Here is a 60,948-nt window from a genome sequence, read left to right on the forward strand (position 1 = left end):
GGTGTTTAGTCAATTGTCTAATCCGAATCCAACGAAAAACTAATAACTTACTAAATTAATCTGAAATATCTGAATTATTGAGAAGCCATTTTTCACTATGCCAACCATCCCTTCATTTTTGGATTACTTTATTTATTTCAAATTTTCCAAAAACAGCTTTTGAAAATTATAATATGAATGAAAATTGAAACATTAATCATTCAATAAATTAAATGATAAATTCCTGAAGTAGTACCATATACCTACCATATGCACGAATTCATCCCATGAATATGGTTGAATTCCAATGTTTGTGGCCTCATTTTTCTCTTTCTCAGTGAATGAAGTGAAGCTCACTATGGCTGTAACAACCCCAACCAAACTTAGATAAATACATAAATGCATTTCAAGTATTAGTTGAAACATACCACAATATTGAAATTAATTTTTACCTTTCAGTCTCTTAGATGATACACATTCAGGATTCAGAAGCTGTAACAAACATTATGTAATGGTCAGTACATATAATTAATTGCTGCTCTGAATCTCTGCAATACTATTCCTGGTATAAATAAACTTATCTAGAATATAAATTGATAATTATTTATCATTATGTCTTAATTACCTCTTTAACCTTCTTATCTTGAACAAAAACAAAGTCTATTTCTGCATGATCTATTATAAAATTTACAGCACCAGGCCCTGCATCAAAATAATTTTTTGCATTTAATTAGACCAGAACAATAAATAAAAAAAATTCACATTAAATCAAGAAAAATGTGCATCATATTTTATTTTATTTTTTTGAAAAAAAAATGTGCATAATTCAAATGCAGTGAGAACTTACCAAGGGTGTCATATAGAGGCACACAAATAAGGTTTTGTGCAGAACAAGCCTATACAAATATTATAAACAACATAAAATTAAGATTTTAATAAAATTAAAAAAAAAAACATAATTAAGATAACATTATTGAAGGAACAATTAGTAGTGTAAAATTTAAGAAAATAATGATCTAATAAAAGTGACAAACCTCCATTGCAATAATCCATTGTGGACAGTTAGATCCATAAATTCCAATTTTAGAGCCCTAATTAAGACAAGATCACCAAAATAGACATTGAGAATTTTTCCTTGAAAGACAAACTAATTATGTAATGTAAGTAGACATTATGGAATTTGGATTGTGTGTAGTAAAAATCCGGTGATCGTCGTTGCATGCAGTCAACCACATATTTAGTCGACCATTTGATCAAAATTTGGAGAACCATATTTTAAAATCTAAAATACGAGTTTAATATTTGGACTGTCCAAACTTTATCAAACGATCACAAAAATATGGTTGACTGCATGATCTGCATCGCAAGCAGTCAACCACATATGTAGTCGATCATTTGATCAAAAATTTGGAGATCCATATTTTAAAATCTAAAATTGGAGTATGAAATTTGGACCGTCCAAACTTTTTATCAAACGATCAAGAAAATATAGTTGACTGCATGCAGAAATGACACGAGCTGCATGCATTCAACCACATATATAGTCGATCATTTGATCAAAATTTGGAAATCCATATTTAAAAATCTAAAATACGAGTTTGAAATCAAGACCGTCCAAACTTTATCAAACGATCATGAAAATATCGTTGATTGCATGCAGACATGGCACGAGATTATGATCACAAACAACTCAAATCAGACATTATGACCAAGAGATTATGGGTGAAGCTATTTTTCAACCACTTACAGATTCAGCCCCACATGCTCTTAAAGCAGAAGCAATTTCCAAAGCTTCCTCATAAGCTTCCTTGTATGTCTTCCAAACATATGGTCCTAACTATTATTAACATAAACCAAAATCAAAAACAAAAAATCAATCATCTCATCTTCTTGACAAGATACATAAATTAAGTTACATAATACTCAAAAAATTAAATTTCGAAGAACCTTTCCATCAACAATTTTACGCCATCCGAGCATGCGATTTTGAGGATGTTTTTTGACAGACATACTGCAATCATTAAAAATAAAATTCATTCAGAATCAGGAAAAAAAAAATCATACAATGATAAATCATCAAACCTTATAGTAAGTGAAATGAATTTACCTGAAAATATCCCAAGCAGAAGTGAAATCAGGGTCCAATGGAGGGTATTGATTTTTGGCTAGAAGATTACGGTAAACAGGACCAATAGATAGCATGCCATTTCTACCTTCCCTTCCTTCTTCAACCTTAACTGAAAAATTCTTCATTCTCCTTAATTTGTCACCAAAAACCTAAATGAGACATTAAGACATTAAAATTTAAAAATTCTATTCCAAAGTTAATTTCTATGGTACATTTAGCTAGCTAGAAATTATATTAATTATCAAATCAAACATAAAGCATCAAATTCAAAATTGAGATCATATTAAAAAAAAAAAAAAAAAAGATAAATAGAATGTGATGGATAAAGTAGTACTTTAGTTGGAATTTAGAAGTGTGACACATGCAATGGAAGAGTGAAAGAAAAAGTAATGTTATTTATTTATAGCATGGGAAGGAATAGTTGCCATTGTAAATGTGGTAGTTAGAAAAGAAATAAATATTGTGAACTATACCACCTCTTTGAAGCATCCTATAGTGATTCATGTTCATTCTTCAAATAGGAATCATGCTGTTTCCGGCATCACAATCCACAATAGGGACCGTTCCGTAATTTCAATGAATAATGATACTTTATTAAATTGTTATATACTTTTGTCTCTAAATATATAGTGAATTTTAATTTTTGTTTGTAAAAATAAAAATAAATTGTTAGCAAACAAAAAAATTTTGGTTATAAATAAGGTCAAAGGGAATAAGTTATTAAATTTTTTTTTATTAAAAATTCTAAAATGCTAACATTGGGAATATGTATGTATAATTAATGCATAACATTGGAATATGTTGCATTTTATACAATTTAATAAGGATATACAAGAGATTATCTATTTAATAAATAATAAATTTAAGGGTTTCGCTAACATGTGTCATAAGGACACATTTTAAGGTGCATTTAATTAACTAATATCCCATTTAATTTACTTCAAAAATAGCAATAATCAATTTTATTAATTAAAAGACATGGTTCACTATATTTATTACCCTTTTAAGAAAATTGCATAGACAAAATATAATACTTGCCTAATTACAAAAACAAATAAAAATAATATAATACTTGCCAAATACTTGATGTGTGATCACGCGCTTGGTCAAATTTTTTTTGCTACAAAACTTTTTTTTAAGTGAAAACAAATTATAGTAAGTATTATAAAATTCTAAAATATATTAGCAATTCAAAAGCTAAAATAGTACTAACAATCGTTACCATTACAACATAATACTATAATACTCGATTTTGTTCACCGAAAAACAAAACAAAAAACACAAGTTAGCATAAATCAAGTATTACCTGGAATACTATAAGCCCGATTGTTAACAAACCAAGAAAAAATTGGATGCATATAATTATTATCGTATTACCATGCGCGTGATCATAAATCAAACACTACAAGAAAAACTGGATTTATTGGCAGAAATTATCCCTCACTAAGTGCCATTTTCCGCCAGTAAGTGTTAATTTAGTGGCAGAACAGGTCTGCCACTAAAACGCTCGCCAGTAAATTTTGTGGCAGAAATATCTGCCAGTAAATCCGTTAGAATGTGTGTGTCAGGATGGCTGCAGATTGCTGGATGTAGTGGCGGAAATATCCGCCAATATGTGGGTGTCAGTAAACCAGATTTAGTGGCGGACGTTTCTGCCACAAAGTCCGTCAATGGATTTTTAATATTTTGTGGCAAAATAATCCGCCAGTTAAACGGCCACAGTTTATAAAAGAAAAAACAAATAAAATTAATGTTGTGGCTGAATATTCCGCCACTAAATGAGTCGTTTTAAAAAATATATTAATTACGTTTTATTTCATTATAATAATTATATTTCTATATCCCACATTTTATAAATATATTAATTAAAAACAAAAATTTAAATTCAACATAAAAATAATTAAAAATATTACATATTTAAATAAATATCATACCACATAAAATATAATTTTGTTTTTTGATAAAGACATAAAAATATAAAACTAATGGCGATGAATGGCGAGCTGGCATCTGTGGCTGCGGCACGTATCGTGCGTGTTGCTGATAAGGATTCGAGCTGGCATATGCTGAGTGGCGAGCTGGCATGTTTTGGGAGTTTTGTTGTTGTGGTTGGTGTTGTGATAATCTCCTTTGGACAATTAATTCAATGTCATCCCTTGCTTCAGCTCGGAGCCGCGACCTCATTGTGTCCATATGAGATTGGAGCTGAGATGCAACCTCGGCTTGAACCCGAGCATCATTGTCAGCTTTGAGTCGACGTTCCATCTCTTCAAAATCAACAGCTGCATTAGATCGAGCGAAAGAACTACTCGAGCTAAAAGTGGAGCTAGGATCAAGTCTATATCCCATCGGGGTCCTTATGACCAATGAAGATGCATTGCCTTGCCCCCTAAGATGATTTCTTTGCATCCCGCCAGCAACCTCGACAAATTGATCCAGCATTATTGTATCTCTAACCTCCTCAGGAGCCCGCTCACTAGGTGGAAGAGCATTTTGTTGAGCATTAAAAGCTTCCTCGAATTCATCCATCTCCCTCTACAAAAAGAAAAGGTGGGGAAACATAAAATAGCAGCAGGCCAAAACAGAAGCAGAAAAAAAAAAAAAAAGATATACAAGCCTGCAATTATAGCAGCAGGCCAAAACAGAAGCAAAAAAAAAAAAAAAGAAAAATATACAAGCCTGCAATTATAGCAGCAAGCCTTCATTTTCAATCTTTACGGATTAAAAATTTACAGAGCAGTCCTCTATAGAACATCAAAATATCATAACGTGGGCAGTCATTTATTCTTTATTGGAGGTTAACTAATACTAATATTCAAATTACAGCAGTCAGCACTGCAAACCTTGCTAATAACATGAATTTTCACTTAATATAGAAAGATGCTAGAGCTCACAAATAGTTATACTCCTTTCCAGAATTAGTTGGCCTGCTCTTAAGTATCTCAGCCACCAAATTACACTCTAAATTAATGTATTTTGCTTTTATTTGTGTAAATGGTATGTGTTTTGGTAATTTTCCTGGTGAATAGCGTTCAGACATAGAGTTGATCTGATTATCATATATATATAGAGAGGCTGTAATGGTGAATAGATGTTGGACATTATGTGACATCGTGACTTACTTTGTCTAATTGCCAACTAGCATTGTTTTCAGCCAAACATCTAATTGGAACATGGTGAACAGGGTAGTATAGATGAGATCTTAAACACAAGCTGGCAGCCAAGAAACACACAAAGAAAAAAACGCATGAGGTCCCGACTAGATTGAAGAGGAGCGACTTTGCTGTGAGGGTTTGAAGTGAGATTTTGAAGCGATAAAGAAAGATATATAGTAAGAGTCTGAACTTACTTGACGTCGTCGACGAAGGTGCGAGCGATCTCCTTGCGTGACAGCAGCTTCTTGCCCTGCGTGCGAAAATAAAGGAAAAGGAAAACAGTGTTGAGTTAAAATCCAGGAAAAAAAACCACAAGTCAATCTAGTCAAACATTTTTCACATTTGAACAAAAGAAAACAAAGATGAAAAAAACCACCAAGCCTTGTATTAGTTAGGCCTTTACTTAGCATAGCTAGAAACAATGGACCACATTGCAGAAAATTAACCAAATAGTTGCCAAAGAAGCATTGTTTAACACCATCTCCAATTCACTAAGATCATCAATATTTAGTAATAGATTAATTCTAATCATCATATCATAGAGACTAAAACATGCTAAATCAAAAATTAGTGATTCTGCAACAATTAAATTATCACAACTTATCATTATCATTTAAGAATTCTCAGTCACTAAACCACAAAAATTGTTAAAACCTGAGTTCATGACACACTAGTCCAAGCACAAATTTTGTGCAAAATCTCCAGGCTCTCATGTACCTGGTCTGAATTTTTATACATCATGCATGCATCAAGCCTTAGTACAAGTTAACTTTATTAACTATCGGGCCAGATTCAAGTAAAATAATATCAAGATCAAATCAATATACAAATCATGAACTTATACGGTTATACCTCAATATACAAATCAACAAAAGTTTGGTGATGTTGCTTCAAAATGCTCAATACCTTTTTGTTTAATCAACAAAAGAAAACCATTCTTCTGTCAACGTTAAGAGGACATTTGTAACATAAATTTAACATTCATTTTCATATATTTATCTATTTTATTTTTACAGCATTCATTCATTGGGGAAATAGAAAGAAAAAAAAAACATTCAAACAGATCAGAAACAAATAAAAATAAAAACGAGACACACAGAGAGAGAGAGAGAGAGCAACCGACTAGAGAGAGAGGGGGAGAGGTCCGGCGGTGGTTCTGACTACGGTGGAGGTGTTGGTGTTGATTTGATGGAATGAGTTCTGTTTGTTTTGGATGAAAAATGGGTTATGTTTGTTAAAGAGATGGTGATGAAGGTGGAGGTAGTTTTTTTATGGTGGTTAAAGAGACGGTGGCGGAGGTAATCGCAGCAGCAGCAGCAGCAGCAAGTTGCTTCCTTTTCTTTCTCTACTTTGTCTCGTAACCTTTTGCCTTCCCTTTACTTTTTGATGATTTGATTTGGATAGATTAGGGTTTGGTTTATGTTTAAATTAAAAATAAAACAATAAAAACTAAAAAAGAGGGTGGGTGGGGAACGGTGCAGCAATTTTTTATTATTATTATTATTATTATTATTATTATTATTATTATTATTATTATTATTATTATTATTATTATTATTATTATTATATATTTTTTGTTTGTTATATAATAAGTAATAATAATAATGACCCTTACTAAAATCTATACTAATAGTAATAATAATGGTAATCAATAACATTAAAAGTGTTCGTAAAAAAAAAAACATTAAAAGTGAAATAAAAAGACATTGTAAAAGATAAATAGTACATTCAAAAAATATTAAAAATTACATTGAAAATGGGACTAAGCAAATAAAATTGACTTTTAGTTGACTAAAAAATACATTAAAAATTAACATTAATTAATTGTCATCCCAATCTGATAGATCTTCATCGTCCTCTTGACCATCTTCCAAAGGTATTTCATCGTCTTCATCAACATCACCTTCGGAAGGTACCTCTTCTGCTTCGTCTCCACCGACACAAAGGCGAGTTAATGGTTCAACTGTAATTACATCAGCTACATTGGTCATCTCATCAATCTGATATGGATGATCGACGTCTTCATCTATTCCATCCTTTTCAATTTCACCTCTTGGCTTTGTCATTATTGCGGTACACCATCTCTTGTTGATGGATAAGGGACAAAATAAACTTGTTTGACATTGTGGGCCATAGCAAATGGATCAAACGGTTGGTATCTCTTGCTCATTTTGATGTCTACAGTGTTCGTCTTTGAATTATACTTCGTACCCTTACTTGATGGATCAAACCAAGTACAATAAAACAATACCACTGTATTTTTGTCATCAAGATGGTTGTATTCAATTTCAAATATGTTCTCAATAACACCGTAGAAATCACCTTCACCATTTTCAGTCAAACTTTTCATACATACTCCACTGTTATTTGTTTCTTTTCCTTCCGTCCAACTCCTTGTATGGAATTTGTATCCGTTGACAAAGTAAGTGTGTCATTGCTTAACATATGACTTCGGGCCAACAGATAAGTTCCTCAAGTGTTGTACAGTAGGGGTTGGCTCTTGAAGAAACATGTAGTCCATGAACCATTGTGGAAAAAAATCATGTATCTTAGCAGAAGATTGTTCTGGAGCTATCTGTTCCGAAGTCAAAAATAAATCTAGGTAGGGCTGAACTTCAATGCAGTTAATCAACACGTGAACATTATATGTTGCGTTACATTATCTTAAAAATAATAAAGTTTATATTTATTGGTCTTAGAACAAAAAAAACTATTATATTAAAACAAAAAAATGATTTTTTTTATAACCTACGTACTATATTAGAAAAATAACTATTATAATTAAGTTTTTTTGTTTTAAAACCAATATGAATAATGACAAACTTTTCAACTTAAAATTAATCAATAACGAACAATTATTACACTTACATAATTTATTTTAAAGATTAATTAAAACAGAAAGTAATATAGAATTTTCTTTATTTTACTTACTTGGTATGCCGAGTAGAGTCTGACTTCGCGCTTTACCAAATAACTCGGAACCACTTAACGAAACGTCTGCCATCCAAATTGACTCATATGCCAACGAACACTCCTAAATTAAAATAATAAAAAAAATTAGGACAATTGATTATTAAATTAAAATTACAATAATAGATAAAATATAATTATGAAGACTAATAGACTAAACTTTTTAAAAATAATACACTAAACACTTACCGAGAATATATGAATTGAGTTGTGGAATTCAAATGGTAATAATAGAGAAATGAGAAAACGAAATTTGAGGTGAAAAAATTTTATATGACGAAAAAAATTCAAAAGGTTCAAAGATGTTGGAGTGAATTGAGAGACAAATTAAAGAAAAATGGAGGTGTATAGGTGTATGAAGAGAAGAGAATGAGTATTATTTTTTGACGGTAAAGAAGAATGAGTATTGATTTTATAGAGGGGAGGAAAAACTAGCCGTTTAATGCTCTTAAGTTACTGGTGGAAATTCGAATTTACTGGCGGAAATATTTTGTTAGTAAAGATTTGACTGTTTCCATTTACTGGCGGAATATTCCGCCACAAAGTGGCTGTGTCAGATTCCGCTCCCCGATGTAACATAGTGGCGGAAATATCTGCCACAAAGTAATAGCCGTTTGATTTCGACTTAGTGGCGGAAAATTCTGCCACAATGTCTGTCCTAAGATTTCGCCCTTAAATTTAGTGGCGGAATATTATGCCACTAAGTTTTATTTTCATTTTTTTTAAATTTTGTTAAATGTTCCGGCGGAATTTATGTTTTAGTGGTGGAATGTTCTGCCACTAACTTATTGAGGGAAATATTCCGCCACTAACTGATTTTAAATTTTGTTTGTAAATCAAGGTTTTCTTGTAGTGAAATTTGGCAACATATCATATTTTGCATTTTCAATTCTTTTAAATAGGTAATAAATATAGTGGAATATATCTTTTAATTAAGGGGTTTTCTAACTTAGACCCTAGTTAGGTCTAAGTTAGCAAGGTGCACCTTTTCAATTGGACCAAAATACCCATTCTTTTTAATTAATTAACCAAAATATACATTAATAGACGCGGATCCAGTGTCGCGCGCGTACCGAAGGACCATGGTTACAGACCGTTGATTTCCATCAGACAGCCAAGATCTGATCTCATCAAGACTGTCTGATCAATCCGACAGCCCAGATCATCCTGATCCATCAGATTCCAGCGCGTGCGCCACACTGGATTACACCCTGGAGAGAGAAAAATTTGCTTTTTAAAAGTAGGACACGTGTCACACAATGGTTGGCTGGACGTGATTTTTGTTCATTTAATACTTTGAACTCAATTATTTCGTTGTAAATTAATTTTTTTTTTTTTTTTTATACCAAAATTCATAATTTTTTTTTTCTACAAATAGAGACTTGGTTCGTTTGATTTGGACACCGAAAAAAAAATGTAATTTTTCACTACCTTAATCTCATTTTTTGTCTACTAAATACGTTACTTGTGTGTTGTAATTTAACACGCACCACTCAACCAACTCACTGAAACCATTATACCAGGAAAATAGTAGATAATATTCTGGAACTTTTGGTATATTTTATGAAATTTTTGGAGACCTGAAACTATTTTTAGTTAATTAAATGAGATAAAACGGTAATTAAAAACTAATGTTTGCTTCTGAAACCATTTTACTGGTAGAATGGTTGCACTTAGTTGTATTCTGAAACCATTTTACTGGTAGAATGGTTTTAATGAGTAATTTATTAATTGTGTTTGCTTCTGAAACCATTTTGCTGGTAGAATGGTTTCAGTAAGTTGATTATTAGTTATTTGCTTCTGAAACCATTTAGCTTGTAGAATGGTTGCACATAGTTGTACTCTGAAACTATTTTACTGGTAGAATGGTTTCAGTGAGTAATTTATTAATTGTGTTTGCTTCTGAAACCATTTAGCTGGTAGAATGGTTTCAGAGATTTGTACTCTGAAACCATTTTCCTGGTAGAATGGTTTCAGTGAGTTGATGTAAGGTAGTGAAAAATGAGATTAAGGTAGTGAAAAATTGGGTTTTTTTCTGTGTCCAAATCAAACGAACCAAGTCTCTATTTGTAGAGAAAAAAAAATTATGAATTTTGGTATAAAAAAAAATAAAAAATTAATTTACAACGAAATAATTGAGTTCAAAGTATTAAATGGAAAAAAATCACGCCCAGCCAATCAGACAGCGACACGTGTCCTGCTTTTAAAAAGTAGATTCTTCTCTCAGGGTGTAATCCAGTGTGGTGCACGCGCTGGAATCTGATGGATTCGGATGATCTGGGCTGTCTGATTGATCAGACAGTCTTGATGAGATCAGATCTTGGCTGTCTGATTGAAATCAACGGCCTGTAACCATGGTCCTGCGGTACGCGCGCGACACTGGATCCGCGTCCATTGATGGTAATTTGGTTAATTAATTAAAAAGAATGGGTATTTTAGTCCAACTGAAAAGGTGCACTTTACTAATTTAGACTCAACTGGGTCTAAATTAGCAGCCCCTTTAATTAATAAAGTTGATTATTTCTATTTTTAAAATAAATTAAGTGGGATATTAGTTGATTAAATGCACCTTAAAATGTGCCCTTGGGGCACATGTTAGCATTTGCCTAAATTTAAAGAGTGTTTTTTATAAAAATGACAAAAAAAAAATTCAAAGTGTTCCTTATATATAAAATCGGATGGAGTACTATTTAAGATCTTAAAAAGTGTTTCGGCATACTCGTTAGAATTTGCCAAAGAAAAATAATGGCATGATGCTATAAAAATATTGTTTTGGATTTATAGCCTGAAAAAAAACTCGGTACTTAAGAGTGCTAATTGTGAGTTGATAATATTTTGGCAAGCATAGTAAATGGCGCAAGTAGTCAAATAATACGCAAGACCATTTTCTAAATGTTGTGTTTATACTACAAGTATAGATATTTAGGTTTGTTAATTATTTGGTCTAGGGTTTGATCCCTAGTCAGTGTGTATGAAAAAATATTTGTTGGAAGAAATTAACCCTTTAAATGAATTTCAGTTACTTCGAATGTATTAATCTATACAGTTGCATGCGGAGGATATCTTTAGTTTAAAAAAAATGTTGTGTTTATTAATTTAGTTGCTCAACAATAATATTGTGTTTAATTAGTTGCGCAACCATAAATGGATTTGTCAACAAAAAAAAAAAACAATAAATGGATTCTCAATCAATTTAAGTCATCTCATACATCATATGAAGTTCAAATCAACTATTAAAAACTAATTAAGGACAAATCCTTACCTAATAACCCCTTTTATCTAACCAAAACCCTTAATTTCATTAAGATATTTTCTACATTGTTTTTTTTTATAATTTGGGATATTTATTTAACAACCAATAAAAATAAGTTATATGCATGTAAAGTAAAAGTTAATTAATTAAAAGTTAATATTGGTTACCACATATAAATCTACTTATGTGACTCGTTATCACTGATCGTTGAGTAAATATTTTCAAATTATTAAAAAATAGTGTAGACCGTACTTTACTTTAATCATTGTGTACTTTATGGCGATTGGTTACAGGTTTCGGTTCATACAAATTAATCCCCCGTCCCAAATTATAAGGAGAAAAAACTCATTTTATTGTCACCATTTTATTGTCAAAATTGAGTTTTGATGTCTTCATGAAAGTTTAACTATAGATCTTAGCTTTCATTTTCAACTAATTTCACTAAATTTGGACATAGGGAACTTCATATATGATCAAAATACCACACATATATGGGTCATGCTGCTTTTCCACTAAATTTTAGCATTACACTAAACCAAAGAAATAGAACAAAAAAATGAAAAATGTCTGGTTAATCAAGAAAATAAAAGCATAAACACCTTATTGAATTCAAGAACAATTTATTAAAAATAACTTTTTTACCAACATTAAAATTAAAATGAAAGAAATAAAGTAAATAACCAACTCAAATATTCTAAAAAGTAAATTTGATATGAAGAACTATATAACAACACTCAAACTTAATTTTTAAATATCATATCCTCTTCTCCTTTCAATCCACTTCCAATCAACAAGAATCAAACTTATCAACATACCAAAAAAGTCATGCTCAAACAATCATGGAATCGAATGGATAAAGATCATAGATGTCGGCAAGATAGAGTGCATAAGAGTATTAGTGAGGAAAATACTCATAAAAATTCATATTGAATGAATATAGATTAATAAAAGAATGAGTAAAATGCAGAATGGAGTAGTTTATTTATAGGACTATTTGAACTAACTAACTCCTAACTAACTTTATAATCTCCTAACCAACTTGGTAACCTATCAGCCAACTCTAGTTGATTAACTAACCGGCTACTAGCTATATTCTTAACACAAATTGGCTTCCATCTTACTGACAAAAAAAATTCAAACAACTCATTTAACATTCATCAAGTTCTACTCTCTTTTCACACAATCTCATAAAAATTTCTCTTAAGTGTTTATTAAAGGTTATGAATTTGTTACTTAAATCCTAGAATGTGCATCCTATTACCATAGACTTGAAGAAATTATATAAACAACAATTACAATAAAACAAAACTTACCATTTTAAGCACTTTTGGGTTGTAATAATGAGGTTTATGCATTTGTAGGACCTTTACAATAATAGGCTCACTACTTGTCGTTAGACACACAGTCTCAAACCATCCTTACTTTTGGACACTTCAATGATGAAATTCTCAGTACATTGCATAAGAACCTAGAAAATCTGTTTTTAGTCACACACAAAAACAAAAAAAAAAAAACCTAGGAAATCTCTTATTTACATCATATACTCAAATTAAAGAAATTTTTTGTAATCTTTTTTTTCCCAATGATAACAACAACTCTAATGATCATTAGGAGACAATGCAATGCAACTCAAATATACATTCAGGAGACAACTTCAACACATTGGTACCCCAACTCAAGTAATGTTGTGTCACCTAGGTCTATGAACGTAGTTTTTACTGTGAATAAATTTAGTCAAAATCAATTTTACTGTGAATATGCTTGTTAGTACAGTACTACTCTACTGCTTAGCAGGGGCGTCTCCGAGTTTTAGGAGACTCTATGCAAAATATAAAAATAACCCCTTAATAAAAAAAAATTAAAAAATAATTGTTGATTTAAATTGCATATAATATATAAAATAAAAAAAATCATTCTTATACATATAAATTATCAATATTAAATCAATTGCCTTAAATTAAATGGAACAAGAAATACAAAATAATTATCTTTCTATATAACGTCAAAAAGGAACATCCTAATCTAAGATCAAATTGTATGCAAAGATTAAAATGGACTAGAACTATATTTACGATTATAGATAACTAATCTATTGATACATATGATATTTTATGAACATTAACAATATATAACTATTATTTTAGAGCCTAAAAATTAATTTATTAATATACATTTGATATTTTATAGATATAAATAATATATAAGTAATATTATAGGACCTCAAAATTTTGAGTTGAGACCCTCAAAATTTTGAGGCCCGATGCCATCGCACACCTTACACATGTGTGTGAGACGCCTCTCCTGCTTAGCGGTAGCAGTCACGTACAGTCACATTCTCATAAATAATCAATTAAATTGTTTTAATCAAATCGGTTGCAATGAATGTACTTGTTTGTAGTAGTACTGCAGTTAAGGTGCCTTGCCGGGTAGCTCAGCTGAATCTTAATGGCAAGGCAGACGGAACCTAATATTCAGCCATGACATTGACTGACAAGGACGGGGCCAATGTAGCACTTAAAAAAAATGAGTGAGTTGAGAAAATAGTACCATTCTAACAATTGTCAAAAAAAAGAAAAAACTTTTATGTGTAAAAGATAGGGCTGAGCATCGGTCGAATTCGGGACGAAAATCGTCAAACCAATAAAAACCGCAACTTCTTAATTTTGACCCAATTCTGACAATTTATATCTTTGATTTGTTCCGGTGTCGGGTCATTTTGGTGACGGATATAACGAGTCGGTTTTAACGAGTTAACTTTGAATTTTGTTGTTACATCCAAAACTTCATTAATCAAAAAATTCATATTCTTCAAATAGTTCAATATTTCGTATACAATGCAACAAATGAGATACAACAAAAAGGGAAAGTTACAATTACTTTGTTTCGAATTTGTAAATCCAACGACAATAGAGCTAATTTAAGTATAGATTTATGTAAATTTTGATATTAAAAGTTAGCATGATCTATAATAAATTTGTTATAAGGTTTGCTATCGTATGTCCTAAACAAACATGTTAAAGGTAATCTTTGTTGGAGCCTGGAGGGTCTTCGATGACTGAGAATCTATTGGATAGGGTGAAACTCTTGTTCATGATTTCTAGGTAAAATTGTAAAAAAGTATGGTAGCCCCTACTCCTTCTATGAATGAGAGGTGCAACATGTCTTATGTTGTGCTCGATAGAAAGGTGTAGGTGTGTTTTACTTGGATCCCTAAGATCCTTGTTGGTTTGTTCTACTCAATAGTTTTCCTTCCTTCTAGTTCCGTCTTGCTACCGAAGCTGGTGGGTGGTTGAAGGTTTTTTCTTTTCTTTTCTAGTTGTGATCTTGGGTGTTGGGGAGTCCCTGTGTTTTGCGGTAAGGATTTTGAACCATTTAAACAAAAGTGGTTTGAGATTCGATCCCTGACTACTATTTACCAAAAAAAAAAAATTGGTTAGAACGAATGCTTGTAGCCAGTAACAACAAAACAATTAATGGACCAGGCTCTTGTTGTAGGCTTGTAGCAAAACTTTATAGTTACACAATGTACCAATCTCAGCCATCATTTGAAAATGGTCAATTGCATTTTCATAAAATTGGTATATTAAATAATCTCTACCTTTGGCTCACATCCGACAACCAAAATCCATTACAACGGCACATGGTAACTGTGTGCAATCCAATTCCCAAAACAATATGCAACTTCATGATTTTTGCATGAATTTATGATCTTTGGGTCTAAGTCTAAGCATAAATTATTCTACGAAAATTTTTAGATTTTTATTGATATCTAATCGGCTAATGTATCCTCTTTCAATATTACAGTGGTGCTCAAATATGTATCAAAATATCTTTTCTAAATTTGTTTGGAGGATGAAAAAATTTCAGTAGCAAGAATTAAGCTATTAATCTCTTACATAATACTCATTTGATTTCCAACATGCATATAGGCATTTTGCTCCTATTTCTAGCTTGATTTTCAAAATAATGGAATCATATGTTTGTTTGGGACTGTTTGAATCAACAACGGATTAATGTTTTAGGATTGTTGCGAAGTCCAAGAGAGCGTCGAGAGCAAAAACGAGAAAACGAGTCCAAGAGAGCCTTTGAATAATGTGTATTAATATCTGCAATTTTGTTGCTATCCATTATAAACAGCAAAGTTACATAATGTTTTAAGCATCAGACTCCTCTGTTTGAGCAGTATATACTGTTCTGAACCACTGTGACAAATTAATTATGAACAGTGTGTACACAAAGTAGCAAGTGAGGGTCCAAGTAACTAGCCCCTACACATAGAATAGAATTCATTACCATTCGTGTCATAAAATTGTAACGCCAACATATATTCAGATTGAAGTTGTGTTTGTAACAGCCCGGACCCCTCTCATAGGCGATTCCGGCACTGCCACCTCACGATCTTCTTTACTCCCCTCTCTAGTAGAGTTTTTGCCTTCCCAGGATATGTGGTTCGATTCCCACGGAAGGCAAAAACTCCACTAGAGATGGGAGTAAAGAAGATCGTGAGGTTGCAGTATCGGGATCGCCTAAGAGAGGGGCCCGGTCTGTTACAGTGTTCGTTGTCTGATACATGTTAGTGTCGGACACACACATACATATATAATTACATACAATTATTTCATTTTGTCGGTGTCATGTTAGTGTACGTGTTTTATAGGTCAAAACTTTTGATTGTAAAATTTGGCATTGTGAGGTAGATTAAGAAATCATCAACAAATTCTAAAAATCAATTAATACTTATAGGCAAAAGTGGTTGTAGCATGAACTACCTGGCCAAAGATTTCAACATTGGCTTGTGGATAGTACCAAAGATGAAGGAACCTGAAAGAAGAAGAAGAGGGGTAGTAAAAGTTTCCATCAATAGCCAAACAAAATTAGCTGAGAGAGGAAAGAATAAATGCTTTACTTCATTAAGGGTATCTCAGCTAATGGACAAGCAAACCCAACAATGCATGCGAGGGTGAAGCCTGGCCATGTTCTATTCAACAAAAACCACATGAATTCTGCTGCAGCAAATAATGCGTAGGCTTCAATGTTGTCTGCTATTCCGGCTTTGTATAGTTCGGCACTCAATTCAATGAACAGCGCCAATAATCTAAGTCGAGAGAAAATCATAAATTATGTTCGATTTATTGAGTATACGTAAATCGTTCTACTAAGTGCTTATGTATAAGTTATATCAATAATATAGAATCAAATAAACATACATGGTTAAATTGTTTTCATGTATGTTGCAAGGTGCTTTAATAAATTATAGAGTAAAAACAATTTAGGGATACTTTCGTAAGCTCTTTCAAACAGTTTTACAATTTATAAGATAAAGTTAAATAAGCTATTCCAAATGAAATCTATATTGAAGTAAGTACTTACATCAGGGAAGTAATTGATTTTGCTAAACTTCCCTCTTGAACCTTGTTTATGAGCCTCTCATCTAGGTAGAGTTGAAGCAAACCAACCGAGCAGTAAAACAATCCCAGCAAGGGAGGAACCTATCAATATCAATTTGCAGAAAACAGATAAAACTGCAGCTAATTCTAATATTAAATACGCAAAGGGTTCTTTCCTCAACATTACTAAAAGTGCATTCAGACCGCATAAATTAGCCGGAAGCATGCATCCGAACGCTTAAAATTAGAATTTTTTTTTTCCGAATGCATACTTCTAAAACAAATAGCCCCCAAGGGTGCATTGAATGTGCACAAAAAACTGAAGTTGAAACCCACCCAAATGTTTGTATGGAGTGGACCAATGTCAATGGAACCAGACTTATACACCACGAGTTCGACTCTCGAATGGAGTCCATCGAGAAGTGGACCAAATAAGAAGCCGGCGCCGAAAAGTGAAAGCGACACACGAGGCCATGAAGTTCTAACGCTGGTTTGGCTCTGCTGATTGACAGCACCACGAGGCTTAAGCAGACCTCGTTTGCGTACTCCGTAGAGAGGATAAGTGTGAGTATGGTGTGTATAAGTCTGAAGAAATGAAGGGGAACCAGATGATAGAAGATATTGCATATTCTTTTTGTGTGCGCATTGAGTTAAAGGAAGAAGAAAATTATTGGTTTTGGGACATGAAAAAGGAATAATATTCTGAGGGTTTAATTTCATTTTATCAAAACATGTTTAACTCTGACCACATAATGCATTGGATGATTTGACTCTACAGTGTGATGATAATGAATGAACGAGCATACTAGTGGCTAATAATTTCAGGACTTGCAATATAGAGCCCTTGAATTTTAATCTTGGACTAACGAGAACTTGTTGATTTAAAAACCCTATTCAATCCTTTAAAAAAAAAAAAAAAACCTCTTCACATTTGTTTTCCTTTTCAAACGAGCGTGTTTATAAATTAGAAAACTTATTGAAATTCCAGAGCAATTTGTACACCAAAAAAAAAAAAAAATCCTAAGCTATTGTTTTTTTAAAAAATAAAAAAAAAAAAAAAAAAAAGCTCCTAAACTAATCTTTAAGTTTACAGTAATATATGCTGATTCAACTTGCTCCAGTTTTTTTTTTTTTGACAAATAAGCTATTCAACTTGCTCCAGTTATTCGCTTTATTTTGAGCAGTTCCATTATAGAGCTTAAATTGTTCAACTATGTAATATGCCTGCAAGAAACCCACCTTACATGGAAGTGGGTTAGTCGATGAATTATGCCGGATTACTGAGGCAAATCTTGTGGTAACAATCCCAAATAAACATCACTTGGACACACTTGCAAATAAATAAAAAATAGAAGAAAAAAATAAAATGATGTATTTTAAAATAATTAAATAGTTTATTTGTAAATGATATTTATTTGGAATTGTATAAGCATTGTGCTAAAATTATGAGACGGGGAAAGAAATAGCTCTGTTCATTCAACACTTTCATCAATCTTTCGTGATTAAGAAAAAAATTATCCTTTCAATGACTGTTTTTAGTTGATCATGATAAGGAAGAAAATGACTGTTTTCTTTTTATTGTTTTTGTAAGTTTTTGTTCTATTTTCCTCTCCCTTATTAATCCCATAAGCTTGCCATTTGTTTCACCACCTTCCCTAAACAAATCAATTTCTACATCCTTATTTAATCGTTTCGGGCTAAAGGTATTTTGACAGATAACATAAGCATCCGCCCGCAAACTTCTGGAATATTCACAACTGCTAAACCTAATTATATATACACATCATAATAAGCTTGGTTGGTCACTACAACCCAATGGTTGGTACTACTGTAAAGCTTCCCCAGCACAAAATAAAGTTTAGTTTCTCAATTGGGACATATTTGATGATGTGAACCTCATTGCTCCATTTAGGACTGAATATCAATAAAAACCGGCAATAATTTTCTAAACTAACCGCAATCAGAATTGCCAGAAGTTTTGAGTTCACCGCTGCTTACCACAAGATTCATTATTCCTATCAAAAGTGCACTACAAACCATAACATCCATTCCAGTTGCCACCTGACGGTAAGCATGCAAAACGCATTTAGTGACTACAGTGGACTAACAAAGCAACATAAGGACGTAGAAGTAGAAGCACAAAAGGTTATACAGAACCAAACAAAAGGTTAGTGGTGAATTTAAGCTCTTACCAGGGGAGCTAATGATCCTGGGCCTATAGTTTTTTCTGCCTTTTCAATTGGGCCGGTGATGACGGAACTTCTGAATGTCGTCCAGATGCCTTTACAAGTAACATTTCCAAGATTAAAAAAAAAAAAAAAACATTTTGCCAATGGTGGTCTAAAAGCTAGTGGGGAACAAAGAAAGGATGCTTAAAAAAGAGATTAAAGATACATACCTTGCGCTTTTGATCCCTTTTACCAATTCTTTCCCCTGAAGCCAGTTACATTACATGCATGCATTTAATAATATGTAGATGAAATTACCAACACTTAATAGAAAATCAGATAGCAGGTGTAAACAAAACTAATCCATTACCTCCAGAACTTGTGTTATCTGGAACAAATGTCCGATCCTGATCTCCACGATGTGAACGCTGTCAGTAGTTTAAAAATCACAAGCTCATGATTTGAGAAAAAGAATAGCATTGCTTCGACAATCACAAGTCTAAACTTAACACTGAAAACACTGAAGGAGAATGTACCAAAATAAAATAAACCAATTTCTAACCTTTGGTGTTCCTGTTGTTTCACAGTTTGACCCATCACGAAAAGATGAACCTTCAGCCTCCTTATTTTGCAGCTGAAACAAATTAAAGACACAATCTACAAGAGTTAGTGAAAAAACCAATGTTGGTGTTGGTAATCCTATAAAAAATGATTTCAGAGAGACATTCAAATCTGTGGACATTCTAAGTGGTAACTCATAAAATAATTATACTTTCCTCATTTCAAAGACAAGCTAATTTTTCTCTCGGATATACCCATGTACCTGTTTCTGAATATTCAGCAGCGTTAGTATTTCATTTCTTAGTTCAAGATGCTCTGCACAAACAGCTTTTGTTGGAACCCTTGGTTTCAAATTGACCTGCAATCGTAGTCCAAAGAAACTAAAATAATTATCGAGAAGCGCAGGTATTTTGGTAGGCTGATTGGACTATACTCATTAATGGAAAAAGCATCTTAAACCCAACTTGATTAATAAATGTATCAGAAACAATTATATAATTTTTATTATTAGAAACATGAGACATTTGGAAGGGCTTAATTGAGCTTATTTATGACACAAGCACATAATGAGCAACGTTCAAACTTAAATGAGCTTGAGGTTATTTCATCTTAATATTATGTAGTTACTTATTTTGTTACATAATAAAAATGTAGAATGAAAAGGAAATGTATAATTACTTCCTTTACTCTTTTCTTAAGAAAAAATGGAGACAACAAACATTCAATTCTAGACAACTTGATTATGGAAACTTCAATCCCAAAAGCTTATGTCGTTTGTTTTAAAGCACGTTAATAAATCAATTCCAAGTCAAGCTCTAAGAGAGCTAAACCTGAAAAGCTTTTTGAAAGTTTAGCTCAATCATAACCTGACTCTAAAAACCAAACACAAAATTAATAGTTGAACACAAGCTTAAAAACAATCTTATTCTGCCATCCTGAAATAAAGAATGGAAGAGTTTCATATACTGTTATAAATATTAATCAGGGACTCCCACATGACTACACCAGGGAAAACAAAGGAAATATCTGAAATGCATTAAAGAGGAGAATAGACAAACCCCAAGTTCCTGCAAAGTTTGATCAACACGGTTGATAGTCCGAAGTCCAGCTGATGAGCTTGCAGATTGCAGCATTTGTTCAAGTGCGTAGGTTCTTAAATACACATGAAGCTGAAATATATCTCACTATCAGATTATGTACTGAAGTATAGATAATTAAACATCAACAATTCTTGAAAATTGTGTTTTACAATGAAAAAAAAAAAGTTATTTCAGAGATTTTGACCGATGTAAGCGCCTCTAAAGTCAATTTTTAATAAATCGAAAAACCCTTCTTATGATATATTTCTCACTTCTGCTTTTCTTTTCTTTTTTGAGCTGGGGGAACAGGTGTGTGTGGGGAAGGTGTTAACTTCAAGTGTCAACAGAAAAGAGACATGATGAATAATTGGTAGCCTTATTTTTAACTTACCATGCGGAGAGAAGCTACAGTAGATGCATTATCTGTTTTTATTGGGGAAGGCACAACTATCAGTGGAAGTTCCATATTTGATGGAGATGGGTTGGCCCTCTCTGTAACGTCTTCTCCAGCATTTGAAGTAACAACCAACTCAGCCTCTTCAGCAACCTAAAAGAAATAAAACCAAATACCAGATATCACTAATCACAGTCACATGTTCATGCAAAGTTTGGTTGTAAACATTTTATATATTCTACAAAATTTATTGCCCCAATTGATCCAATGAAACTTTCACAAAACCTAATCTCAGTGAAAATATATGTATTAATTAAGTTACATGAGGGAACAGTTCTAATTTCATTCTCGGGCCTCAGAACAAATAAAAAATTTGTATATAAAAATATTTGGTATTATGCACAAAAACATAGAATATGAAACATCCCCAAGTATTTGAGGTTTGCAAGCAGGAATATAAGAGCAAAACTAAGCAAGGAAATAGAATTAAATGCTTCTGAAACATTATAATTATCTTCATAAGAAGCCCTCCTCTTCCTCTCCACCTGTAATTATAAGTGTCATAGAAATACAAGTGTTAAAAATTACCTTGGTCATTAAGCGTAATTCAGCAATTCTTTTTGCTTCGGCAAGCACCTGCATATAATACAGTAGTGAATACATATATTTACTTCATTTTCTCTGAATTTATAAGTATAGCAGACATGTGAATATTACTAGTTAAAAGGGGAAAGAGTAAAAACCTCTTCATCTCTTCGCTCTTGTTGCCTTGTTTGAGAGAGCACCAGGGACATAGCTCTTTTCCGCTCCATCTCGTGTGAAACGTTATATGGTTCCTACATTTAGGAGGAAGAATAAGTAACTAAGACCACATTGCAACATCTTAATGCCAAAAAAGTTTATCTATACAAAGAACAATGTACTCAAAAGAACAAAAGAGAGTTTGCTTGAGAACAATCCGCAGCTTGTTCAAAACATTCACCAAACCTTGACAAGTGGATGCACTGCAACATCCCCAGAAGATGGATTCCTCGCGATTAATATTGCTCGGGAAACTGCATGGCAAGGACAATAAAACAAAAGTTAAGTTTAAATAAGTCATTTTCTTGTGTGGTCTCTAATTGGTCAAACTAATAATAAAAGGAAATGAAAAGCTGAATGCAGCAGATATAATTCAGTGAACATAATAAACATACCACTATAGTATCGATCCTTTAATTCTTCAACTGTTCGAGATGAGGGAAATCTATCAGCTATAACAATAAATCGGAGATTAAATCTCTCACACAACTCAAACAACTGATCTGTTTCCTCCTTGGTCCATTTCTACATAAATATAATTTCATGGAAGAGAGAAACACATTAAATGCTCATAACAGTAACAGACGTAAAAATATCGGTAGAATGTCAATGTGTTTCAAATTCGATGTCTTAAAATTAAGTAGAATTACACAGCTATGATTAAGTGTGAGTAAATTTATACAATGGAAATTACAATTAAGAGTACATAAGATGCAAATATAAAGTAACGGTTAGGTTCATATTTTTGAATGAATCATAAAATCTCTCATTTATTTACAGCTAACTTGATCATCAGTGAAACATAAAAGATTTACCAACTAGCAAATGAACAATTTTTTAAGTTATAACACAAAAAAAAGCCTTTCAATGTTCATTCTAACAGTACCGGTAACCTAAAACACTGCAACCTTAACATGATACAGCACAAAAAATGCACTTCTTTGTAGCGTTAAAAAATTGCAAAACTGTTGTTTAAGCAAACTCAAAGGCAAAGTTCCGTGCAATTTTATGCATGCAGTCTAGACATGATACCTACAGGATTTGCCAAATATTTTTCATACTCCTCGTCTGTGTATCTTGTTATGTCAGCAGACTGCATAAAATCATGTAAACAAGCATTAAATTATGCAAGTAGAAGATATTTACTAGAGTCAATTGAGAAAAATGCAGAGCATGCATGAAGGTAGTAAAGACTGAATCAGCATTTACCTTGTTATACTTGGCAAAAGAATAGTCCTCTGTTGGTGGAACACCATTTAAAACTTGAACCTGCTGCAATAAAAGTTGCCATGATTATTTTCCAATTGACGAATCAAAGCATGTTTGTGAACATTATTAATAAAAATAATAAATATATTATATTTTCAACATAATGAAAATGCCAAAAAAGTAAATAAACATAATCATTTCAATTCCTTTTTTACACATTTCATAATTTTCTCTTTCTCGATATTAATCAGTAGAAACTACACAATACCCAATATTTTCAGCCACCCCTTTACTATCTCTGCCCTCAGCAGTTTTCCATACCAAATCTAAATATATGAGGTGTGTATCACCTCCCATAAACCAGACCACCCTCAACAATGGGGCCTGATTGTCCTACCAATGGAGTCTTGTCATTTTCAGGAGCATCGACATGCCCCAACACAATTATCACTCTTCTTCCGTGTGAGTCCATCCTCTGGTAGACACGTGATAACATATCTTATTGTTTTTGTTTGTAAATTGTTTTTAGTGACCTCACTGCAAACGATATTCAGGCCAAACCCACTCATCACCACCAGGTACAGACCAACATTCACAATTGCGGGGACAAGTACCCTGACATTGTTTTTAGCTAATCCACTGTAATTGGCGTCTTTAACCCTCAGTAGACTCCCCACAGTTTAGGCCATACTATGAGACTAATCATTGAGTGGCACATCAATTTTCTTATACGGGGTTGGACTGCCCTCAAATAGGCGACTCCAGCAATCAAACTCAGCGTCTTTTCCTGGGGAGAGTTATGTCGCCAACTCTCCCAACACTATCTTAGGCACTTCAATTTTAACTTGCTCAATAAAATGTGTCATGCCAGAAATTTACACGTTGCAAAACATCTAGAATAGAAACGGCAGTATTTATGTGTCTGTTACGGTATCACCTAAATTGAATTTATTTATTTATCATTTAATAATAACAATTATAGAAGTCCTAGGTAATATATCTTTTGAAACATTTATTTTATTTTCTTAAATTTTAGTAATAAGAAAACTAAATAAATAATTATGATATATTCAAAAAATAACATTATATTTTTAATGTTATAAATTAATATGTAAATAAATATTGCCCCCACTACTCAGTATTTCTTGATCTGTCACTGGTCACCATATCCACTCCCCACTTTGATCGTTTAGCTCTCTCACGTTCCCCCGATATCTGCATCGTTGAAAACGCAACAGAATTGACGTTCTTGTCAACTGATACATAATTCTGGCAACAAAAGGAACACTTCATGCAATCCATTTGGGTGGAGTAAGGATATGCATCGGAATACGGTTTTTGACTATCATGGAAGAAACACGTAACAATATTTCCATGCTCCTAGATAACATAAATTTTGCAGAAACTAACAGATGAACTTACCCAATGGTAAAGCTGAAGATCATCTTTACGAGCAGAATTTTTGAAAGGAAGCCATTTCCAGATGACCTGAATGGGGGAAAAACTCAAATGTGTGATAAAAACGTAATGAACCAATTATCATAAAAGCTTAAGGTGATAAGTAAAAGCATGTAATTGTTTTATATCAAACACACCTCATACAAGAGCCATTTTGGCTTGAAGCCTAGGCAATGTTCAGAGGCTTATGCCCACCAAATATATTTTCTAAATTCAGCTTTTCTTATTTAGAATAATGGGATCAATAAAGATCAAACTCTAGATAACTTGGTTAGAGAGAATCCAATACCATATCATTGATTAACTATCATAAAAGCATAGGTTATTAGATAAAAGCAAATGAATGGCTTTCAATATAGGGACAATGATTAAGGAAACAAAAATGGTAATATAATCTTCAAAGTAGTGCATTCAGCACATTGAAATCTTAAAAATGAATTTTTTCTACTTAAAACTTTTGCTTTTGTTTATGTTTTTGTTTCCTTAACTATTGCCCTAGGGGCACTGTTTAGCATGACCTTTATCTATAACAATAATAACAATATGTTACCCGGGTGCGGGTACGGTACCGGTACCCGATACCGGTACGGTACCGGTACGGGTACGTCCCTATAATTTTTTTTTAAATATAATTATATATATCAAATAATATAGTTATATTGTTAAAACAAATAATTAAACATAAAAAAGATCACACCACACTATAAATGTAATTTAAATTGTTTGAAACATCAAAATATGAAATTAAAAACTAATTAGCTCAAAAAAAGTCAATAATTTCCCTCTTCATCATCACTAAAAAGAGTGACCTCTAGTTAGGTTCACCGCGAGAAAGACTAGCGATTTCAAGAATATCAACTATATATTAAATAAATCTCATTTATCTCTACGAATATCCCACATTTTTGTTGCACTTTCATTATAAGTATTAATATTTCTCTTTCTTGAGAGAAGACGAAGATTGGTATGAATAAAAACTAGATCTTCATCTCTCTTTGAATTTAGTTTATTCCTTTTCAATGAATGAGTGAATAATTCGGCAGCTACTTTGTTATTGTTTTTTAGCAATAGTTGCTACTTTATATTATAAACAAATAAAAAACGTAAATCTTCCTATAAAAAAAACTAATAATAAAAGAAAAAGAAGAAAAAAACCATGTTTTTTTGGATTGGTGTACCACGCGCGTACCACACGAGTACCACACGTGTACCCATTGCAAAAAAAAAAATAATTAGGTACGGCGTCGGTGCGTACCGGGGGAGTACCATACGCGTACCGGTACCGGTACTCGATCTAAAATGGAGTACCCATGCAACATATCCCAGTATCTTGTTATACCTATGGAGAACAAGCGTAAAAAGGCAGAGTAACCACCTAGAACTATGATTTTGCTTACATGCATCATTCATTGCATTATCTATTTCACAATGACACAGTGTAAAAGAAATGAACCAAACTTGGTATGTTGCAAAAATAATCACAATCACTACTCACTAGTAGACTAGTAGTGTAAAAGGCCAGAAAATCGAACATTTTCCGATCACATTTTTGTTCAAAATCAATAACAATATCATATAAATACTCCATCACTATTCACTAATCACATCTCAACAAACAACTATAAATTAGTTGAAGCAAAAAAAATATAACCTTTTCATCTGATTGAGGTCTTTTATTCAACAGAGACAAATCAACTGCAGGTATAAGAGGTGCCAATCCACCCGTAAGTGCATAAACCTAATAAATTCAGCAACAACAAAAAGATTAATTTAAAAAAAAAAATTGAAATTGGTTAAACCCTAAGATGCAGATAAATAAATGGAAGGTGATTCAGTGAAATAGTACCTCCCGGGAAATGTCATCGGGTTTTCTCTGAGACTGATTATGAGGTTGAGAATTCTTCTCCTGAACTGGGAAGGAAATTTGGGGTAATCCGAGTATGTCTTTTACATCCATAGAAAAATCTAGGGTTTTTTCAATTCAAAATTCAAATTCAGAATTCACAATCACTCTCTCTATCTCTCTAAACACGAATTCGGAGCTCTGTTCAATTGAGTTGGAATTTTGATTTGAAGGTCTTCTTCTTCAAAGTTCGATCCGAGCGCCAAAATTTTGAGCCGGGAAAAAAATTACGCATTAGTGTTACATTTTTTTTGTTTTTGTTTGACAAAAGTGTTACCTTTATATATAGGCTTAATTAGTTTTTTTGTCCCTTAAAAGACATTTTAGGTTTCACAATGGTCCCTTAAAGAAAAAAAAGGTCCGGATTGATCCCTTAAAGACACATTCGTTTCTCAATTGGTCCTTTCTGTCAATTTTTTACAAAAAACATTAGTTTTAATTGACTGAAATTTGGATGTCATTAAGTGTAAGTGGTCTACCAAAAATCTTATTAATTTTTAAAATTTTAACCATTGGAATTTTTTGTGATATTTGGAGTTAAAATCTAACGGAAAGGACCAATATGGCAAACATATATGTCTTTAAGGGACCAATCCGGGTCTTTTTTTCTTTAAGGACCAATTTGAGCCTTTTTTTTCTTTAAGGGATCATTGTGAAACCTAAAATGTTTTTAAGGGACCAATAGACTAATTAAACCTTTTATATATATATATATATATATATATATATATATATATATATATATATATATATATATGTTCTGGTAAAAAACGAGGGGGTTTGTATTATTGATCAAATGGTGTGATTACACTCAGTTCAATCCCAACAACCCTGGGAGTTTAATAAGTCAGAATTCGATCCCTTTACAAGTGAGAGTATGGAACTATTTATAGAGCTTCTAGTCTTCTTCTCCAAGCAAGGGTTCCTAAAAATCCGGTCCTTAGCATCTTCTTCGATGGTATGGCGTGAAAATAGGGATGAAAACCTTGGTCTCCAAGCTATGGCAGTTGCGAGAGGTTTATTTCTTTCTTCTCAAGGTAGCGGTTGATACAAGGAAGGAGAAGATTTTTTCTAGTAACACAGAGTCCACCCTTTTTGGCGTTGCCCTAGAGATGCAGGTCTCGCCCTAGCTCTAATCGCCTATTGGGTATTTTAGGGTTTACTTGATTTGGGCTTATCCTCCTTTTTACTTTAATTGGGCTTACCGGATATTCACTTAAGCCCATTGCCCAGTCCACAGCCCCCCAAGCACGAGGTCCAAAGGAATGAAGTGCTTGAATAGGATTCGAATTTTCCCTCTAAAACCTGTAGCGCGGGAAGAATTTCATCACGTTCATCCCACTTTCTGGCACACGTTCTTGTGCTCCTAAAGCATATCTATCAACCGCTTCTCCACTCGCCGATACCACGATGGGATATTTTCTCTATAAAATGGAGCATTTGATAGAATTAACTCATCACATTCTCACCTGCTTTCTTAAAAGTTTTCTTTCTGCAGTATGTCTCCTAAAAGCCTTCCCTATGAATGTGGACAATCCCCTGCTTCCCCCGTCATCAAGCGGCTCCGCCGTGTGTTGACCCTGAGTACGGAGGACTTAATGGATGATTTTGGTGAATTCTCGGAATTTGTCAAAGAGCTGAACGATTATTGCTGGAGGCTGACCAAGGAGGAGAAGCGTTTTCTTGACAGTGTGCTGCGTCTAGAGAAAGAGTTGAAGGATAGTGCGTCCTTTGTGATTGCTGTGGAGAATGTCAAAGAATGTCATGCCGAAGTTACCGAAGCTGTCGACAGCCAGATAGAGATCACGAAAGAGACCATGGGTGTGCAGGAGGAAATCCTAGGGATATGCTTCAACGAGGAGCGTAGAGTGGATGATCGTTTGGCGCTGCTGAACAAGGAGATGAAGCCGCTCGTGAAGAGGAAGAGGGCTCTCCAAGGCGAGATTAGGGACGATGTTGCTAAGCTGATTTCAAGGCGCCATTCTTTGATGGACCTTTTAGACAAGCAGAACGAGCTGAGGGAGGATCTGAAGCCCATTGACGAGAATATGGTGAAGGCGAAGAGGGTGAAACGGGCATTGGAGGAAATGCACCGTATCGCCGTTGCCGATGCTGGTGAATTGGGGAGTTCTACCATGCCATGAAGCCTTTTGTTTGCTCATCTTTCCGTTTTGTGCTTTTCTTTCTAGTATTTGTAATTTGCTTCCGGATTTTTGGGGTCTTTGTTATTTTTATTCTGCTTCTTTGCTTCCGTTGTATTTCTTTTGTACGAACTTGAATGCTTAAGCAATTTCCTTTACTTATGTGTTGCTCTTCTGTCCTTTCTAGTACCGCCTTCCTCTAAAATCTCCACTAACTTAAACGGGTCAAACATTGACTCCTTGGAAAGATAAAAAATAACGGTTCTCAAGATAGTCAAACCAAAGTAGTTGCGACTGTCCAAGCATTAATTACGACCGTTAATAACGATGTTAGGGTTGGGCAAGATTGGCTATAAATATCAACTGTTATTCTCATATTTCATCAACTTGTTTTGAATCTTTATTATGGAAAATAACAATGCGAAAAAACCTGTTGCCAGAAGTACTCCGCCTCAGCGGAGGAAGAAAAGAGTTGAGGTTTCAACTTCTAACTCCACTCGCTCCCGAAGGTCTAAGGATGTCAAAAAGGTGGAGGTTATCGTTCTTTCTTCGGATACCTCCGATTCTGGTAGTGGTGATGAGGACTACGTTTCGTTTCTGGAGACCTACGTTCCTCCTGAGCTTCGTGCTTCCTCGTCCAGCGAAGAAGAGGGGTCCCGGGTCACCGTGGAATCCAAGATGATTTTCCCTGAGCCTGTGCCAAAGGATTCGGAGTCTGATTGATAGGATTTTAGGATTTCTCCATGTATTCCTGGTTTTTCCTCGTTGTACTTTCCATTTTCTGCTAATAATAAAGATTTTCTGTCTTACTTTGAGTAGAATGCATTACTTTGTGCCTTTATTTTATGTCTTGCTTCCCCTTGATTTTTGGCTTTTTCTCGTTTGGCGTTGTTTTGGATATCTTTGTCGCGCCCCTGAGGCGAATCAAACTTCAAAGAATGGCGCCACTTTCCCCGCCTATAGGCGTCGTGTTTAATTATCTGACGATAAATCTTCTAAGGTTTATTCTCGAGATACGCGCTTTGACACGTATTTAATCCGACGACGCGTGCGTTACCTCTTGCTTCAACTTCTGGACTTCGAACAACCGAAAAGGTTTTTCCTCTTTAAATACTACCTCTGTTTCCTTCCCTTTGCTTGTTTCTTCTCGCAAATCCGCACTCTTTTTCGCATATCCTTCTTCGATTCTCCAGCAAGCCTTTGTTCAACGATTAGGACGCTTCCAGTTTCTTTCCTCGAGCTTTGTCAATTCCTTTGAGGTATTCTTTCTTTCATACCTTACTCCTTTTTGGCCGATTTTGTCTGTCTTGAGTAGGAACCCTAATTTTTTAATTAGGTTTAGAACAAATGGTTATTTTGAGGGAGTTAGATGAGGATGATGGTGGGAGAGTCCCTATTTCTTCTCCTAGTTATCTCGAGTGGGCGCAACAAGTTCAAGCCCACTATACTAGGGCTAACGGCGTTCTTAATAGCCGGGGGTTTTATTCGGAATTATGGGGTTTTGATGTTGGGAGTAGTAGTAGTGATAGTGATAGTAGTAATGACAGTGATTGTGTCATAATCTCCCCTTCCTCTTTCACAGGAAAGCGGAAGAACCCCTGCCGAGACCTGGTGGTTGCCGACTACGCTCCAGTCACCATGGAAGTTTCTTCAAAGTATACTAGTGTGGAGATGGTGAGGAGCTTTAGGAAAGCTGTCAAACTCTCTGATTCCCTTCTTCGTGAAGATTTGATTATAACCGAACCCGTCAGGGAGGGCGAGTTCGTGTTTCTCCAGAATGCTACCCCGCCAGATTATTTCTATCTTTATACTGGCGTGATCCAGCCCCTCAATATTTGGTTGCCTTTCACCTCTTTCGAGGCTGAGATGTTGAGGGTTCTTAATGTCGCCCCCACCCAACTTCATCCTAATAGTTGGGCCTTTATAAAAGCTTTCGAGGTAATGTGTTCGGGTTTTAACCTAGACCCTTCTGTTGGTGTTTTCTTCTCTTTTTACCAGATAAAGAACCTAAAACCTCAATCTCTGGTTTCCCTTAGTAGTCAACCCAACCGTCGTCTCCTAAGCTTATATGCCTCCAATTTCAAAAACTTCAAAGATTCTTTCCTCCGGGTTCGCCATGATGAGAAATTTCCTGACCTGATGTATGATGAGGTTGAGGATCCTTTATTTCCTTTCTATTGGACCAAAAACCCTAGGCTTATCAAGGGAGCCGTCTTTGAGGCTCTGAGCGACTTTGAGCAAGAGACCGTCAACTTCCTTGATTCTTATGCCCTTATGGATACCTCTGACGTTCTTAGATGTGAGGGTAATAGTGGCGCCTTGGAAGAATATCTGCGTAAGTGATAAATTTGTATCTTTTATTTGTTTAATGCTGATCTCGCCTCGTTATTAACTTGTATTTCTTTGCCTCTTTTTACTTTTACAGAGAGAATGAGGACTATTTCTAATGAGGAGAGACTGGCATTCTTGGCTAAAGCTCGCCAGCAAAGAGCCAACCCTGTTGTCGAGGTGACTGATCCCCTGAAAAAGCTGCAAGTGGAGGAAGCTGCTATGAAGGAAGGGCGGAGCAAGAAGAAGCATGAAGGGCGGATCCGTGTTGAGATCCCTGGAAAGACAGCTGCTGAAGCGGAGGGAAACGGGGGTGCTGCTCCTCCTCCTCCCAAAAAACAAAAGACAGAGAAGACTATTCAAAATGCTGGGGGTGCCGACAAGGGCAAAGGTGCGGCTTCCAGTTCTTCTCAGCCTCCTTCTCAAGATGCTGAAACCGCTGCGCCCCTTTCCTGGAGCTCCTTCGATCCTCTGGAGTTCATTGAGAGAGGAGTAACCATGGTGGGTGACATGACTCGCTTCACCAACACTTCGACGGAAGACCTGAGGAAGAAAGCCTTAGAGTATGAAGTCAAGGGTACTCTTCTCAATTATCTGTTGACAAACCGCCAGGAGCAAGAGGTTATGGAGGCGAGGCAGAAGGTGAAGATGGTTGATGATAACCTCGCTGATATTGAGAAGAGGTATTCTGAAACCAAAGCGAAGCTGGAGGATGATATTAAAAAGTTGAAGGAAGAAAGGGAGGGCGAGACAGAGAGACTGAAGAAAGAGTATGAAGAGAAGCTGTCTAAAGTTAAAGAAAGCTATGCCGCCTCGGAATCTAAGCTCAAGGAGAATGCTGCTGCCCAGGCTGAGAAACTCTCTAAACTATCCAAGGAGAAGGATGAAGCGGTACAGTCTATTGGGACCTTAGCTGATGAGAAAGTTAGATTGGAGAGTGATGTCACAGAGCTTCAGCTTTATGCCGCCAACCAATATGACGAGGGCTTTTCTTTTGCTATAGAACAGGTCAAGCTTCTTTTCCCGGATCTCGATGCTAAGCGCCTTGGCGAAGCTGATGCAATGAATCAAATTGTTGATGGCAAGCTCGTTCCCTATGTTCCTCCTCAATGAATGATCTCTTTGTAATGATCTTGTTTCTGCCCTTTTGTGGCTTTTTGTAATTATTTTGTACGCCCTTTTGTGGCTTTGAACAATTTTGCCCCTTGGCTGGGTCCTTTATAAAGTTCTTTATTTGCCTGATTTCTTCTTTTCATAACTTTACGAATTATTTTTGCATTACGTTGTGAGGTAACGCCTTCTGTCGTCTTTGTCTAGGAAACTTCGTCCTTGCACCTGTGACATCTTCTACTTTCTATAATAATTGTAAATCAATAAAAATAACTTTATACCTGTTGTCTTTTGGCGTTATAATGAATCGCCTTGCTTTGGTTGTGTATAAGCTTCTTCTGGCGGTATTGATAATCTCGCCTTTCTTTGCTGTATCTTTTTCTGGCGTACCCAACTCGTAAGATTTACAGGTAACGCCAAGGCACTGTAACCTTTGTTTAATAATATATATTAATTTTTTTTCTGACGTACCCAACTTATAGGTGACGCCAAGGCAGTGTAACCCTTGTTTAATAATATATTTTTTTTTCTGACGTACCCAACTCGTAGGTGACGCCAAGGCACTGTAACCCTTGTTTAATTTTTTTTTCTGACGTACCCAACTCGTAGGTGACGCCAAGGCACTGTAACCCTTGTTTAATTTTTTTTTCTGACGTACCCAACTCGTAGGTGACGCCAAGGCACTGTAACCCTTGTTTAATTTTTTTTTTTTCTGACGTACCCAACTCGTAGGTGACGCCAAGGCACTGTAACCCTTGTTTAATTTTTTTTTCTGACGTACCCAACTCGTAGGTGACGCCAAGGCACTGTAACCCTTGTTTAATTTTTTTTTTCTGACGTACCCAACTCGTAGGTGACGCCAAGGCACTGTAACCCTTGTTTAATTTTTTTTTCTGACGTACCCAACTCGTAGGTGACGCCAAGGCACTGTAACCCTTTTTATGGTTTAGCGCTCACATCTGAGTTGATCTTTAATAAAGATTCAGAGCTCAAGTTTGAGATAACCATTTTTGTTGACTCAGATCCCGTAACTTAATCAGGTTGATGCAAATATTTTGAGATATGCAGGAAGATATAAACTACTAGAATTTTGAAATCCAATGAGCCTCGATAAAAACCCCCGTTGAAACAGGGGAAAAGAGTGTCTCATTGTTTTTTTATTCATTTATGAAAACGGTTCTTATACATCATTTAAAAATATTGCTAAAGGAAGAGAATGGTTTTACTTATTCTTCCACCGATAAAGTGATGCTCCGTGATTAGCTATAGTAGAACTTTAGGTTTGCTACATTCCATGTCCTTGGGAGGATTTTTCCTTCCATGGTCTCTAGGCGATATGCTCCTCCTTCGAAAGCTTCTTGCACCCGAAAGGGGCCTTCCCAGTTTGCTGCGAATTTTCCTCCTTTATCCTTTCCCATAGGTCTTTTCAGCACCAGGTCGCCTTCTTGAAAACTCCTTTGTTTGACTCTCGTATTATAACGCCTAGCGGCTCTTTGCTTTATGGCGAATTCCCTGAAATGCGCTCTTTCTCTTCTTTCCTCGATCATGTCCAGGTTCTCTTCCAGAGCTCTGTCGTTCTCTTCCTGCGTTGTGGTTTCTCTGCGCCAACTAGGAGGATTTATTTCCACCGGGATCATCGCGTCCGAACCATAGACCATTGTAAATGGCGCTTCTCCTGTCGAGGATTGGGGAGTGGTGTGATACGACCAGAGGATGGGTGAGATGTGGGCTACCCAAGCTTCGCCTTTACTATCTAGCCTTCTTTTTAAGGCTCTTAGTATCACCTTATTTGCTGACTCTGCTTGTCCGTTAGCTTGTGGATGCTCCACTGATATAAAGGTGTTTTTGATTCCTTTGCTTCGACAGAATTCAACGACCTTTTCGCTGGCGAACTGTGTACCGTTGTCGGATACGATGTATTTGGGTAATCCAAATCTGCAGATGATTTTCTTCCAATAAAAGATTTTTACCTGTTCCGCCGAGATGCTGGATACCGGCTCTGCTTCAATCCATTTTGTAAAGTAGTCTACGGCGACGATGATCCATCGCGCTTGTTTATAGCCAACCGGAAATGGACCAACGATATCTACACCCCACATGAAAAAGGGCCAAGGGGATAATACTGACTTTAGTGGCTCCCCTGGAACGTGATGCAGGTTGGCGTGTCTTTGACATTTGTCACAGTTTCTTACATACATGGCGGTATCATCATGTATATCTGGCCAATAAAATCCTGCTCTCAATATCTTTCCTGCTAATGCTCTTGAACCGATATGACTACCACATGATCCTTCGTGGACTTCATTCATGATGCGCTTGGCTTCTTCAGTACTGACGCATAAAAGGAGGGGGGACGCGAATCCCCTCTTATATAGCTTATCACCTACCATTGAATACCATGCCGCCATTTTCCTTAGTTTAAAAGCCTTTTCCCTTTCTTTCGGTAGCTCATCCTTTTGGAGGTACCGGATAATGGGCGATCTCCAGTCTTCTTCTTCTATTACCATCATTACCTCTTCCCCGTTGATGCTGGGAGTTTTTATGGTTTCTTGGATAACGGTTCTATGACTTCCTGGTTTTTTGGTGCTCGCCAGCTTTGACAATAGATCTGCTCTCATGTTTTGTTCGCGGGGAACGTAAACTAATTCGAAGGAATCGAAATGCTTAGCTAGGTTTTGCACCTTCTCCACGTATTTGATTAACTGCGGCTCCTTCGTTTGAAACTTCCCTGATACTTGGTTGGTTACCAGTTGGGAGTCACTCATGGCCTTTAGCTCTTTTACCTCCATATCGCTTGCCAACTTCATTCCTGCTATCAAAGCCTCGTATTCCGCTTGGTTGTTGCTAGCTTTGAAGGCGAAACGTAGTGATTGTTCTATCATCACGCCATCCGGTCCTTCCAGTACTATTCCGGCTCCACTTCCTCGCACATTGGAGGCCCCGTCAACTGAGAGTGTCCAAAACGCCGTTTTCTCTGTTGTTGGCGGAGTAGACATCTCCAATACAAAATCAGCTAGTCTTTGTGACTTAATGGCCCCTCTAGGTGAGAAGGTGATGTCAAATTCCGATAATTCCACGGACCACGCCACCATCCTTCCTGCCAAGTCTGGCTTTCGGAGGACGTTCTTGATAGGGTAATCTGTTTTAACAACTACCTGGTGGCTTTGAAAATACTGCCTTAACTTTCTGGCTGTGACAACTACCGCGAGAGATAACCTCTCTATTCTTTGATACCTAGTTTCTGCTCCCCTTAGGGTTCTACTTACAAAATATATAGGTTTTTCTTCGCCCTCTATTTCTTGAACTAGAGCTGAACTCAAAGCTCTATCCGAGACTGCGAGATATAGGTAAAGGGTGTTACCTGGTAATGGGCGTGTCAAGATGGGCGGTGATGCCAGGAACTCTTTTAGTTGTTTGAAGGCTTCTTCGCATTCTGGCGTCCAGGAAAATCTCTCATTTTTCCTAAGAGATGCGAAGAAGTGGAAACCCTTTTCGCCCGCACATGATAGGAATCTGGATAGTGCGGCTATTCTGCCTGTCAAGGTCTGTACCTCTTTCACGGATGTAGGGCTCCTCATGTCTATGATGGCTTGGCATTTTTCGGGGTTAGCCTCTATTCCTCTGCTGGTGAGCATAAACCCTAAGAATTTTCCGGCTTGTACCCCAAAGGAACACTTTGCTGGGTTTAGTCTCATGTTGTACTTTCTTACTGATCCCATGATGTCCAACAGATCATCATCATGGCGACTTCCCTCGGAAGTTTTTACTACCATGTCGTCGATATATACCTCTAAATTCTTCCCTATTTGCTCAGCAAAAACCCTATCCATCAACCTTTGGTATGTTGCTCCCGCATTCTTCAGTCCAAAAGGCATGACGTTGTAAAAATAGTTGCAGGTATTCGACATAAAGGCTGTATGGCGGGCGTCGGAGGGGTTCATCTTTATTTGATTGTATCCGGAGTAGGCGTCCATGAAACTCAGCATCTTACACCCCGAGGCGCCATCAATTAACCTGTCTATGTTAGGTAGGGGATATGGGTCTTTGGGACACGCCTTGTTTAAGTCTGTGAAGTCCACGCACATTCTCCACTTCCCGCTGGCCTTTTTCACCATGACGACATTTGCCAACCATGAGGGATATTTTATTTCTTCGATGAATCCTGCTTCCTTTAGTTTCTCTACTTCCTCTGCTATAGCGACTCGCCTTTCTTCTCCCACCTTCCTTTTTCTTTGGGAAACTGGTTTTGTGCTGGGTGATATTGAGAGTTTATGTGTTATCACCCCTTCGTCAATCCCTGGCATATCTGAAGGTTTCCATGCGAATAGGTCAGCGTTATCCTTCAAGATTTTGATGATTCGTCTCCTCTCCTCGCTGGGCAACGCTGTTCCCAAGCTAGTTGTCTGGTGAGGGTAATCGCCAATTTGAACCTGCTCTAGGTCTTCTATAGGGCTTACCCTTCGATCTTGGAATTCCTCCCTTGGATCCATATCTGCGCTCTCTATCATGTTTATGCCGCCTGGAATTGCGGCTTGTCTCCTTTCGAATTTCCCGCTTGCGCCGGAAGTTCGGTGTCGTATTTTTAAGCTGGACTCGTAGCACTTCTTGGCGAGAATCTGATCGCCCCGTACTGTTCCTACTCCCCCATTCTCGAGGGGGTATTTTATTGCTAGGTATAAAGTGGACATGGCCGCCCCTAATGCGTTAAAGGCGGGCCTTCCTATAATAATATTATAGGAGGTAAAAGGAGTTTTAACTACCAGATATCGAACCTTGATAGTTTTGGCGTTGCTGCCTTCTCCAAACGTGGTAAGAAGAGAGGCGTAACCCATTACGTCCACTTGTTCGCCAGAGAACCCAACCAGGGTTCCGGAGTATGGTTGCAATTGCTCTTCTGCTAATTGCATGGCCTTGAAAGCTTCCCAGTACATGATGTCCGCTGAACTTCCCGAATCTATCAATACTCTTTTTACATCACAGTTCAAAATTTGGACTTGTATCACTAAAGGATCATCGTCATGGGGTGCTACCTCCAAACCATCCTTTGCCGTGAATGCCAAGTCTGGTACGTCTAATGGCTGAGGCTGACTTACGAGGTATATCTCCGAGATGGCTCGGCGTACATACCTTTTTCTTGCTGAGCTTGATTCGCCCCCACCTGAGAATCCTCCTGCTATTGTATTCACGGAGATTCTCCCCTTGGGAGGCTCTCTGCTTGGCCCAGGAGGGTCTCGTGGCTCCTGCCGGGGGACTTTTGGCACGACAACCCGCCCTTGGGCGGCGTCGTCAATAAATTTGCGAAGGTGTCCGCTTTTGATTAGTTCTTCGATTAAATCTCTTAAGCGGAAGCATTTCTCCGTGGAGTGACCTCTACACCTGTGATATGCGCACCAGGAGTTATCGTCCAGCCCCATGGGAATGTTACTGGTTCTCCTTGGGGGGAGGTTTGCCAAACCAGTGGCCAGAATCTCATTTAAAACGTAAACCTTTGAGGCGTTTAATGGCGTGAGGTCTTCATTGGCGGGATGATTCCTGAATTCTCTTCTGGGCGGTTGGCGGTATGGCTTCCCATGGTGCCTCTGCCATGGATCCCCTTGGTGGCCTCCCGATTTTGGTCGTGGGTGTTCGGGCGCTCTAGTGGCACGGCCCACGTATTCCTTCTCCTTAACATCTCTTTGCCTTTTCTCGGCGTTACTTTCTTCGCCCTTTATATAACACTCCGCCCTCTTGTTCACCTCTTGCATTGACGAGGCTGGCTTTTGGGCTAAGGACTCGTTGAAATGTCCCGCTCTTAGCCCATTGTGGAAGGCTGCCACGAACATCTCCTGATTTGGATTTGAGACTTTGATGGTGGCTTCGCTAAATCTGGCGAGGAAGTTACGTAATGACTCGCCATGGTTTTGGCGGATGGAGAAAAGACTGGTTGATGTGACTTTCACGTGTTTCGATCCAGCGAACTGGTGAATGAATTTTTTATGAAAGTCAGCATAACTCTCGATTGAGTTTCTTGGAAGGTTCATGTACCAACGCAGGGCGACATCCTTGAAAGTGCCGGCCAGTAATTTACATTTCAGATGCTCCGGAGCATTGATTATGGCAGTTTGTGTCCCAATTGCCATCAAGTGCTCCCTTGGATCCGTCTTTCCATCGAAGGTAGGAAGGTGAGGAACCTTGATTGTTTCCACTACTTGGGCATCCCACAAGTGTTGTGCTAAGGGTTGTACGTCCATGACGCCCTCTCCCTCCTCCTCCTCCAAAATCAATTTCGCTCTTTCTTTTTCATTAGTTCTTTCGGCTTCGATGGCCGCAATTTGAGTTTGTAAGCGCCGAATCTCTACGACGGCGGCTTGCAGGGTATTAACGTTAGAGTTGTCGTGGTTTTCGTGTTCTCCAGCCATGTGAAGATGTTTGATTTTTCGTCTAGTTGCTGTGATAGGCTGGGATCAAATGATTTTACCGCAGCCCCACGGTGGGCGCCAAAATGTTCTGGTAAAAAACGAGGGGGTTTGTATTATTGATCAAATGGTGTGATTACACTCAGTTCAATCCCAACAACCCTGGGAGTTTAATAAGTCAGAATTCGATCCCTTTACAAGTGAGAGTATGGAACTATTTATAGAGCTTCTAGTCTTCTTCTCCAAGCAAGGGTTCCTAAAAATCCGGTCCTTAGCATCTTCTTCGATGGTATGGCGTGAAAATAGGGATGAAAACCTTGGTCTCCAAGCTATGGCAGTTGCGAGAGGTTTATTTCTTTCTTCTCAAGGTAGCGGTTGATACAAGGAAGGAGAAGATTTTTTCTAGTAACACAGAGTCCACCCTTTTTGGCGTTGCCCTAGAGATGCAGGTCTCGCCCTAGCTCTAATCGCCTATTGGGTATTTTAGGGTTTACTTGATTTGGGCTTATCCTCCTTTTTACTTTAATTGGGCTTACCGGATATTCACTTAAGCCCATTGCCCAGTCCACAGCCCCCCAAGCACGAGGTCCAAAGGAATGAAGTGCTTGAATAGGATTCGAATTTTCCCTCTAAAACCTGTAGCGCGGGAAGAATTTCATCACGTTCATCCCACTTTCTGGCACACGTTCTTGTGCTCCTAAAGCATATCTATCAACCGCTTCTCCACTCGCCGATACCACGATTCATTAAGAATGATTGCTTTAAATATTTATTAGGCCAAACATTCCAAGTCGAAAACCCACAACAAACAATTCCAGTCCAACAATATAAATCATATAAATATTAGGCTTAAATGCAGTTTTGCCCCCCCTGTTTTGATTAAATCGGAATTTTACCCCCCCTGTTTTATAATTTTTTGGATTTTGCCCCCCTAAAATTCTGCTTTCGAGTCACAACTTTAAAGCTTCGCACACAACTCAATTTTGATCAATAATTCACCAAAAGGATATCTAAATGACCGTAATCGAGTTATCTTTCCACATAATCAAACCCCACTGAATTTGGAGTTACAAAGAGAGATTAATTACCGTTTTAGTGAAGGTATGTCCCCCAAAATTTTGCAAAAATCTGCTTTCGAGTCACAACTTCAAAGCTTCGCATACAACTCAATTTGGATCCATAATTCACCAAACGGCTACCGAAATGACCGTAATCGAGTTAGCTTTCCACAGAATCAAACCCCACTAAATTTGGAGTTACAGAGAGAGATTAATTACCGTTTTAGTGAAGGTGTGTCCAATTACTAATTCTGCAGAAATCTACTTGTGATCTTAAAATTCAACATCGTCTACCGAACCCATCGTAACTCCAAAATCGACGAAATTGAAATGCCAACAAGGGTAATTTCGTTAGATTTCCATACATGTAAATAGTATTAAAAAATGAGCTACAGGGTGAGAGGAATGACGAAAATACTAGTAGTAGTTTCATACGATAATTAATTTGAACAGACGTTCACTAAAACGGTAATTAATCTCTCTCTGTAACTCCAAATTTAGTGGAGTTTGATTCTGTGGAAAACTAACTCGATTGCGGTCGTTTCGGTACCAGTTTGGTGAATTATTGATCTAAATTGAGTTCTGTGCGAAGCTTTGAACTTGAGGCTCAGAAGCAGATTTTGTGCAAAATTTTAGTGGGGGGCAAAATACAACAAATTATAAAATAGGGGGGGTAAAATTCCGCATTTTAAAATAGGGGGGGTAAAATTCCGCATTTTTCAAAATAGGGGGGTAAAACTGCATTTAAGCCTAAATATTATTAGAAAATTGCTTTTTAGGCCCCGTAGTGCTTCCAAACCCCCCCAAAACCCAAAAATACCCCTACTTTTGGACATAGGTTTGGTTTGTATTATACAAACCGAAATCAAAATAGTGCAAAACAGATTTGGAATATAAGATTTGAAACGCAATTAAGCCAAAACGATGCCTCTGCTCCTCTTATCCTCTCGTCTTCATTCTCATTCAATTCAACTCAAAAGAAAATCAATACATCACATTTTCTCCTTGTTCTTACTCTCCTAGCTCTGAATCTTAGTTTATCGTTGTTCTTCGCGATCTCGAAATTCTTCTCTCTTTCAATTCCGTGCCAGAATTCATTGTTGTTTGTTGCGTCTGAACTACGTGCAAGATCTAAATTTTGCTTTATCGATCTGTTTGTGATTTTGATGATTCTCTGAAGTTGTAGATTGAAGTTGAGGTTGATTAACGCAATTCAATGGAGTGGTTTATGTTACAACATCTAGATTGAAGTTGTTTGCTACTGTATCTCTTTCTTGAATTTTTCTTTTGCTTCCTGAAATTAATCCTGAATTTTTCTTTTGCGCAAGGATTCCCTGTTGTTCTGGTAAAAAACGAGGGGGTTTGTATTATTGATCAAATGGTGTGATTACACTCAGTTCAATCCCAACAACCCTGGGAGTTTAATAAGTCAGAATTCGATCCCTTTACAAGTGAGAGTATGGAACTATTTATAGAGCTTCTAGTCTTCTTCTCCAAGCAAGGGTTCCTAAAAATCCGGTCCTTAGCATCTTCTTCGATGGTATGGCGTGAAAATAGGGATGAAAACCTTGGTCTCCAAGCTATGGCAGTTGCGAGAGGTTTATTTCTTTCTTCTCAAGGTAGCGGTTGATACAAGGAAGGAGAAGATTTTTTCTAGTAACACAGAGTCCACCCTTTTTGGCGTTGCCCTAGAGATGCAGGTCTCGCCCTAGCTCTAATCGCCTATTGGGTATTTTAGGGTTTACTTGATTTGGGCTTATCCTCCTTTTTACTTTAATTGGGCTTACCGGATATTCACTTAAGCCCATTGCCCAGTCCAATATATATATATATATATATATATATATTATAGAGTTATACAGTATTTCTTTTTTTTCTTTTATGATGATTCAAAATATTTAATTAAAACTAATTCATTGAACTCAGATGGTTAATGAGTTTCACAAAAAAAAAAAGGGATTTCTGGAGAACTCGGGTTCGATTCCTGGGTGGAACAACTTCTTGGTCAGACTTTACTTACCTCGCGGCCGAACTTTAGACTACTACGGTCCATTTCCCCTAGAAATCAGAGGGTTATAAACCAAAAAAAAAAAATCAACTAACAAATATTGATATTATTAAGTTGAATGCTTTCAACTGTAAAAAAAAATAAAAAAAAATTGAATCTTTCAATTTAATTTTCATTTTTTTTTCCTTTTACTATCAGTTTAATCTAGTTTGAGGTTATTTTTTGGTTTTAGCTTTCTTGCGGTTGCAATGATCAAACCATGGTTTTCTACCAAATTTTGACGTCAATCACCATTTAACTAACTAAACTATTGATAAATTTCAAACTTTTTACTTTTAGAGGCATTCTTACCTAGGCACAAAACTTAGGCACACACATCAATAAAAAAAAATTAAAAGAAAAATAAAATAGTCACATCAATTAATATAATTTTAATTATTTTTTCTTTAATTTTATTTTGCTTATGTATATGTGCCTAACACCTTTTAATTGTATGAATTTAAAATGATATTTGTGTAGCGTAAGGATATTTATTCGGTAATATTTATGGATTATTAGTATACAAAATTTGGATGTAATGGTTGTTATTTATGGAACTTAATAATGTTTGTGTAATTTGGATTGGATGTGATGGATTTTTATTTTTTTTATGGCAAATGGGTTTTTATTTTTAATTTTGAGAAAAGAAGCTCACTGCATTTTTATTTCTTTTGTTAAATAATAGGCTTTGTTGGCTTAACTATACATTTGGTCCCTTACGTTTATTTTAGATTTCAATTTTGTCCCTTACGTTTAAAAAGTATCAATTTGGTCCCTTACGTTTATTTTAGGTTTCAAGTTAGTCCTTTCCGTCAATTTTGTCACATGTGGCAGTCAATTTGCATATGTGGACTGACACGTGGCACTTGGACACGCTGACACGTGTACTGTTCAAACGGTGTTAGTGACAAAACTAAAGGAAAGGACTAACTTGAAACCTAAAATAAACGTAAGGGACCAAATTGATACTTTTTAAACATAAGGGACCAAATTGAAACCTAAAATAAACGTAAGGGACCAAATGTGTAGTTAAGCCTAAATAATATAGTGGTGAGAAATTTCACTTTTAATGTAGGATGACCGAGGTTCGAAACTCAACTCTTACATATATAATACAATGTCCTGCCAATTGAGTTAAGCTCAGGGGACGAAGCTCACACTTTTTTTTTGGTACATACTCATCATATTATTATTAATAATAGTGTAAATATAAGTTGGAATATATATTAGTAAAACTATGAAAATTAGGGGGCTCCCTTAAACAAGTGGTTAGGGGGCTCGATTTTTGGCTCATGTATATGGAGAAAATTCGGTTGGGAAGGAAAAATCTGCCATGTACCTCACATGTTTTCCTATTTATACTCTTTTTTTTTTTGGTAAACACAATGATGTTTAAATCCGGCGGTTCATGAGTTGGCTATAGATGGGCCGTAAGTGAGCCCAATTTTTAATAGTTAAATGAACCTCTTAATTGTATTCGTCATCATATCCAAAAAGATATGGTTCTTTGTGTTTAATAAAAAAATGGCAACAAAATATTTATATTAAAGAAAAATATTCTAGAAAAATTATTTAAATGATAATAATTAGGTACAATGTTTTTTTTTAACGTGCGTTTGATCTACTAAAAAATAATGAATTGGAATGGACAACTTTTGTTGTACCCTATTTGATTTGAAACTAGTCATGAGACTGGACAAATTAAGTAGCAAGGGACAGGACAAAAACAATAATTTTTGTTCCTTTTGTTCAAAAAAAAATAATTGTCCCTCACCGATCCATAATACAATTTTTTGTCCACGGTACAACTATAAAAAATACGGAAATACCTATTTTATTTTCGAATATAAAAATATTATCGCCCTATATCTCTTCGGTACAATTTTGTTCTGTCATTTATTATCTTGTTTTGTCTTGTATTGTTCTGTCAAGTCCTTCCTATTTTACGAATCAAACGCATATGTTATACGATGGGGAAATAACTCATAAATGCATTTTTTGTTAACCAACATAAATGCAATAACATAGTAATATGCATGGAAATTTTTTTTCTCCAACTAGTAAGAATTTGCAGGAGCAACAATAGATATAAGAGAGCTAGGGGCGGCCCTAATGGGTGTGCAAGGTGAGCCACTGCATAGGACCTCTAAATTTTGGGGGCCTCCAAAATTTTCATAGGTTAAAGATAAGATTTTGAGGAGGAAAGAAAGAATTTCGTATCTGTTAATAATTGAATCTATGGTTTCCGTCTATAAAGAAATACTTTTCCAGCTAGATTGACATATTTTAGCCTCACTATGTCTGGATTTCAAGCTAGCTCTCAAGTTGGCAGTTTTAGCTACAGTTTTAGTGCAACGACGCTTCAATGTTGAAGGAAGGAAAAAAAAAATTTCTACCCCAATAATTGTCAATCTACCCCAACATTAATTTTGAATGGACGAATTTACCCTCATATATAAACTAAAACCCTGAAGAAAAAAATTTGGTTACCGGAACACTTTGGAAAAAAGTGTTCTGATATGTAAATTTTTTTTGGTTACCGAAACACTTTGGAAAAAAGTGTTCAGGTATATAAAATTTTTCTATTTTTTTTTTTACCTGAACACTTTGAGAAAAAGTGTGTAGGTATGTAAAATTTTTTCAAATTTATTTTTTTACCTACACACTTTGGAAAAAAGTGTTCAGGTATGTAAAAGTGTTCAGGTATATAAAATTTTTTCTAATTTTTTTCTTCAAGGTTTTAGTTTATATATGAGGGTAAATTCGTCCATTCAAAATTAATGTTGGGGTAGATTGACAATTGTAGGGGTAGAAAAAAAAATTTCTGAAGAAAGAAGACTTTGTTTAAAGTAGGTTAAATGTAAAAGGCTATACGGGCCTTAAGGCCCAATTTTCATAAATAAATTTAATAAACAAAAAAATATAAAAGACACCGAACTAAAAAAATCCACGGCACTTTTAATTATCAAGGCTTTAAAGATATATAGAATCATAAAAAAAATAACAAAGTAGTTTCCATAAAAAACGACAAAGTAATTTAATTAAATAAATAATTATTACTTGGTAATAAATGATCAATATATATCAAACAAAAAAAGTAATAAACGATCAATAATTGAATAGTAAAACAATCATACTATATTAGTTTTTTTATGAGAATATATAATATGAAGAATTAGTTGATAAATTTGCTTCAAAAAATATTAGAATGATCGATGACTCTTTTTAAGTAGTTAGAATAATTATTTTAACGTTGAAATCACCACAAAGCAAGAGCAAAATATACGAGTCTTTCAAACTAAATAATTAGATCTACTATTATAAATTTATAATTGAACAAAGATACAAAGTGTCAATATAGTCCACAAACTGTGCTAGTTAGCCAAAACAACAAAATGGGAACAAAAAGATAAAAATACCTAAATCAATGTGTATGTGCGAGCAATTAATACTTATTTTTGAAAGGAATTTTTTTATATTTTTTTTTGGTGTAATTTTTGAAAGGAATTTCAAAAACTACATGTGAAAGGAATTTCAGAAACAATACTTAAGGTTAAGTAATGCATCTGAGCTTTCCTATTTTTATTTCAAGCAGGCAAATCATCAAACTTTTGTTAAAATTATTCTCTCTGCAACATTCAAATGGTAATGGTTACACTTGAGGTATTATATATTAGCACACTAGCTAGTAAAAGTTTAACATTATAAAATAATCATTAATATTACTTTAATTAATAAAAAAATTGCCACGGCTGTAAACTACTGCAAAAATCTTCAAGTTCTATTTGCTAAGCTACTAAATTATTAAAAAAAATAAATTAAAAGTTAAAACCAAAATATTCTCTAATATACAATTGCAGAAACTAATACATCTAATTAACTTGATCTCTTGTCAAAAAAAAAAAAAAAAGTAACTTGATCCAAAAGAATCGTTGGTTTATTTGGACAAGGGAGAATTACTAGCAATAAGCTGATTTATTTTTAGGACCAAATTTGCTGAATTTGTTTATATATGAACGAAAAATGAAATTTGATATTTTTTTTTATCACCAATATATGGTCCATTGGACCGTCTAATCTGGTTCGGCGGTCGATTATGGCATCAAATGGTTTCAGCATCTTCACGATCGCAGTTCCGGGGATCAAACTGTGATCTTCCCTACCAAATTCAGCGCTAATCACCACTGAATCAATTAATGATTATTAAAATTTGAGGTATTTATAAAGAAAAAAAATTAACGATCGCCATATTTTACTTTTTTTAATTACTTATTCAACGTCCCAATTCATATGGTAACACTAACAGATGTTGAGCTGCGAACTTCATGTGACATCTACAGCAACATTGCAGACTATGTTTGTATTTGTACCTTGTATGTCATCTCAATGCTTTCTACACAAACCTTGTGCATAGTTTATTCTTAATAAATTCTTATGAAAAAATAAATATGATCAGAATATGATGAAATATAATATGCAGGTACTAATGTTCGAATCCTGATATTTATTCCATCTTAAGGGTCTGTTTGATGCACATGATAAGAGACAGGATATGATAACCGTATCATATCCTGTCGCAATCCAGTATTTGGTGATACAGCAGGATATGATAAGTTAATCTTGAAGCTTATCATATCCTCCTGTCTCTCTAGTTATAATTCTTATTCTGAATTTGAGCTGGGTTGGCAGCAGGATATGATAAGAAAAAAAAAATTACTGATTTATTTTATAAAATATATTTTAAAATACATAAAATAAAATTAATAAAATATAAATAATAAAATAATTAATTTTTAAATATATATGTGATTTTCTCGCAGGGGTAACTTTGTAATTTATATATTCTAAAAAATCAAAATTTTACTAAAATTACAATATTTTAAAGTAAAATGATTATTAAAAAAATTGACAAATAGGGATATTAATTTAAATTTTATAAAAAAATATAATTCTTTTGCAATAGTAGTTTTATTATTTACGTATGAGATATATCATATATTTATTTGGCTTATCTAACATGTATATATTATTGAGTTATTTATTTGATCATGATTCATATAAAAAATTAAACTTGATTATTTTCTCATGATTTTTATTTTAAATTATATAAAGTTATTTGATTACTTATTTATATTTTTTATTTATAAAATTCAAAGTATTACAAAATAATTTTTAAAAAATAGCAATTGTTTACCAAGAGTAATTTTGTCAATTAAATATGTTATATATCTTATCATATTATTACGAGCAAGTACGTATTAAAAACAAAATATAATAGTTATCTGTTATCCTGTGTGCACCAAACATATGATATGATAACTGAGTATAACTGTATCCTGCTGTTATCTTATCCTATCTTTATCCTGTTTTATATTCTATCCTGTCATTATGCTATCTTGCGCACCAAACGAATCCTAAAAGATGAAATTATAATCATTAAACTATTTCACAATAAAAAGAACTATATTTTTTTTACCACAAGGATCCGACCCACTAAACCACGTAAACTAGTTCCAGGTTACTTAACTACATTTTGAGAGACACGCTTAACTGTCAAAAATTGACATGCTGCGTGCCTTATTGTGGCAACCGCAAACCACCGCAAATAATTAGCAATGATATGATGAATTGTTGCCATTTGCCCCATATCACAATCATGCTGCCGCAAACATCTCTCAACTTGCTCTATCATTATATTATATGCTTTTTTTCTATAAAATAACATGTGTTGAAGTAACACTTTAATTAATCACTTTCATATGATCTCATATAAATCTTCATATATTTTGCAGGCTTCAAGAATTATGTTACAATAATAAAATGTTCATATGTACCGGAGATGATGCCACAAATTTCCATGTCCTTTGCTATTGACATATACAAATATGGCACTAGAGTTTATTCAATAAGACACAACAGAAAAACTCCAATAACTTGAGTCATATTAGTACCCTACTTTTCTTTTCACTTTGAATGACAGAATATTCTACAGGGATATTGTTTTCATTATTTTCTTATTGTAATATATATTACAAACTATCCTTTCAAATATCACATTTGTCTCTCAAGTTGATTTTTTGCTGTCAATTGTATTCAACTTTCTATTTTACTACATTTAGCTTTCAAACAAACATAAATTAGTACTGGCCACAAACATAGATATTCGTGTGTACAATTGTTGAATTTTACACACAAAAATCCAAGTAATGTTTGCATACTTAGTTGAATTTATGGCAAAAATATTTGTACATGAATTCAAAATAAGTAAATACATGGACATAGTTGAATTTATTTTAACATGACCATTAATTAGAATTTTTTTAACAGTTTTTTTTAAAAGGCCAAAATGGAATATATATATATATATATATATATATATATATATATATATATATATATATATATATATATATATATATATATATATATATATATATATAGCTCAATTGGTAGTGGGAATGGATTGAACACGTATTTGTACCCCAGGGTACGTGGTTCGATTCCCACGAAAGGCAAAAACTCCACTAGAGAGGGGGGTGGAGAAGGTCGTGAGGTAAAGCACCGGGATCGCCAAGATGGGGCTCGGGGGCTGTTACAAAAAAGGCGCTACTAGCACAATTGGTAGTGGGAATGGATTAAACATGTACTTGAACCCGAGGGTACATAGTTCGATTCCCACGGAAGGCAAAAACTCCACTAGAGAGGGGGTGGAGAAGGTCGTGAGGTAAAGCACCGGGATCGCCAAGATGGGGCTCGGGGGCTGTTACAAAAAAATTATATATATATATATATATATAGAATAAGTGATTTCCTCAGCACAAGACGTGCCAATAGAGATCACAGTAGTCTACAAGAGCATCAGAAAATATAATCACACAAAACCCATACATAACAGTGTTATGATACAAAGGATGTTCTCTAGTTTATTCACACTAAGGCAATGACCTTCTATAGAATTACAAGACAATAGCTATCACAAGCATACACTCACTTACATAGGCGCGTGTTGAGTCTAACACACACACAAACATGGGCGCGCGTTGAGCCTAACACAAGCACACCTAAATGACCTAACAAATAGTGTCAAAAAATTAGGAAAAAAAAACAAGACAAAATCCATATGTTAATTAGTGCTAAGAGATTGAATTTGGTGATCAAAGTTGGATTTTATTGGTTTAATTCAGTTTAACACTGTGCTTTAAAGGAAAAACTAATCAATTTAATTAATTTGGATTGAATCTTCAAACCATTGATTTGATTCTTACATCTCTAATTAAAGATGGTGCGACATTTTTTTTTGTTGCCTTGTGCTCGTTGAGGAGTCATTGGATGATTTGCAGTTTAACTATTTAAGTGGAAGATGTTTTCTAGCTTGTCCAATCCATGTGTATTGACATCAACATTTTAGGCAACTTCGTCTAAATGTAGACCTTACTATTTTAAAATAATTAATTTAAATGAAACATTTTGTGCCGTTTGTTTTAACTTTAAAAAAATGTTGTTTTTTTATATATTTTTGAAAATGGTTTTTATGATAATTTAACTATAAATAGTATAATTAAGTTATTGTAAAATTCATCTTTTTATAAGTTAAAAGAGTGATTTTGACATTCGGTCTTTTAAATATTCTTGATAAAGATTTTAACATAATAAAAATTATATATTTTTTTAAAAAAGATATATCTCAAAAATGATTTTTATAAAAAGTTACCCCTTTAAAATAGCTTCTTATTTTGGAGATTTTTTTTTGAAATGTTATGAATAATTTTTTTTAAGAAAATGATGAAATATATAAAATGATATTTTAAGATAAACTACTTAAACCAATTTTTCATTTAAAACATTTATAAAAAATGAGTGGAATGAAGTGGTATATGATGGTTAGGGTTGGGAATAGGCCAGACGGTCTACAGGGGCCTTCGGCCTGGCCTATATAAGTCTGGCCTGGCCTGGTTATTAAAAATGACAGGCTTAGGCTTTGAAAACGGCTGTTTACATAAATAGGTCAGGCTTAGGCTTCTAAAAAGGCCTACGAAGCCTGATAGGCCGGCCTGTTTATAATAATAATTATTTATATAATATTATTATTTATATCTTATAAAAAAAATATTATTTATATAAATATTATTAGCTTTTAATTATTGCGACTTTTCGTAATCGTATTTGTTATTTTATTAGTTTTTAATTATTGTGTTAATCATATTATTAGCTTTTTCTTAATGTTGTAGAAATTATAAAAATTTAAATGTGAACTTTTTAAGGCCTGTTTAGCCTATTTAAAAAAACTATATAGAGAAGTTTTAATGTAACACAGACTTTTAAACAGGCTACAAGGCCAGGCCAGACTTTTAAAAGGCTCAGGCCAGGCCAAAAAAAATAACATTTGATAGGCCACAGGCCAGGGTCAGGCCTGAAAAAAAATCGTAGGTCAGGCTCAGGCCTGGCCTGTTCCCAACCCTAATGATGGTATCCATTCCATCTTAACTCCCCTGGAGATTCCGTATAGCTATACAATCACGGTTAATCGCTCGGAGGGATCTCATTCCATTTCTCTTTTCTTCCCCTCCAATTTGGGGGGTATGAGATGAAATACAACTTCATAAATTTTTCTTCCCCTCCGTATAGCTATAAATTTCATTCCGTCCCGCTCCATTTCATTTTATTTCATTTCGGTTCGTTCCATTATATAACATCCATCCAAACATAATACACTGATCTATTTATAAAATTTGTTTTTTATTTCAGGCCGATTTTAAAAAATCCATGTTAAATTGACCTCTTGAACAGGTGCATTGCAAAATAATGCATGTTTCGTCAACATCATTAAAATGGAGATGTGGGTTCTAAGTGATTGGATTGTTTTTACTTTTTAGCTATTTTTAGTTTTAATGATTTGGGAACATGTAAGGAAGACCTAGGTTTTCTTCTTAAAAAAGAAAAGTAAACTTAGGTTTTATTATTTGACAATAGTGGAGTAGCTTATAACTAAACTAGTTAATAAACTTTGTAATATAAAAAAATGTAATTAATATTTCATTTTTTGCAAATAAGATGATAAGATAAAATTGAAAGAAGAAATAATGATACTAAATTAATAAAAATAAGTTATACACAAGTAAGAAACAAATATTACCCCCCAAGTATAAACTTATACTCCATCCGGACACAAATATAAGTAAAAAAACAACACTTTAAATGTTGGTCGTTAATATAAGCAAAAATTAACTACTTTTAAACTAATTAATACTACTATTGCTACTATACCCTTATTTAATTCTATTTTATTTTAGGCATTTATTTCACTTTTAAACTTTTTAAAATGGGTAATATAGTAAACTTAACTAATGTTTTACATTAAATCAAAAAGAAAATTAACTACACTTAACTAAATTTCTTAAACATCGCGTAAACAGTTTTTTTTTTTTGCTTATATTTGTGTTCGTAGGAGTAAATTACGGTACTTTTTCATACGGATATATAAATTTATAAACTCAAAACCTGACATTAATAATAACTTTCATTTATGAAGTCGCTCTGTTTTCTTAAAAGTGTCAAGTTCTATCATATTTAGTGTTTTTAATGAACTGTCCAGTTTGTGTTTTAAGGATACGATTTGTCAATTATATCATTTGTCAATTATTGTTATCTTTTTACCGTAAAAAAAAAATTATTGTTATCTTTTTCAATATATTTTTTATATATATATTTGAAAAACTAAAGGTTTTTTTTAAAAAAAATAAAGAAAGTTTGTTCGTTTTTTTTTACGATAGGAAAGTTTGTTGCTTCCTTGTTATAATAATGGTTTATTGAAGATTTAAATAAGATGAGTACTAGGTGCAAAAAAATATGAATTTATTGGTGAGTTAAGAGGAGAGTATAATAGGAAGGTAGGGTGCAAAAATTCACTTTTTTAATTTGGTGTTATCATTTTAACCAGATACTTTTAAGAAAACAGAGGAGTAAAAAAAAGCAACTTTCATTTATATTGCTTGCATATGCAAGATTATCTTTTTGCTATGATGTTAGCCTTTGTTTCTTCTGTAATATTTTATTCAAACTTCTTATGCTTGGATGTATTTTTAACAAATGGCTTCGAGATTCCTTAAACTTCTGAAAATGACCGTGGAATTTTCATCTATTTACTTTAGACTTAAATATAAATATAGTCTCTGTAAAAATAGAGTTTTAATTTTTAGTACATGTAAGAATATATTTTTGGTTTTAATATTTCCAAATATATATATATATATATATATATATATATATATATATATATATATATATATATATATATAACATTTTGTTTATGGTGTTTATTATTTTTTTTGAGTCCTTATATAAAAAATTGATTTATATTAGAATTGGTTTGTGTAATACGTAAAATATTTGATTTTAGTCTTTTAAAATATTGACTAAAATAAATATTACAAGGATTAATTTTAACATGAATATATTTTGCAAAGACTAAAACAGAATATAAAGGATAAAAACATATTTAACCCTATTTTATATGTAAATTCCACTAATCAATTTTGTTCCTTTTAAAATTCTTATGTTGTTCATGACATGGTGTACCAAATTAAAATATTCTTATAACTGTGGATTTTAAGAATTCATATTCTCTTAAAAAAAAACTCCATCTAATCTTTAATATAGAAAAAAGTTTATTTTTTAAATTTATTGAAAGATTATACAATAAAAAATTATAATTTAAAACACTTACTCGTATTTGTTAACCGATATTCTCTATGCGCAAATGAAGAGATTAAAACAATTTTTTTTATTTTTACAGTAACACACTTCTTTGTAAAGTGCTACTAGTCTTTTTTTTATTGAGGTAACTCAAGTCAATTTATTAATTTGTGAACGGAATGTGCTCAATTTTTGTGATTCTCATTTTTTTATAAGCAAAAAAATAGTTGTTCAAATTGCACCAAATATTGTGTTCAACCCATTGAATTATTATTTTTTTTTGAAAAGGCAAAACAAGAAATTTATTAAAAAGGCATAACACATGCCATAAGAACAGGTCAAGGTACACATGAGTTTTCATAGATCATCCAAACTTTCACTTAGTGCTTCAAACAATCTATTCCACCCAAATATCAAGTATCTACTCCCAAACTGCACCATTGTGTTCAACCCATTGAAATAACTTCAAACTTCATCAAAATTGCACCAAATTAAATAACAATTTATGGGATTAGTTGTTCCAATGGTGATTGACGTTGGACTTAGTAGGGAGAACTATAGTTCGATTATCCGCAACTGCGACTGAAAGGAGGCTGAAACTACTTGATGTCAGAACTGACATCCGTACCAGATTAAGCGGTTCAGTGAATCAGATATTGGTGGTGAAAACCCAAAAATAAAATGTTGTAATGCCATTTTTTAAAATAGTTTAAAATATTTTCAAATTTTTTATGAATGATCTATATAATAATATAAACTTTCAATCCAACAGTAAATTTTGTAAAATTCGTATTCGTTATAATATAAACCACTACTTGTGCATCTTGCACAACATAAAAAGCATGTGCATGTTAGACTTGACCACTGAACAATATAAACTTCTAAAAGACTAGACCAATACTCAAATGAGAACGAACAAAAACTACTACCACATTAAAAACATTACATGTAAAGCAAAACACATACTCCATATCACTTAATTATTTAAAAAATAAATATTATTTAATTCTTTCTTTTTTAAACATGTGAGTGCTCAAATGTAGTTTCTAAATGCTAGTGACCCTCGATGTCTTGCACCAAATATCAACCACTTTTACTATACTGTTATGAAGAGAAAATACTAGAAATGCTTATTGTCCATAAGCAAACTGTCTACACTTTATTGTCTTTTTTCCACATCGTTATTCTTTAGACAAAAGGCAAGGTATTATATTATCAACTACTTTTCGCCCACTTAATTACAAAAAAATCAATTTTCATTAATATAGTGTAGTACTACTGTCATTTTTATTATAAACTAATGAGTCGGCATGATATATGAAGAATAGATGACGAGAAATATATATATATATATATATATATATATATATATATATATATATATATATATACACACGTTAGATCAAATGACACCAACTAGTTTGACACTAAATGTTATACCCCTCAATAACGCTTTAATCGATATAAATTTTATAAAATTTATCGTTGGATTGAAAGTTTATATCATATAGATCATTTATGTAAAACTTCAGACAAATCAAAAATCATTCGATATGTTATTGAGATATATCAAAATTAACGGTTTATGTCTTTTTTTAAATGCCGTTAATCTTTATGTGTTGCAATAATATATCAAATGATTTTGGATTTGTCTGAAATTTTACACAAATGATCTATATGATATAAACTTTCAATCACACGGTGGATTTTATAAAATTTATATCGGTTAAAACATTATTGAAAGATGTAACATTTGATGTTAAACTAGTTGGCGTCATTTGATCCTGACCCTATATATATATATAGAAAAATAATTGATGAAAGGAATTATTCTCGATGTACTTGTCATGTATATTGATCATTATGTGACCATTAGTAAAAGGTCAACATTTTCATGAAACACATAAAAAAAAATACGTTTTATACATGTACTTCACACATACACGTATGTGCATGCATATACACAATTATAGGTTAATTATTTATTGACATTAAATAAATAATAGTATTAGATATTTGCACTTTTATATTTGTATAATAGTAGCTTGTTATGGCCTTCCACTTCCCATAATGATCTATTTGTAGGTTCGAAATTTCAAATTCATTCCTACACCTTCACGAGACTCCCCTTTGCACAATTTTGAAACTATAGATTGGTTGGAATATATCCTTTGTCTAATAATGAAAGATTTAAGTGGAATGCATCATCCACAAGTCATGAATAACATTATAACGAATTCGAATTTTAACTATTAATTTTTTTTTCAGCAAGCTTATAACTTAATTTTACCAAATAGAGCCAAAGTAAAATGTCACTTTTTAAATTTATTGAAAAACTGATATATTTGATCTACAATATCATGTTCAGTATCAGTTTTTCAATAAATTCAACAATTGCTTATAGCAATAACAATCAAATGGAGTATTATTTTTCGGTAGAAACATATTATTTGTTGTCTAAAAACTGTACTAATTATAGCCTTAATTTTTATTTTTATTTTTGATAAAATTATAGCCTTAATTCAATGATATCAATGATAACATATATACATGCCCGGAAAATAATAATAAAAAAAGGGCAAAATAAAATACATGGCTATCAGATAAGGGTGATCAACTGCAGCACAAGGGTTGGCACTTGGCAGGTTGTTGTACAGAAATAGGATTCCGGTTTTCTTCTGTTGTGGATTAAATGCACATAATATATCAATTCAAGTTAGTTTATATTATTTTAATATGTATGATTAAATAAGTGGGAGAAAAAAAAATAAGTTCGTTGAACTTGAATCCTCATACTCTATTTTTTATTATACTAGTCATTTTCAACTGCAGTGTACATGTTATTCCATAATATGATATTGGTGGCGAAAAAAGGCGATTTTGTCTGTAATTGTTTAGGTAGTAAAATATTAATTATTTAATAGAATTATATATAACTAAAACTATTTTTGATAATAATTGCATTTTACAATTAAATATTATTGTGTCATCATCTTCATGACCATAAAAATGCCGTCCACTTGATGGCCGCTATGAGTAGATTCTACCTGCCATTGTCACCTGCTGTTTTAATTTCCTTAATTATTGATTAACTTTGTGATTAATAGATTATTTTTTGTGTAGGGAAGATAATGTGGCGGAAGGGACCCAAGATTGAACAATTTTTGTTACAAATTAGGACACACATAGACCTAGTCTTTATCAATGCTAAGCATTTTTTATATAATTTGCATAATGGACTCTCTCCCGTAACTTATGTTGAATCATTGCATGTTTCATTTTTTTAATCATTGCATGTTTCATTTATACATGAACATTAAGCCACTAGGTTTAGTTCAGTGATGAGGGGTTTGGATATTACATTATAGGTCCTGGATTCGATCCCCAGTTCATTGTAAACAAAAAAAAAATTATACATGAACATTCACTTTTTTTTTATAGACAAAATGATGAGTTATTAAAAATTCACATATAAAGTGGAAGAATCAAGATCCAAATTTTAGTCATAAGGTCTGATTTAATAATTTTGACAGTTTTATTAATTGAGTTAAAATTTGTGGATAAAAATTCACTTTTTCCCCACGGAATGATACTTGATACTCACATTTAAAATATAGTAAATTTAGTAGACGATTAATTCAATTCACATAAAGTTGAGATTAAGATCAACCACAATTTTCAACATAATTTAAGCTAATCATTTACTAAAGTAATTAAGTTAACTACATTTTTTTGATGAAGATACATCTTTCAATTTCTTTGTGGTCTGCGTTGCGCTTATGAGATGCATGTATATGCATGATAGGGGAAACAATTATTCAGGACAATACTTGACATGAAACAACGTTTATGTCCGTCCCTTGTTTTACAAGATATATAAAATTCGATGAATGATATTTTGATTTTATTGATTGTGATGATTAACTACTGTTTATAATTGATTAAAACTTTAGGTTTAATTATAGTTTTGGATGTATTAATTAGAACAGTAGTAGTCCTCAGCTTGACCAAAAAAAAAAAAAAAATTGCCCCCGGTGGAGCTAAAAAATATGTAATATGCCCCCTCCTTCTATACTATCAATTTTTTTGACCTTGAATTATACACTGCACTTCTGAAGCATTGTCCATTTTCAATGTTTGTGTGAGTCATCAAAGTTTTCTTTTTATAAAAGGCGTTTTTATTGGATTAAGAAATATATATATATATATATAAATGTATGATTGTTTATAAATTACTCTTAACATTAATTCTAAAAAATTGTGAGATTGTTTTCTCTACAATATATATTATTTATTAGGTTTTTTCTAATTAACCCTCACATAAATTGAGGGTAGGTGCCCTATGATGATGTGGCACCAATGAAATTCATCCACATTTATTTAAGTCAAACATAATTAATTTTTTACCATAAATTATTTTGACTACTTTTATTTTCAATTAATTATATTTTATGTATTATATTCTATGAATTTATATTTTGGACCTAAATACTTTTGATTTGTTTGCTTCTTCTTCAAATTGTATTACGTCTCAAACAACTTTCTTCTTCGCGTAAAAAAAAAAAAACTTTCTTCTTATCGTCAAAAAACTTTCTTATTCTTCTTAATGCTTTCAATCTCTGCCGCAGCCTCCACCACCGTCATGTTAGCATTCTACGGCTCCTCCGCTTTTGTGTTATCCGATGTCAATCTTTATTGCAGCCTTCGCCACCGATTTACTGGATTTCTTCAAGATTCTAAAACTTGTGATTTTCAATTTCTTAGATGTTATGTTTTTTAGCGTATTTTTTCCTTTTTTTTTTCCTTATTTTTTCCTGTTATGTCATAGAATGTGATTCCTATTCATCGTCATTTTGTTTTTGTTTGCTTTGGTTGTCCATATCGGGAAAAAATTGAAAACAAAATAGTTTAGAGAAGACAAAACGAAATTAGGAAGACAAACTAATTCTTGAACTTGTTTAAAAGTAAAAATATAAATAGTTCATCTGAACTAAAAGAAAGGTCGGACTATTGTCGGAAAACATACACACGGGAGCTCGCCCGATCACAAGTGCGGTCTACCTGAAATTTATCCGATCAAAATGAAAAGGTTCGACTATTATAAGAAGACGAACTAACTCTTGAACTTGTTTAGGGTTTAGGGTTTAACTATTGATCACAAGTAAAAATATAAATAGTTCATCTGAACTAAAAGAAAGGTCGGACCATTGTCGCAAACCTAAACCTAATTACTTAACCTAATTTTTTCCCCTCTTTTTTCTAAGATCGACATCATGTCAACCAACGTTAATCTATGCAATGATTTAAAGAGATTGAAAAAATAAATACTATATACTCCCTCTGTTTCAAATTACTTGTCGTTTTAGAAAAAAAAATTAAAAAAGTGTATTTTTGCACTTAATTTCTTATTATACCTTATTTTAATTCACCAATAAGCTTAATTTGTTTTTTTCCATGCATTTTATCTTTCCAATAAATTTAATATGTTATGTACCAATTTTTTTAAAAAACAAACATTTTTTTTTGAAAACTTAAAAAAACAAACTTTAATTTTCCAAATATATAAATCTTTTACGGTTTCGACTACTCCTAAATATTTGGAATTTACATGAGTGACTTAGATAGTTAACAAATTTTTTTTCTAAAACGACAAGTAATTTGAAACGGAGGAAGTATTTACACCGGAATAGCATAAATTATTTGTTTTGATTTTTTTTTGAAGCATTATTTGATTTCATTTAATAAATGTACAAGTGGAATTGTGTATTTAAATTAGAGATATTAGTTTTTTTTTCTTTGTTGTTTTTGTTCTCTTATTATTTTTATTTAAACTAACATTGATATATATTTATTTTTTCGAGCCTATAACATTGATTTTATTTTACTAATAACATTGATATTTTAGCAAGGTTGTCAGAACCGGACCGGTCATCGAACCGGCCAGCTCACCGGTTCAAGGTTTAATTGGTCGGACCGGGTTCAATCGGGGTCGAACCGTTTTTAATTAAATATATATTTTAATTAATATATAAATAAAAATATATGAATAATTGCTCAATATTTCACACATTAAAAAGATAAAATATCACAAGTCAAAATAAAATAATTCAAACCAAATGAAGAATAGATGAAAAACAAAAATCTTTCCTATTCCTACGACGTTGTTGTTTTGTTTCATTTTTTTAAAAAAAAAAAAAAAATTAAAACGGCGTCGTTTTGCCCTATTTTTTTAAAAAAAAATAAAAAATCTGCAAAATCGCTTGAACCGCCCGGCCGGTTCACCGGTTCGACGCCGGTTCACGCGGTTTTTTGCCAGTCGATTTCCTATCCGTTTTTTGCTCAAAACCGAACCGTTTTCATGACCGGTTCACGGTCCGACCGGTCCGGTCCGGTTTTGATAACCTTGTATTTTAGAATCAATATATAATATTTAGAAACAAGCATTAATGAACAAATTAATTCTAATTATATTTACACATTGTCTAAAATATAATTAAAGAAAACTAGTAACATAAAATATAATTAATTGAAAATAAAAGTAGTCAAAATAATTTATGGTAAAAAATTAATTATGTTTGACTTAAATACACGTGGATGAATTTCATTGGTGCCACATCAGCATAGGGCAACTACCCTCAATTTATGTGAGGGTAGAGAAGTAGTCACCTATTTATTATTTAGTTTAGCCCTTCATCCCAACATTCAAGTGAATCTTATATTCCATTAAATCAGTATTAATTATTCTTAATTTTATTGATGCATCAATTTGGTGTCTCTCTTTTATAAAAAGACAATGTTAATACTTGGCATTGTTTGGTAAGTTCAATAAGCTAGCTTATAGCTTATTGGACTAGCTTATAAGCTTGTTTGATAAAAATGTTAAGTGTTTGATAACGAGCTTTTCTAACTAGTTTATAGCGTTTTATTAGATGTTATTTCAAGTAGCGTATGAGCTTATAGCTTATAACTTTTTACATTTTATTCCATATTTACCCTTATTAGATTTATTTTTTATTTTGTTATCTTTTTAAAAAATATAATAACTACCCACTAACACTTACCAAAAAAAAAAAATGTAATTCTAGGTCATTTTAAACTTACAACAACTAAATTTGTCAAACACTTTAATTTTATTCTACTAGCTTTTCAGCTATAAGCTACCGGCTATCAAAGCTAGCTTATAACTTATTTTTACCAAACAAAGCCTTAATATGTACTTTAAAATATATGTTAAAGAGAACCCAGTTGGAAGTGTGCTCCTTATTAAGATCTCAAGTTCGATTTTCTCTATTGACAATTTGGATGAGCTAATTTAACTTCTTCAAAAAAAAAAAAGATAGATGTTAAAAGAGATAAATATAATTTTTTTAAAAATATTTATTCCTTGAAATTTTTAAATATTAAGGATTTTATATTATTGCAAACCCTTAGAATATATGTATATTAACATTATCCATAGAGAAAAAAGAATATGCACCGACAGTATAAAATAAGTTTACACTGTCAACGAATATCAACCATACTTTCCGACACTCCGCCCCACTTTCTTGATGTTATATGACAAAATAATAATTAATTATTTATCAAATAATCATGTAATACTATTTTACGCGATGAATGTATCTCTATTAAACTCAATGTTAAACTATAGCCTGTCATTAGCATGAACTTAGGTGGTTCCCATCATTTCAAAAAAGTTTGTCATATCATATTCGTTTTTGAAATTTCCCATTGGGTATCAAGTTAGTCCTTTTATTTTCTTAATCAATTAAGCTAGTCCTTATAAAGGCAACAAGGACCCTTTGATTAATACGTATGGAACTATCGGTGTCAACAATCCCACATTTATAAGTATGAGTAATGTTTACCTTATAAACTAATTTTGTTAGATTAAACTAAATTCAATCTAAATTTATAATGTAATATTAGAGTCTTGTCTAAAATCTATTCAATTATCTAAAATGAGAGTAATTGTCATCTTCCAATAGTTTAAATGTTTATATGAACTCGATAAATTTCTCTAAAGTAAAAGACTAATATAGACAAAAATTGATGGATTTAGATCCCTCCAATTATTTTTGTGCATCTCTCTCTTTTTCCCTCTAATTTAAATGTGGATTGATTGCTTTGTTTGACAAAATTAAGCTATAAGTTAGCTTATAGCTGATAAATTAGCTTATAGCTGATAGCTGAAAAGCTACATGATTAAATTAAAGTGTTTGGTAAAATTATTTTTTAAAATGATTGATAAATATAAAAAGACAAAAGTGACATACTCCTCCGTCTCAAAATATAAGCAAAAAGTAGTCAACAAAAGTGAATGTATTTGGTCCAAATCTTTAACTAAATACATGAATTTTTTTTTGGACTTATTTTGCTTATATTTTGGGACGGAGGGAGTACATGTTAAGTGGGTATTTTCCTTTTTAGTGGGTAGTATTTTTATTTTATAAAAAATAATAAAATTAAATTAAAGGTTAGAATGGAAAAAAATGTAAAAAGTTATAAATTATAAGCTCAAACTCTATTTGAAATAGCATATTAAAAAAGTTATAAGTTAATGAGAAAAACTTTTTACCAAATATAATTTTTTTAAAACAAGCTTATAAGCTAGTCCAATAAGCTATAAGTTAGTTTATTGAACTTACCAAACACACGCAAAATTAAAAAAAAAAAAGCAGTGAAGAGAGAGAAAATAAAGGTGAATAAACAATTGAGATTAATGCTGAACT

General features: G+C 33.5%; 5 protein-coding genes across 6 annotated transcripts in view; all 5 read right to left on the minus strand.

The window, feature by feature from the left end:
* LOC123902130 (long chain acyl-CoA synthetase 1-like) overlaps positions 1-2,597 on the minus strand; it is a 6,273-nt gene extending 3,676 nt beyond the window's left edge. Inside the window, exons 1-9 of the mRNA XM_045951790.1 lie at positions 2,442-2,597; positions 2,087-2,256; positions 1,927-1,990; positions 1,727-1,816; positions 1,014-1,070; positions 827-875; positions 605-681; positions 432-471; positions 247-341 (exon numbers count right to left, since the gene is read on the minus strand). Coding sequence (XP_045807746.1) covers positions 247-341; positions 432-471; positions 605-681; positions 827-875; positions 1,014-1,070; positions 1,727-1,816; positions 1,927-1,990; positions 2,087-2,232 — 618 coding nt within the window. The 5' untranslated portion in view covers positions 2,233-2,256; positions 2,442-2,597. The remainder of the gene's footprint in view (positions 1-246; positions 342-431; positions 472-604; positions 682-826; positions 876-1,013; positions 1,071-1,726; positions 1,817-1,926; positions 1,991-2,086; positions 2,257-2,441) is intronic.
* A 1,412-nt stretch (positions 2,598-4,009) lies between these two features.
* Positions 4,010-6,481, minus strand: LOC123902131. Its single transcript, XM_045951791.1, has 4 exons — positions 6,386-6,481; positions 5,457-5,512; positions 5,230-5,320; positions 4,010-4,642 (listed from the first exon to the last, which is right to left on the minus strand). Exon 4 carries the CDS (start codon positions 4,634-4,636, stop codon positions 4,025-4,027), a length of 612 nt encoding a protein of 203 aa, XP_045807747.1. The 5' UTR covers positions 4,637-4,642; positions 5,230-5,320; positions 5,457-5,512; positions 6,386-6,481; the 3' UTR covers positions 4,010-4,024.
* Positions 6,482-15,564: 9,083 nt separating this feature from the next.
* LOC123902133 lies at positions 15,565-17,720 on the minus strand. The gene is made up of 5 exons (XM_045951794.1): positions 17,209-17,720; positions 16,856-16,974; positions 16,392-16,580; positions 16,255-16,306; positions 15,565-15,753 (listed from the first exon to the last, which is right to left on the minus strand). The coding sequence occupies exons 1-5, from the start codon at positions 17,590-17,592 to the stop codon at positions 15,640-15,642; spliced, it is 858 nt and encodes a 285-aa protein (XP_045807750.1). The 5' UTR covers positions 17,593-17,720; the 3' UTR covers positions 15,565-15,639.
* Positions 17,721-18,423: 703 nt separating this feature from the next.
* On the minus strand, positions 18,424-26,702 carry LOC123902132 (SWR1-complex protein 4-like). Of its 2 annotated transcripts, none has more exons than XM_045951793.1 (17): positions 26,389-26,702; positions 26,194-26,280; positions 24,507-24,572; positions 23,085-23,144; positions 22,912-22,968; positions 22,271-22,400; positions 22,062-22,129; positions 21,818-21,910; positions 21,663-21,710; positions 21,072-21,227; positions 20,660-20,770; positions 19,864-19,959; positions 19,603-19,674; positions 19,411-19,468; positions 19,271-19,305; positions 19,065-19,153; positions 18,424-18,933 (listed from the first exon to the last, which is right to left on the minus strand). In XM_045951793.1, exons 1-16 carry the CDS (start codon positions 26,497-26,499, stop codon positions 19,088-19,090), a joined length of 1,314 nt encoding a protein of 437 aa, XP_045807749.1. In that variant the 5' UTR covers positions 26,500-26,702; the 3' UTR covers positions 18,424-18,933; positions 19,065-19,087. The 2 variants fall into 2 exon arrangements, with proteins under 2 accessions (XP_045807749.1, XP_045807748.1); XM_045951792.1 differs by having other exon boundaries at positions 23,085-23,147.
* A 5,479-nt stretch (positions 26,703-32,181) lies between these two features.
* On the minus strand, positions 32,182-37,438 carry LOC123891108. Its single transcript, XM_045940927.1, has 2 exons — positions 36,482-37,438; positions 32,182-32,268 (listed from the first exon to the last, which is right to left on the minus strand). The coding sequence occupies exons 1-2, from the start codon at positions 37,436-37,438 to the stop codon at positions 32,182-32,184; spliced, it is 1,044 nt and encodes a 347-aa protein (XP_045796883.1).
* Positions 37,439-60,948: the final 23,510 nt, after the last annotated feature.

This window comes from Trifolium pratense, linkage group LG1 (genome assembly GCF_020283565.1).
Source record: "Trifolium pratense cultivar HEN17-A07 linkage group LG1, ARS_RC_1.1, whole genome shotgun sequence".
NCBI lineage: Eukaryota > Viridiplantae > Streptophyta > Magnoliopsida > Fabales > Fabaceae > Trifolium > Trifolium pratense.

Coding starts and splice junctions, on each gene's coding strand:
- LOC123902131 (XM_045951791.1), bottom strand. CDS start 4,636: ATGGATGAATTCGAGGAAGCTTTTAATGCTCAACAAAATGCTCTTCCA.
- LOC123902133 (XM_045951794.1), bottom strand. CDS start 17,592: ATGAAATTAAACCCTCAGAATATTATTCCTTTTTCATGTCCCAAAACC. Junction 16,581..16,855: donor AAATCAATTACTTCCCTGAT/GTAAGTACTTAC, acceptor CTCTCGACTTAG/ATTATTGGCGCTGTTCATTG. Junction 15,754..16,254: donor ATGTTGAAATCTTTGGCCAG/GTAGTTCATGCT, acceptor TTCTATGTGTAG/GGGCTAGTTACTTGGACCCT.
- LOC123902132 (XM_045951792.1), bottom strand. CDS start 26,499: ATGGATGTAAAAGACATACTCGGATTACCCCAAATTTCCTTCCCAGTT. Junction 20,771..21,071: donor CTGTAGCTTCTCTCCGCATG/GTAAGTTAAAAA, acceptor GATATATTTCAG/CTTCATGTGTATTTAAGAAC. Junction 19,469..19,602: donor AAACAACAGGAACACCAAAG/GTTAGAAATTGG, acceptor AACTACTGACAG/CGTTCACATCGTGGAGATCA.
- LOC123891108 (XM_045940927.1), bottom strand. CDS start 37,438: ATGGGGCTGGACGATAACTCCTGGTGCGCATATCACAGGTGTAGAGGT. Junction 32,269..36,481: donor AGGAATTCCAAGATCGAAGG/GTAAGCCCTATA, acceptor CAATTATTATAG/AAAGTAGAAGATGTCACAGG.